This window comes from Schistocerca serialis, chromosome 6, assembly GCF_023864345.2.
Source record: "Schistocerca serialis cubense isolate TAMUIC-IGC-003099 chromosome 6, iqSchSeri2.2, whole genome shotgun sequence".
NCBI lineage: Eukaryota > Metazoa > Arthropoda > Insecta > Orthoptera > Acrididae > Schistocerca > Schistocerca serialis.
The window spans coordinates 637,805,164-637,877,252 of record NC_064643.1 but is presented as its reverse complement, the minus strand read 5'-3'; positions in this window follow the sequence as shown (position 1 = coordinate 637,877,252).

The following is a 72,089-nucleotide window of genomic DNA, read 5'->3' as shown; positions in this document are numbered from 1 at the left end:
AACGACCACCACTTGCGTGCAGGCAGAACCTGCTTTCAGCCCTGAAGACCATTTTCTAAGTGATTCTCTGACGGCACTGGTCGAGCCGTGCACGACCACGCTGTGGCGTCAGTGGAGGTGGGCTAAACGTGTGCGTGCCCGTAGTCTCAGTGCTAACAAACGGTTCGTGAAGTTCGTGTTGACACATCTGGGGTCACAAACCCTCTTACGTGTGCTGTGGTAGCTGTACGATCTGCTACTGCTGCACTTACGTTACAACTATCCTGACGGGCAACTGTGCTCCATGAACGTCCAGAACCTCTTATATTGGTGTAAGAGTGTTCACGTGATCACTATTACCAGCATGCACAACTGATGCAGCAAGTCCAATCAGTATGGCATTTCTCCGGAAGGACCACCCCACCACTCGGAAGGCCACAAGTTGACCCTTTCAAACTCGGTCAGTTGGCTATAGGACGTACGAGTGCACCTCCGTGGCATGATTGCCTTCTTGCTTCACACGTTTGCACCACACTGAGCCTTCTAGCTGATAGCATTTCGTATGAAAGGGTAAACACAGATGGCGCTTGGCAGCTACACTACTATTCTATGTTGGCGGACGAGGTTGAAACCATCTACAATCTGCCAGGTGGCATATACCATCATCGGATCAAAATCAACATCGTTTTTCCAGGTGTACTAATTTTCTATGGCAGTGCATATTGTCTGACAAAAAACGTAAAGCATCCAGAAGTAGTAGAGGAAACGAAATGAAACTTCATTCGTTGACAGGGTATGTGATGTCACTGTAGTAATTACAAAATAAAGTCAGATTTACAAAGAACTTGGCAGCTTGAGCCCGGTTATCAGCATGAACCTCCACACCCTCTGGACTAGATGCATGCACTGATTCGATCACCAACGATTTCAGAAAGTTGCTCTTGAGGCAAGCTCCAATACAACTGTCTTAACTGGTCATGATATCCTGGGCACTGGCCATGGGCAGAGTTGACTTCCCAGGATCTCCCACACATATTCATATGATACGTGTGGACGAGCATTGTCCTGTTGAAAACTGGCTTTACGATAATATCACATGAGTGTTAGCACATGAGGATGAAAGATGTTCGTGACGGACCATTAAGCCATCAAAGCTCCTCCAGTCATAGCCACCTGTTATCTGAGGTCTTACATAATGCCCCATGCCATGACACCAGTAGTAACATCGCTGTGCCTCTCCAAAACACTGGAAGAATGGGACCGCCCTCCAGGTCTCCACCATATTCTCTGGTGATTCTTTGCTGAACACAACATGACACCATTCATCAGTAGTCAGTACGTCCTGGTGACAGCACCACTCCATACGCAGTTGTTTGTGTTGTGATGTTAACAGCACCAAACGAATGGGACAGTAATTACCTAGTGAGGCTGCTGCTAATCTCCAACCAGTGGTGTGGGATGATACAGAATGTTGCAGGGAGTCCATTACTTGTCCTTGGATGGTAGGCACAGATGTGAAGTGGTTAGAATATGCTGGGTATAAAACCCAGTGATCCTCCCTTGTGATGGTCGGACTGGTCGACTGGCATCTTAACCTCGAGTGTGCCTGCACTCGCAATTTTCATGTAGTACAAATTTGTCCACTATCACATCCGAATGCCCCAAAAATCTTGACAGCGTACAATTCGACTGCAGCTGCGCGAAGTGGACCGTTTTCGAACTCTGTGCTCTCACACGAGTACGCTGCATCTCTTGCACAGTGCTAATTCAACATCTAACGCTGTTCACCCTCCGTATGTACCCTACCAGCTCTGGTAACAACACTAAACATGAATAACACTAATGCACTCTAATGACTCCTTCACCTGTCTTCTTGAGATTAATAGGAATTAGTAACGCTTACGTGGTTTTGGTGGAAAAGGAACTGGTACTGTTCAGATGCCTGTTGAAGATTCTGTGATTTTATGTTCAAATTTCTTTGCCAATTTACCGTAAGTGGAATTCAAGGTACACGTGGATGTTTTGTACAAGTGTAATACTAGTGAAGATGGAACGGCTTAAGGATTTACAGTGTTGGTCTTGTATGAACAGTCGTATTAGAAGAATTGTAGTTACTGTGGGGAAAGCTAACCTTTTTGAAAATTATAGTGATGCGTAATATTTTCTGGTCTCGTCGAAAAAAAAAGCACCCCGTCTTCAGGCCACGAGTGGCCTACCGGGACCATCCGACCGCCGTGTCATCCTCAGAGGAGGATGCGGATAGGAGGGCGTGGGGTCAGCACACCGCTCTCCCGGTCGTAAGATGGTATTCTTGACCGAAGCCGCTCCTATTCGGTCGAGTAGCTCCTCAATTGGCCTCACGAGGTTGAGTGCACCCCGAAAGATGGTAACAGCGCATGGTGGCTGGATGGTCACCCATCCAAGCGCCGGCCACGCCCAACAGCGCTTAACTTCGGTGATCTCACGGGAACCGGTGTATCCACTGCGGCAAGGCCGTTGCCCTGTGGTCTCGTCGAGTCAACATTAATTTAATTTTGAGCTGAAATGATATTTTTGCATTTTGAGTGACAAATGAGATGTTACTTTGCTGTTGGGAGTGTTATGTTGAGGTCTACATTGAATATTGGAGTTTATTATGCAAATTATTATTTCTTCATTCGAGTTTATAAAGGGGATTCAATTACATTTTTGCGTGGGACTTTGGAAGGAAAATTTTATTGCTGGTTAACTGGAATTGTGTCTGTGTTATAGAATATGGGTGTGGTAAAACGGTGTATCTGTTGCTCGTTGGTTGCTTGAATATCTTTAAGGATCTGTATTTGGCTGTGGTGAAAAATGGTAGTTTAGGGCAGTGTCACAAATTGATACGTAAACGACCCCTCGCAGACCCTCCGCAGTCTTGGGTGTGAATTCTGTGGTGTCACCGCCAGACACCACACTTGCTAGGTGGTAGCCTTTAAATCGGCCGCGGTCCGTTAGTATACGTCGGACCCGCGTGTCGCCACTATCAGTGATTGCAGACCGAGCGCCGCCACACGGCAGGTCTAGAGAGACTTCCTAGCACTCGCCCCAGTTGTACAGCCGACTTTGCTAGCGATGGTTCACTGACAAATTAAGCTCTCAATCGCCGAGACGATAGTTAGCATAGCCTTCAGCTACGTCATTTGCTACGACCTAGCAAGGCGCCATTATCATTTGCTATTTATCTTGTGATGCATGTACCGTCAGACCGATGTTCACCAATTATGGATTAAAGTTAAGTACTCCAGAAGCTACGTACTTTATTTGCTAGTCTCCACTACTTGACCTGTTCCAGACCTCACGCCAGCCTGCGTGAGCTAAACGCGTGCCTTTCGGCTTCCTGTCATAGTGGATTGGCTGTCATGCCAGTCCACAACAAATTCTCTACAGTAGAGTGTACATTCGTTTTCACGCAGCTTGAGGGCGACCCGGAAGATAGCAGAGTGCATATACACGCAGCTTGCGGGAGTCAAAATCCTCCCCCAAATCAGCCCCTTCCATCCCCGCCCCCATTTCCAGGTGTCCAGTAATGCTATTACCACGTAATTAGCGGGAGAACCTCTGGTTTTAGAGTTCATAAATGATAGGTCGAAACGAAAATGCGAATGAAAGTCTGAATCAAGCCTGGAGGTGTGCTGAAATAGAATAATGGTTCTACATCTGCACGAATACTCTACAATCCACACGTAAGCACACGAGGAATGTGAACACCTAGATTCATCTGTGAAAGCTCTGATTCGTCTTGCTTTATTACGATTGTCATTTTTTCTTATGTGTGTGTGTCAACAAAATATTTTCGCCTTTGGGAGAGAAAGTTGGTGATGGAAATTCCGTGAAAGCTCAAGCCGTAAGATAATCACCTTCGTTTTCATTATGGCTACCAAAACTCGGCTATCATATCCGTGATACTGCCTTCCCTGTTTCGCAATAGTAAAAAACTAGCTGTCTTCTTTGATCTCCACTGATGTCCTCCATCAACCACATCTGATAAGCATGCCATACTGCACAGCAGTACTCCGCAAGAGAATGGACAAGGGTAGTTTAGGCGGTCACTTTAGTAGATTTGTTGCATTTTCTAAGCGTACTGCCAGTCAAACAACTTTATGTGATGATTCCAACGTAAGTTGCTCATAATTGTAATCCCTAGGTAATCGGATGAATCAAAATCTTTAAATTTGTGTAATTTATCATGCAACCGAATATTTAACGGATTTCTTAGTACTCCTGTGAAGAACATAACATAAGAAAGTGTTTTGTGAAGCCTCGTCGCCAGTTTTGTAAGGGCCTCGTCGCTACTGCTGTGGAGGCCGAGTTCGTGAAACGGCTTCTGGTGCAGTACACTGCTAAGACAATTTCTCCCTGCCACTGTTACACAGCTATGCTCCAGGGTCAGGTAACCGGATAGGTTTGTGACTAGTTGAGTTCAAATGGCTCTGAGCACTATGGGACTTAACTTCTGAGGTCATCAGTCCTCTAGAACTTAGAACTACTTAAACCTAACCAACCGAAGGACATCACACACATCCATGCCCGAGGCAGGATTCGAACCTGTGACCGTAGCGGTCGCGCGGTTCCAGACTGTAGCGCCGAGAACCGCTCAGCCACCCCGGCCGGCACTAGTTGAGTATTGAAGTCTGCAACACTGCTTGCAATACAATACAAAAATAGCTCTCAGTGGCTAAGTGCAAACAATCGTAGGTAACTTCACTGTGCATAGCAAATGCAATTTACAACGACCGTCTGTTCACTTCTAAGAGTTCACTAAGCGATGTTCCCTGTCTAAGCCCTGGATGACGATCTATAAAGAAGTGGGCGAGAGCTGCTCTTCTATCTTCCAAGTAGGCTTCTGTGCGTTGTCGTCCGGCCATTGGCGGATTGTACTCGGCCGGCAGTCGGCCGAGGCGAAGTCGATATCTTCATCCTCAGCGCCGCTCGGAGTCGTTGGTGAAACTCCCTATGGCACTGTCAGCAGCTCGCATCTATGCACCTGTGGTGCTGTTGCCCTGGCTGTGTCTTGTTCGGACGACACAGCAGATTACTCATGCAAAGCAAGAAAACCAGATCTTGTTTCGATATGGGACAAATTTTCATTTCTTATTGTAAAGATCATGCTTCATTCGAGAGGCGAAGAAAATTTTTGTGAATTTTATGTCACTGACAAATGATTGCACAGTATCGTGGCACAGAGGCCCGTCTTTGCCGTGGCGTCAGTGTGATAACGTGAAGCCGAAATAGGAGAACACAATTCTAGCAAGCTCGCTTATCGGTGGAAGCGCCGAGAACGATAACTCAAAATTTTAAATTTAAGTCTGTAGACATTATAAAAGCGGCTTAAAAGAGTCAAACCAAAAAGCGAATTAGAAAGAGATGGTAAAATTAGGTTCAAAAATGGCTCTGAGCACTATGGGACTTAACGTCTGAGGTCATCAGTTCCCTAGAACTTAGAACTACTTAAACCCAACTAACCTAAGGACATCACACACATCCATGCCCGAGGCAGGGTTCGAACCTGCGACCGTAGCGGTCGCGCGGTTCCAGACTGAAGCGCCTAGAACCACTCGGCCACACAGGCCGGCGGTAAAATTAGGCCAGGTGTGTGTGATCAAAGATAATTCCGTACAGTGTGGAACGAAATCTATTGAAGGAACGTTGCAGAAGTGAGCCAGCGTTGCTAAAATGAACAGCAACAGGCAGACGCCATATGGAGCTGTGAAAGGGACTCTCGTGAGATGGGGAGGGGCTCGATGTGTGTCGGACGCGTCGCCTCGCGATTGCAGAAAAGGACGTTGGGGCATAAACTTGATTCGATTTTTTACGAAACACCGATACACAAAGTGATGATAGTGCAGTAATTCTAGTAAATGTGCATAGCAAACTTTCTTAATCTTGTGAAATGGCGTTAAGTCGCGAAGTCTCAATAACAAACGGTGAGTAGTGTGCACGCTAACGCAGTATGGCAAAAGTGAGAACCTTGACGACGCTGACCGAGACTGATCTGAGAGATTTCGTCGTTAATCGTGGCTGGTACTGAGACAGTGTTTGCTACGAAACATTCATGCACAAACATTGCATGTAAACAACGTCCGCTTCCCTCAATACGTTATTCGACTGATACTGTTTCTGTATTGACGGGAAGCTGTGCAAAGGCATCAACATAATGAGTCTAGAAATTTAAGCTATTTGTTACTTGCCGCCGCGCGGGATTAGGCGAGCGGCCTAATGCGCTGCAGTCTTGGACTGTGTGCCTGCTCCCGGCGGAAGTTCGAGTCCTCCCTCGGGTATGGGTGTGTGTGTGTGTGTCCTTAGGATAATTTAGGTTAAGTAGTGTGTAAACTTAGGGACTGATGACCTTAGCAGTTAAGCCCCATAAAATTTCACACACATTTTAACATTTTTTTGTTACTTGCCACAAACATTACTCCCGTGTTTCCCAACAACAACAAAATGTTTTCCAGTCTTCAGAACTGCTAAGAGGGCCTTTTTCGTATTGATATCGACGGCGAAAGAAAACAATTCCGGACGATGCCATCAGCTGTCGCTGCCAAAGTCACTGGCTGCGAGATCTTCGAGCTGTGTCCAGTGCACAGTACCACTAATCCGAGTAAGTCACTTCTGTGTGAGAAACAGTTGATTTAATATTCACAAATTCAGTTCAAGTACGGGTACGTTCTAAATTTGATACTTTAGCAGACCAGTAGTCCGCTGACTTTCGTTCAATGCCCATATAAAAGCATCCACTAAAAATTACGCAACTTTTGAAAATTCTTGACAATAGGGACATTTTGTATTTAGTTTTAGCATAATTTCTGTAATACATTGAGTAGCACATATTTGAGTCCAAATTCTCCGAGTTTGGAATTTAGGTTCCGGCGTTGTGGCTTCTGAGGTGAAGGAAAGCAAGCGGGAGAACGTGAAGACAGTACCGTTTCATAGGAGGAAACTATTAACTGCCGGTAGGCCGACACTTAGAGGACCAAACCGTGCCTTCGGACTGAGTCGTGAGCGCGGGCTATACGAGAAAACTACAAGTGAGAGTTTAGGCCGGTAGTAAACAGCAGAGGACAGCCCAGGTGTGCCGACTACGCCCTTGAAGAGTTATTGGCTTACGCACAGCGTGCAAGAGAATTCACTCGAGTGAACACGAAACAATTACTTGATTGTTTCAGTTCACTGCATTCGCCATTCAGTTCACACCAAGTAATCCCACAATCCTTTTAAGACGCTACGTCCCATCCATAAAACAGCTTCAAGTTACTGATTACTATTCAGATAGGTTAGAGTGTTAAATGTGTGACGTTAGCATTTAAGGGAGTGAAGTCTGGAAAAGGTTTCGAATTGCGTTTAAAATTTGTTGGAACTCGCTAAGCGCTCTCATTATCAAACACTTGGTCAATATAGAGAGGGTAATTTAGGTTCCGTTTTAAGCAAAATCTGATTTTTCACGCACCTCAAGTTTCATGACGTCATTTCTCTTGAATTATGGTCGTACCACATAATTTTGCAAATTGGAAATTTGTGGTAAGTTTGTGTGGGACGAAACTGCTGAGATCATCGGTCCTTAAGCTTACATACTACTTAATCTAACTTACGCTAAGGACAACACACACACCCAATGCCCGAGGCAGGACTCAGACCTCCGACGGGGGAAACTGCGCGAACCGTGGAAAGGTGCACCAGACCGCGCGGCCGTAATTTTGGAGGTATATTCAGTGCGATATACGAAATCTGACAGCAGAATGTGTTGTGAATAGAGTCAGTAGTAAATAATGACAATATCACCCAGACCATAACGCTCCCTCCTCTGGCCTGGACCTTTCCGAAGATTGTTGCGTGGCCATCCCCGAAAATGTCAGTCTGTTCGGTGGAGGATAAAACGTGATTCAGCTGAATATGCCACCTGTCGCCACTCAGTGGACCTCCATTTGCGCTGCTGGCGTGCAAATTCTATTCTACCTCGACGATGAACAGCGTTCATCATGGGAGCATGAACTCGGCTACTATTTCGCAGGCCAGTACGCAGCAATATTCGTTAAGGGGACAATGTTGGTGCCCCCTTGTTCATCTGGGCAATCAGTTCAAAAATGGTTCTGAGCACTATGGGACTCAACTGCTGTGGTCATAAGTCCCCTAGAACGTAGAACTACTTAAACCTAACTAACCTAAGGACATCACACACATCCATACCCGAGGCAGGATTCGAACCTGCGACCGTAGCGGTCGTGCGGTTCCAGACTGTAGCGCCTTTAACCGCTCGGCCACTCCGGCCGGCGGGCAATCAGTTGCTCAACGGTTGCGCGTCTATTCACCCGCACACATCTGAGCAGCCGTCGTTCACTGCTGTCACCTATGGCCCTTGGTGCACCACAGTTGCTTCGGCGCCGTTTTGAAGAGCGCCGTTTTGCTTTTGCGCGGTATCCGCAGTACACGAACAGTTTACAACCTCAGCCGTTTCCGAAATGCTACCACCTTTGGCCCGAAAGCCAATGATCATGCGATTTTGGATGTCAGATAAATCGCTCCGATTGCGCATAACAACAATGACTGAACTCTTTTCTGCATCGCTTCATCACACTTTTTTACCCTCCACTGCCAGTGCCGCCACCTGCTGTCTATGAGTAATTATTGCACGCTGAGGACGAAAAAAGGCGGTGGTCTCATTAACGTGATTGGCTCGTATATATGCTTGCCGCTGTAGTCGATTTCAGAGGGCAGACCCAGATAATCAGCCTGAACAGCTTGTAAGGATGTTGCAGGGTAGGTTGTGCACAGAAGTAATTGTTAAGAACAAAATTCGATACGTTGTGCCGTTTCCGAGTTAATTAGCATTTAAATTATCTAATCATGCTTTCGCACGCGCAAATACAAGCCCCCCCCCCCCCAGATGCAAATAGTGTCAGCTGTTCTCAAAGCGTAGATGAAAGCGGACGATACTGTTCACGAGCAGAAGACGGCAAATACCATAACCCGTTTTCCCAGAAACTTCGTTCAGTGGAAGAAGAGCCAAATTAACGAACAAGTGCCTCGTCTTATCCGTAGATACTGGATCGTTTCTGAGAAAATGACTGTGAAAGCTTTCGACTTAATTCGGATGCTTTTTCAAAGAGTAAAGCGCCATTTGACTATTTCGGCTTTTATGCCTTTACCAAGTACAATGCATAAACTTGTTAGACCATTATTAAGTCATATCTCTTAAGATAGGCCTTAACAAATAATAATGGTCTAATAAATTGTAGCATTGTACTTGATAATGGCATAAAAGCCGATGGCCGCATATTACAAAAGATAAATATAAGAATCCACATTCAAATGGCGGTTTACCCTTTTAAAAAGTATTGCCTGACTGTGGCTCAATGAGAGCGAAATACTTTTACTTTACATGTCTTTTAGCGCGAGCTTAAATCGCCCCAACTGCAGGTGAAGTGACTAGCGTCGCGGTTTGTCAATTTTGCGTCCCGTGTTCGAAGTCTGCTTATTATTTTTATTTATTTTATTTTATTTTTTCATTTATCTTTCCATGTTCCTAGAAGGTTATTATACGAATGTTTCTTATCAAGTTAGGGGACACAAGGACGTTGTATTAATTGTAAAATTACAACTGGATTTCACAATAAGTGTCATAAAATTTATTATATAATATGTATGTGTCTGGCATTTTCACAATCTTTTTAAATTTTCGTATTCTTATATTTCATTCTTGTATCAATTCTTACTTGTATCAATTCATATATTTTACTCTTATGCAGGGAAATTTGGTGCGTACACTTGGATGATACCGCACGAAGAAACATTTGAAGTATAGCAATTATGAACAGTACGAATATCACGTGTAAGCAGGTTTGCTACAACGACATTTTTTCGTATAAATCACACTCTGGAAAGAAATTTCTTTAACATTGCCGAATATTTCAAGTGTTGGAAATACCTCACGGCAAACCGCGCATAACGGATCTCCTTCCCAAAAACTGGCGCTTATAACTGATTATGAATCAAGATACACAACAGGAATATCACAATTTAAGCTGGTTTTTACATTCATTTGTTGTTGTTTTGTTTCTTCTTTTGAAATTCATTCAGAAGGCATACAATTATTAGACGAATAGTCACAATGTTATTCCATTATACCCAGTAAAATATTCGTTTAGTTAACTTCTACAGACATGGGTAGATAAATCAGAAACAAAAATAAAAATAAAAACAGTAGTCAGGTTTCGAACACGGGTCGCAAAGTTGTCAAACCGCGATGCTAGCCACTGTGGCACCGCTTCGTTTGGACTGCCTACTCGCTAAAAGGCGCTTAAAGTATGTCGAAAACTTCGACCGTCGTTTCTCGGAAACGGTCTAATGTCTACGGGTAAGCCAAGACACGTCTTCGCTTATTTTGACCCCTCTTCCACTGAGCGAAGTTTCTGGGAAATCGGCTTATGGCACCTGCTCCTCACTCTTTGGCTCAGGTTCGATCCTTACTACCGTCCCATGTCCTTTTTTTTTTGTGTGTGACTGTCTTAGAAAGACAAACGAAGAACAGATTTGGTGACAGCGTCTCTGGCGTGTGCTTAAATCTGCGCACACAACGTCCTCATTAGATAACTTCAATGCAAATTAACTCGGAAACAGCGCAGTGTATCGATTTCTTTTTCAACAGTTATTTCACAACACACCCTCTCATGCCGCGCCCTTACAAGCTTTTCAGACTGATTCTGAGTTACCGGTATGTGCAGCAGAGCAGCGAGTAACCATGCTGTACGGCAGATGTGCGCAAATACGAGGGTTGTCCAGAAAGTAAGTTCCGATCGGTCGCGAAATGGAAACCACACTGAAAACCAGAAACGTTTTATTTGAAACAGTTAGGTACATCTTCCACCTACTTCTCTACATAGTCGCCCGCTCCAACTTCGAGTGTTGTCGCAGAGTTGTATCAACTTTCCAATATCCTCGTCATAGAATGCAGCCGCCTGTGCTTTCAGCCAGTTATCTGCACTGGTCTGCAGCTCGTAGTCTGTGGAAAAATTTTGTCTTCATAGCCAGCGATTCTTGTGGGCAGAGATGAGACTCAGGGGGAGCCAATTACGGACTGTATTCTGAGTGATCAACCACTTCTCATCGCAAACGCTGCAGGAGCGTCTTCATTGCCCCTGCAGGGAGCGGCCGAGAATTGGCATGAAGAAGGAACTGCTCGACAGTTGTGTTATGTGGACTGCATGACACAGGCGAAATCTCTAACCAGGCCCTCATACATGGAGGGAGTCGCTATTCCCTACGCATCTTTACGTGCTCACTGTTCACTGAAAACTGAAAAGAGCGACGCAACACAATCTACGGGCATACTAGAGACACTGGTCAACACATCTCTCCAAAGCTTTACCGGATTTTCCCAGTGGTTTCCATTTCGCGACCGGTAGAACTTACTTTCTGGACAACCCTCGTATTACACATTTTATGCTGAGGGAAGGTTGTGGAATACACCACCACCTTTCAATTTGCGTAAACGAGCTTGGAAAACTTCCTAAAACGATACTCAGGCTGGCCGCTGTATCAGACCAACGGTCGTGGACATGCCGATGGATACGATACGGTCCCGCTCACCTCCCTGTGTTACAAGCGCTCTCTCTGCGCGTTAAGCTGGTCTAGCAGGTCAGAAACTATTTGGACTACAACATAATATTTTAATTGCTGTTTTTTTTTAAAAGAGGAAGTCTCTCGTCCACGTAGCATTTGACCCTACCGACAGAGACGAACGAAGATAGAGACTCAGGAAAAATTGTGCCACGCAGTGTAATCCATTTACGTGAGAATCAAGCTAAGTACATAAAAGTAATATTCTCTGGATGGTCGCAGCTTGACAGTGTTCCGTTGTGTCTTACGACGATTGTAATTACACGCTCCTCGTAAGTAACGGATGACGTTATGTTTTTGTTTTGAGGAGATAGGTGAAGTGATCGCGGAGTGTGATAGGCAGCTACGAGTACGTCGGCCAGAGGGCAGATAGCTGTCTGTCCGTCCGAGAGGGACGAGCGAGCGACGGGATGTGGAACGAAGGCAGCCTTGACACGGTTGGGTGCCCGGGGCGAAACCGAGGCAGAGCATCGCAGCAGCCGCATCTGGAGGGAGAGAAAGAGAGATGGACCGACAGACAGACAGGCGAATACGGCGACGCCCCAAGGCCGGCGCCGCGCCGCCTGCCGATTAATTGGCGACGGACTGCGCTGCGCCGCCTTTCCCAGCCTTGGGCGGCGCGTCCGCCGCCACCGGCATCTGTGCCATCACCCGCGTCCATCCGTTACGTCCCTCTCCCGCAACAGTGGCCGCCATCAGATCCGTATTGCGTCTCTCCGCCACAACACACTGCGCGATTTATGGTCGACATCCTAAACGTACAGTGTAGAGTGGATTTTGGAACATACAGAGGGGTCCAAAAAAATTTAACCACTGTTTAAAAGTCCATAACTCGCAAACTAATTGACGGAGTTGTCTCATTTTTGGTGAAAGTGTAACTTAAAGTCCAACTTAAAGATATCACTTAGGCGTTCGAAGTGGTCACCATTAACATCCACACACAAACGAAGCCGCCGTACTACAGCACGAACTACTGACTGCAACGTGTTCAGTTGGATGTACGATGAATGTACAATGGATTCTCGAAGTTCATCCAATGTGCGTGGCTTTTGTCGATAAACGACGTCCTTTAGCGTTCCCCACAGGTAAAAGTCCAGAGGAGTTAGGTCTGGGGAACGTGGTGGATACTCCATAGCACCTCTACGGCCTATCCATCTTCCCGGTAGATTTTCGTCGAAATACGCCCTAACACGATTTTGGTAGTGGGCTGGGGCACCATCTTGTTGAATGTAAACTCTTCCGTCTCCATACAAGTCTCGGATGGCAGGTAAAATGGATGTCTGAAGCTTCTGAAGGTACACCTCACCGGTAACTGTGCCGTCAAAGAACAATGGCCCAATCAAGCCCCGGTAAGAGAACCCACACCACACATTTACTCGTGGCAAATTCACGGCTTTGTCTACATGAACGTTCGGATTTTCGCCGGCCCAGTAGATGCAATTGTGGCGATTTACTGTACCATTGAGTTTAAACTGTGCCTCATCAGACGACACAATCATCTCTGCAAACTCTTCATCGTTGCGCACCATGTTAGTAAACCACTCGCAGTACTCCATTCTACGCTCTGGGTCGTCCTCGTTCATTGCGTGTAGCAATCGTGGGATGTAGCACTTCCACTTTGCTGTCTTCGAAATTCGCCGAAAACTTGAGCGACTCACTCCAGTTTCACGGGCACACTGTCTCACAGGCTTCTGTGGTGAACGAGTGAATTGTTGTAACACACGACGGGAGTTATCTGGACTTGTTACTGTTACAGGTCGTCCAGATCGTTGTCTCTTTACATCTTTAACACAGCCCTCGGCTTCAAATTTGTCTCGAATGCGACGAATCGTTAAACGTGTCGGTGGCTCTGTTCGATACTCATATCGCCATGGCCGTTGAACCTCATTAATGTATTCGTACTTAAAATACCACTTTAAAACTGACTTCCTTTCATCGAATATAAGGCTTGCGCCGGCCATGTTTACTCGAGTAACTAAGTGCAACTAAGAACAAAACACTGACTATCTGGCGACTTTCATCTGATAAAACAAAACAACGCAATACAACGCTTGTGTGGCGATTGCCGGAACTACAAACTGTTACACTACCAAAGATGAGACAACTCAGTCAATTAGTTTGCCAGTTATGGACTTTTAAACAGTGGATACATTTTTTGGACCCCTCTGTATATTGTGTTCGAACATTATGAATTACCTCGAAGAAACCGGTCTATTGACACACAATCAACATGGTATTAGAAAACATCGTTCCTGTGAAACACAACTAGGTCTTTATTCACATCAAGTGTTGAGTGCTATTGACAAGGGATTCCAGATCGATTCCGTATTTCTGAATTTCCGGAAGGCTCTTGACACTGTACTACATAAGCGGCTCGTTGTGAAATTGCGTGCATATGGAATACCGTCTCAGTTATGTGACTGGATTTGTGATTTCCTGTCAGAGAGGTCACAGTTTGTAGTAATTGACGGAAAGTCACCGAGTAAAACAGAAGTGATTTCTGGCGTTCCCCAAGATAGTGTTATAGGCCCTTTGCTGTTCCTTATTTATATAAACGATTTGGGAGACAATCTGAGCAGCCGTCTTCGGTTGTTTGCAGATGACGCTGTCGTTTATCGACTAATAATCAGAAGATCAAAACAAACTGCAGAACGATTTAGAAGAAATATCGGAATGGTGCGAAAAGTGGCAGTTGACCCTAAATAACGAAATGTTTGAGGTCATCCACGTGAGGGCGTTAAACTTCGGTTACACGATAAATCAGTCTAATCTAAAAGCCGTAAATTCAACTAAATACCTAGGTATTACAGTTACGAACAACTTAAATTGGAAGGAACACATAGAAAATTTTGTGGGCAAGGCTGACCAAAGACTGCGTTTTATTGGCAAGACACTTAGAAAATGTAACAGACCTACTAAGGAGACTGCCTACACTACGCTTGTCCGTCCTCTTTTAGAATACTGCTGCGCGGTGTGGGATCCTTACCAGATAGGACTGACGGAGTACATCGAAAAAGTTCAAAGAAAGGCAGCACGTTTTGTATTATCGCGAAATATGGGACAGAGTGTCACTGAAATGATTCAGGATTTGGGCTGGAAATCATTAAAAGAAAGGCGTTTTTCGCTGCGACGGAATGTTCTCGCGAAATTCCAATCACCAACTTTCTCCTCAGAATGCGAAAATCTTTTGTTGACACCGACCTACATAGGGAGGAACGTTCACCACGATAAAATAAGGGAAATCAGAGCTCGTTCGAAAAAATATAGGTGTTGATTCTTTCCGCGCGCTATACGAGATTGGAATAATAGAGAATTGTGAAGGTGGTTCGATGAACCCTCTGCCAGGCACTTGAGTGTGATTTGCAAAGTATTCATGTAGATGTAGATGTAGATCTAGAGCTTAAAAATAAATTTGGCAACTGTCGAAAGTTGGACACACTCACTCACACACGACACTAAAATGTTGAAGCTTTCTTGTCCACTTTTTGAGTCCGCAACTAGAAATAATCGGAGAATCGTTAACGACACTAGCCTCTCGTGTCGGAGAAACGCCACAAAAGCCACTAATCGACCGCCTGATGAAGATTCGAAACGAGCTCCAGGCATACGTGTATTATACGACTGCCCCACACACACTGGAATAGTGACTCTTTAGTGACCAAGCTCTGCAATAATACGTATTCATATAAAACAAAAATTCACAGTAATGACACACTACTGTATAGTTACTTGCTGAGCAGGCATACAATAAACGTTGGCACTGTTCTGTTATAGACTCTCCACGCGATATTTACTCTCTGCCTTCGTGCTATGGTTAACTCTGGCTGTTTGGATATCAGATTGGTTTTGTTTTGGACGAATACAAGTTTGAGTTGAGTTCTGTCTGTACGAATATTGATTTCTGTATAATTAGTACGTTAAAGTGTGGAAAGAAGTTATAAGAAAGCGAATGAAGAATAATGCCAGTGTTGATATAGAATTATTTGGGTTCAAGAACTGAAGGACCACTAAAACGTCTCCATCGCTCCACTGCTGTTGAGGCTAAATTTAAATTCTACGCCTATTCGTTTCACCAATTAGTAGGGAACAGATTACCATACGCTGAAAAACTTAAAAATATTTCTTTATGTAGGAAAAATGTAAAAAATAATTACAAAAATGCAAAATATTTTGTTTCAATATTACAAACTTGTAGATACTTACGTTAAAAAATAACTCCCCAGTCACGTTGTCGCAGTGGTGTATTGAAACAACTCGCTGTTGCAGTGATTCACGAAAACTTCCTACTAGTGTTCAACGAAAAACTGATGTCGGTTGTCTCGAAACAATGCGCGATGCCAGAAAAGGACCTTCCAACATCACCTGCTGATAGTCTTGCATATTGTATAAAACGAATGTCATTGATACACACATTTTCGATTTCACCAACGGCTACTTCCCCTTCCAAAAGCTTTACAATTTTACGCGTAATATGAAATCCACCATCTTTTTTCGAACACTCCTTTAAATTTCTGTTTAATATCTTCCGCTTCTGGACCTTTGAGTAAATTAATTTTTCCTCATTGTCATGCACTCTATTGACCGTCTCATTTAAAGAACGGGTTGATGTTTCTAATTTTTTGATTAAGTGAAACTAACAAAAAACTCAAATTTGTAGATGTCAAAGACGACTCATTTTTTAGTGTACTTTCGCTGAATAAGAAGTTTCAACTGAAGAAACACAATCCTGGAACACCATCCTTATTTAGCTCATCAATCAGCAACTTAAAATTTCCAAAATTGTTTGCATAATACGAGGGTTGGAGCTTTAATAGTGGCAACTATTTAGTTACAGCTCGTACAAAATAGATACGTGTTTCAAAGTTTTACTGGCCTCCAAAGTAGTCACCAGCATTGCGTATAACCCGTTGCCAGTGAAGTGGAAGTCTTAGGATACTCTTAGCAGTGCCAGTTGTGTTGACAGTTCGAGCGGCGCTGTCTATTGTCCGACGAATTTGTAGCAGTTCTGAAGCGAATGCCGTGAAGTGTTTCCTTCAGTTCACAAATAGAGCTGAACTCACGGGGGCATAAGTCAGGGGAGTGTAGTAGGTGGCATAGCACTTAACAGCCCCATCACTCAAACAAATCAATTACAGCTTACTCTGTACGTGCTTGAGCAATGACCTGCAAAATGATGGTCAGGTCCTGCAGAAAGTGTCATCACATCTGTCTCTACGCTGTTCATTTTTGTAACACAACCGACGCCCAGCTTAGAGAACTGTCAACACAACTGGCACTGCTCAGAGTATCCTATGACTTCCCACAACTCTGGCAACGGATTATACACAATGCTGGTGACTGCTTTGAAGGTCAGTGAAACCTTGAAACACGTATCTACACTCCTGGAAATTGAAATAAGAACACCGTGAATTCATTTTCCCAGGAAGGGGAAACTTTATTGACACATTCCTGGGGTCAGATACATCACATGATCACACTGACAGAACCACAGGCACATAGACACAGGCAACAGAGCATGCACAATGTCGGCACTAGTACAGTGTATATCCACCTTTCGCAGCAATGCAGGCTGCTATTCTCCCATGGAGACGATCGTAGAGATGCTGGATGTAGTCCTGTGGAACGGCTTGCCATGCCATTTCCACCTGGCGCCTCAGTTGGACCAGCGTTCGTGCTGGACGTGCAGACCGCGTGAGACGACGCTTCATCCAGTCCCAAACATGCTCAATGGGGGACAGATCCGGAGATCTTGCTGGCCAGGGTAGTTGACTTACACCTTCTAGAGCACGTTGGGTGGCACGGGATACATGCGGACGTGCATTGTCCTGTTGGAACAGCAAGTTCCCTTGCCGGTCTAGGAATGGTAGAACAATGGGTTCGATGACGGTTTGGATGTACCGTGCACTATTCAGTGTCCCCTCGACGATCACCAGTGGTGTACGGCCAGTGTAGGAGATCGCTCTCCACACCATAATGCCGGGTGTTGGCCCTGTGTGCCTCGGTCGTATGCAGTCCTGATTGTGGCGCTCACCTGCACGGCGCCAAACACGCATACGACCATCATTGGCACCAAGGCAGAAGCGACTCTCATCGCTGAAGACGACACGTCTCCATTCGTCCCTCCATTCACGCCTGTCGCGACACCACTGGAGGCGGGCTGCACGATGTTGGGGCGTGAGCGGAAGACGGCCTAAGGTGTGCGGGACCGTAGCCCAGCTTCATGGAGACGGTTGCGAATGGTCCTCGCCGATGCCCCAGGAGCAACAGTGTCCCTAATTTCCTGGGAAGTGGCGGTGCGGTCCCCTACGGCACTGCGTAGGATCCTACGGTCTTGGCGTGCATCCGTGCGTCGCTGCGGTCCGGTCCCAGGTCGACGGGCACGTGCACTTTCCGCCGACCACTGGCGACAACATCGATGTACTGTGAAGACCTCACGCCCCACGTGTTGAGCAATTCGGCGGTACGTCCACCCGGCCTCCCGCATGTCCACTATACGCCCTCGCTCAAAGTCCGTCAACTGCACATATGGTTCACGTCCACGCTGTCGCGGCATGCTACCAGGGTTAAAGACTGCGATGGAGCTCCGTATGCCACGGAAAACTGGCTGACACTGACGGCGGCGGTGCACAAATGCTGCGCAGCTAGCGCCATTCGACGGCCAACACCGCGGTTCCTGGTGTGTCCACTGTGCCGTGCGTGTGATCATTGCTTGTACAGCCCTCTCGCAGTGTCCGGAGCAAGTATGGTGGGTCTGACACACCGGTGTCAATGTGTTCTTTTTTCCATTTCCAGGAGTGTATTTTGTACGAGCTGTAAATAAATAGTTGTCGCTACTTAAGTTCCCACCCTCGTATATTGTTGCTTTCAACCATGTCCCCCAACAACTATCTGGGTTTAAGTGGAAGTGCAATATCTGGATTTTTGGCTCTGGAAAAATCAATTCTTACACGAGCTTTCACCAACACCTTTTTGCCAGTTGAGATGAGTTCGTTCAGTTTAGGATACAACGTACGTATCTGCTCACGTACTCTAGACGAAGGCCTCGGCTGCCTTCTTCAACATGGAGTGGCACTCAACTTGAGTAGTTTGTGCAGAAATGTTAACCATGGTGCTGTACTGGTGTAATTGTTAACATTTCTGCTTACTACGCAAGGAGACCTGGGTTCAAGTCGCGGCCTCAGCACAAATTTTAATCGATTTCTTCTGCTTCAATCATTATCGCAGACATTGGAATAGGTTTATTTTTCTTTTGGTAGCTATTGCATCGAAGAGAGACACTTTTATGCTCTTCTCGTTCGTTGCTACAGCGTCCACGACAGATAAGTTTTTCTTTTAGTCGCCGCCTACCATTCTATTCAACTTAGATATCCCTTAAATTGGTTCTTTAATTTTTATAGATTCATAATTTGTATATCATTTCCGGCTTTCCCTTAACCAAACTTCTAATATTTAGAAAACATTTAATTACTGTGCACATTACATCTTTCCGAGTTAATGGTACAGCGATTTATTCCTTCGGAGTAAATCGTTTCTCGTAAATAATATATTTCAAATTATTCCTCAGTCTTTTAAAACTTCCAATGAGACATAGAAAAACTTTCCAGACATAGTTTTTTTTTCACTTCACCAATGACATATTTATTTCCCCTTTTTATAGCAACAGAACTTCCCAATAACATACGTGTTGCTTTCGTAATCACTATTACGAAGTCTTTAGAAAGGTACCAATCGAATAACCTTTCGTTATACAAGAAGTCTGAACGTTATAAAGGTTAAATCATATAGATTTTACGCGTACATCCTTTTCATCTTTTTCACAATTAAAACCATATTAGTTACTGGAAACGGGGGTGCCTTCTCGTGGTCAATCAGCACCGGGTAGATGTGTCGATCTGACCCTCTCCCGGATGGTCCCTTCCCAACCAAGCAGCATACGCGGCCGTGTTGTTCCGATTCCCTCAAGTTCAACATGAAGCATAACGAAATAAAAATTTCGTAATTTTTTGCTAAAATCATAATGGATGGAATATCCTTAGTCATGTTTTAAAAAGAAATACCCGTATTTGCCTTACGTCGCTCAGGAGGCAAAGAAAATTATGTCGCACTTCACAGAGCAAAACTCCCCTTCTGGACTTAACGGTAGCTGTATCGAGTATCACGAACCTCATGTACCAATCCTTTTTGCGAAAAAAGGATAAGTCCTCTCTTTTTTCCGATAAAAATCTTTTATGCAAACCATTAAGGTCGAACTGAATGGTGAAGCACACACTGCCTGGAATCTGCTGGAATCTGGAGGAAACATGGTCAGTCTCAGAATTTCAATGGGAAAATGGTCTAAACTCAAAAAGCATTATGTTTGAATATAACTCTGAAAAGAACTTCTTTTGTTCTTTTGATAGCTTTTTGGTGAAATTCGACTCGATAATATCATCAAAAAAATCTTCTAGTGCTCATAACTCAGATATAGAAAAATTACGTCAGTTAATGGTTTAGCTTAAGTACGTTCACAAGGGTGAGACGGGGACAGAATGTTTGGAGTTCTAATAACGTTTTCTCCATCGTTCTAAGACTTAAATAAGGCTAATTTTCCAATATTTAACTTCTTATTTATAAATTGTTACAAATGAACACTGTTTACTGTAACAAATGTTGAAAACAGTTTTCGCTTTCAGCTGAGTACATCTGCGCTTCGTTTTCGTATACTCTGAAAATCCAAAAGAATACGAGCGTAGTTGGCAGTGAGATCTATGCTTTCCGGATTTGATCTATCCTTTCTTCTTTTTCTATAGTAGGCTGTCGACAGGATGTGTTCGTTAAAAGATTATAGAAAAGCTATAAAGGCAAGTTAAATCTGACCCATACCTTCCAATCCATTGACGAGGCAAATTCTTATTACAAGAATGCCTGACAATTTAGGGAAAGTAACCTGAGGGCAACTTGGCAAAGTAAGTAATTGTATTGTAGTGTCTGTAAATAAACAACTATTCCCAATTTAGAAGTCTCATTCTTCACTGTTGCAAGTGAGAAACCATATTTATCCAATATACGAAATCAAATAGAAAGATCTTTCAGACAATGACATCAATAAACGATTCTTTATGATATTCACTATCGTCCAGACTTCGTGTTTCTTGTGTAAAGTCTAGTTCAGTCCCTAAGTAAAGCACTTTCCATGCAGGAAACGTATAGTTTCAGAAAGTCTATTGAGCATGTTCCACCATACTACACTGTCCAGCCACATTAATGTGACCACCTTTCAAATGCCTGAATGAACACCCTTTGTAGCGCTGGCCGCACAGGCACAGTGTCAGTGAGGTTCTGGATGGTGGCGATAGGAATGTAGGGATGTGGGACAACGCTGAGTCCAGCGCCTTGCCCAGCCAAGCTTTGTTTCTCGGCTGAGGATCCATGGAGCGAACAGCCCTATCTAGCTGGTCCGATGGGTTCTCGATTGGGTTTAAATCCGGGGAGTTCGGTGGCCGGGGAAGTACGATCAACTCATCGTGGTAACGTTTTAACCAAGTGCGTACATCACGGTCTGTATGATACGTTGCATTGTCCTGCTGGTAGATGCCTTTGTGCTGAGGATAAACAAACTCCAGGTTAGGGTGGACATCGCTCCCAATTATAGATGCATACCTGTGCTGATCCATTGTGGCTTTCAGGATGACGAGATCACCCAGGGAACGCCAGGAAAACACTCCCTAGACCATAACACTCCCTCCTGCTTGCAGGCTGTTTCCTTTCAAATGTTTCACGCCACACACGCCAACGGCCATCTGTCCGATGGAGCATAAAACGTGATTCATCTGAAAAGGCCACGCGTCGCCACCCAATGGACGTTCAGTTGCAGTGTTCTCTTGCAAATTCCAGCCTTCGTCGCCGATAAACAGCTGTTAGCACGGGTGCATGAATCTTGCGCTTCCTGCAGAGGTCTATATGCAGCAACGTTCGCTGAATGGCCGGTGAGGAGACACTGATCACCCAGGGAATGCCACAAAAACATTCTCGAGACCTTAACGCTCCCTCATTTTTTACTTTCAGACGTTTCACGTCGTGTACGCCAACAGTCGTAGAGCAAACACTGTTGGTACCCCTTGCTTCATCTGGGCGGTCAGTTTCTCTACAGATGCACATCTATTCGCTCATACTCATCTCCGTATCCGTCATTCGGAATCATATTTATCTCGGCGCCGATTCTGCTATGCACAGTGTCCTTTATCAACGGCGGAAAGCTAACAGTTTACAAATTTAGCCCTTTTTTTGTTTTTTGTGTTGTTACATAAACCGCTCATTTTCAGTATTACGAAAAGATTTCACTGTTTCTCTGTGTCCACCAGCCACGCTTTATATATACTATTAGAGCTGCCACTTACCGTCTGTGATTGGCTACGGCATGTTTTCGTTTAACATAGGCAGTGCTCATATTCATGTGACTGGACTATGTAAATTGATACTACACTGAAGAGCCAAAGAAACGGTTACACCTGCCTAATATCGTGTAGGGCTCCCGCGAGTACACAGAAGTGCCGCAAAACGACGTGGCATGGACTCGACTAATGTCTGAAGTAGTGCTGGAGAGAACTGACACCACGAGTCCGGCAGGGCGGTCCATAAACCCGTAATAGTACGGGGGGCTGGAGATCTCTTCTGAACAGCAAGTTGCAAGGCGTCCCGGATATGCTCAATAATATTCATGTCTGGGGAGTTTGGTGGCCAGGGGAAGTGTTTTGAACTCAGAAGAGAGCTCCTCGAGCCACTCTGTAGCAATTCTGGATGTGTGGAGGTGTCCCATTGCCATGCTTGGATTGCCCAGGTCAGTAGGAATGCACGATGGACATGAATGGATGCAGGTGATCAGACAGGACGCTTACATGCGTTTCACCTGTCAGAGTCGTCTCTAGACGTATCAAGGGTCTCATACCAATCCAAATGTACACGCCCCACCACCTTGAACAGTCCCCTGCTTACATGCAGGGTCCATGGATTCATGAGGTTCTCTCCATACCCGCACACGTCCATCCGCTCGATACAATTTGAAATGAGACTCGTCTGAACAGGTAACATGTTTCCAGTCATCAACAGTCAAATGTCGGTGTTGACTGGCCCAGGCGAGGCGTATAGTTTTGAGTCGTGCACTCACCAAGGTTACACTAGTGGACCTTCGACTCCGAAAGTCCACATCGATGATGTTTCGTTGAATGGTTCGCACGCTGATACTTATTGATGGCCCAGCATTCAAATCTGCAGCAATCTGCGGAAGGCTTGCACTTCTGTCACGTTGAACGATTCTCTTCAGTCGTCGTTGGTCCCGTTCTTGTAGGATCTTTTTCTGGGCGCTGCGATGTCAGAAATTTGATGTTTTACCGGATTCCTGATATTCACGGTACGCTCGTGAAATGGTCGTACGCAAAAATCCCCACTTCATCTGTACCTCGGAGATGCTATGTCCCATCGCTCGTGCGCCGACTACAAAACCACGTTCAAGCTCACTTAAATCTTGAGAACCTGACATTGCAGCACCAGTAACCGATCTAACCGCCTGACACTTGTCTCATGTAGGCGTTGCCCACCGCAACGCCGTATTCTGCCTGTTTACATATCTCTGTGTTTGAATACGCGTGCCTATACCAGTTTCTTTGACACTCCAGTGTAAGTTCCAATTTTAAACTCTGAAGCTGACGTTGGTTCCTCCAGTTCCTAGGCAATGTGAACGTGAGTTCATTATTCGTCTCGTCCTTAGTGGTGTCGCCAAAAAAAAAGGGCTCTGTCTGTTTCCGATCACATGGCGTTTACCTGTAGTCCGGAACATCCTGCACATTAATCTCCGATATTACGTGTACACTAATGTACTTGAAAACGTTAATAAAATGGTAGAGAAGGCTCCAATACTGTGGATTTCTCTTGCGTTCACTTCACATGGAAGAAGCCGTACGGTGTGACAAATTGCGCACATCCACCGCAGCTGGAAAATCCGCTCTTAAGGCCAGCATTTAAACTCGTAATCAAAAGGTCTTTTACCAGCAATAGTATTAGAAATTCTCTTCTAATGTCCGTGCACTGCAGTATGAAGTGGGGTTGCAAACAGATCCGAACTTTTCGAGTCAGCTTGGGCAGAGCAGGAAATCAGTCATCACAACGCCGTTATATCATCGCTGAATACAAGTGTAAATAAGAATGTAAAGAAATATATTAACTATTTCTGCTTAGTAAGAGCGACAGGAAACAGCTATCGGTAAACAGTTTTTGATGTTGCTGAGCAACGAACACACCGCCATTTGATTGTATTGTTGTTTATTTAATCACGGCCCAGGTTTCGGCCCTTTATGCCATTTTAAAGTGAATGAGTTTATATCATTAACATATATTGCAGGACGTCAGGCTCAAAATTGGCCACAAATTAAGAAAAATATTGGCTCCCCACGAAATGTCAGATGTAAAATCATCATCTTGTAAAAAGATTAGTAAATAATCGTAGGGCACGTCATATTTAGTAAAAACATGTTTACTTGTCTGTATAAAAGGTAATGACATAAAGCCAATCACTTGAAAATGGCATAAATGGCCGAAACCTGGGTCGTAATTAAATAAACAACAATACAATCAAATGGCGGGGTCCTCAATTTTAAAAAAATTGTTTCATGTTACCTGGTCAGTGAATATCAAGCATTCGTCTCTCCTAGTGAATATGTTGGATTTACATAAACGAAATATAAGAGGATTATACAATAGACAAGTATGTGCCTATCGATGTTGTGAAGGATGGGAAACACCCATTGTGATTCAAGAGCCGCTTTAGAAAGCTGTTCCGAAAGCAAAGAGAAACATCGCCATTGATTTTAACTTAGTCACAGTCATGTAGACAAACATCTGTACGTTGCCAAAATGAGCGTATGGGGAGCTTTCAAGGAATTTGATAATAAAATTCTGGTTCTACGTACACTTGCTACCTGTCGCATCCATTACATGTGATAGTAAGTAAACGGATCAACACCATCTGCCTTGTCATTCAGTAATCACACTGGCACTGAAACGGAGGATAACAGAGAGGCAACGGAAATATTACATTTGACGAAATTGTTTCACAGAGGAAGATCGTTCTGAGATTCCTCCTTTCAATCATCTCACGATCCCCAGAATGACAGATGTCGAATTAAGTGACCACAGGATAATAAAATTAGTAAAAATAACAGAGGAAAGGCGACTGGACCTGATGAGATACCTATTTTATTCTACATAGATTATGCGAAAGAGCTTTCACTTCCTTTAGGAGCAGCCTTTCGTACTTAGTTGAAGGAGTGAAGCGTTCCACGTTATTTTAAAAATGCACAGGTCATTGTTGTTTTCAAGAAGGGTTTCAGAAAAGTTGTTTTCAAGAAAGTTGGATAGTTTTACTTACATCGATACGTCAGTCTGTTGTAGAATCTTGGAGCAGGTTTCATGAACTTTCTGGATACCGAAAATTTCCTCTGTAGGGATCACCGTGGGTTTCGCAAGCAACGATCGTGTGAAAACCAGCTCTCCCTGCTCACCCCCGAAATCTAGAAGTGAGTAGGTACCAGCGTCCATGTAGGTGCCGTGTTCCTTGACTCCCGGAAGGCGTTTGATATAGCCCCTCACTGTCACCTAATGAATAAAATGTGAGCGTTCGGAATATCACACTAGCTTTGTGACTGGACTGGAAAGTTCATTGCAAACAAAACACAGCGTGACCTTCTTTAAGTACAGAAAGAAGCTTCGGGCGAGAGATTGTTATAAATTCATTACCGATACAGTGGAACACATCGGAAACTCCAAGAATCCTTTCGCGAATTCTGCTGTTGTATATACGGAAGATGCGACACAAAATTTGTAGTAAAATGCGAGAAGACCTGTAGAGATCGATGCTTTGTGCAAGAATTGGCAGCTGACCCTCAACATAAACAAATTTAGCATGTTGCGTGTAAATAATGCTGATTAATCACATGATTCCACACGAATCACTGGAAACGGTCACATCCATCAAATTTCTGAGAATGTGCGCACGGAGGGTTTCAAAGTGGAACGACGACATACTTGTCATCATAGGAAAGGCAGATGCCAGAATGAGATTCATTAGAGCCACCCTCAGGATGTGTACTCCACCAACGAGGAAGGTGGTTTACAAAAGACTCCGTCGACCGAAACTCGAGTGCTACTCTTCAATCTTTATCGCCTGGCAATACTCGTAATATTGATAGAAGAATCAGAGAAGATCCAAAGAAGAGCAGCGCGTTTCGGCAGGGATGAGTATAGTAAGCGCGAAAGCATCACGGAAATACTCATCCAATATATGCCACAAGAGAGGCGTTGTTCATCACGGTTTGATTTAAAGCAAAATTTCCCAAAGAGTACTTTCTTGAAAGAGACAAGCGATGTATTGCTTCCTTCCACCAAAAATTTCCAGATATCGAATGATTAATGCGTCCTATCGAGGCGTCTACAGCTGAAGCCTTCTAACTTAAAAAGCCTGCCAATGATGTGAGCTAGGGGGCGGGTGGAGAAAGGGCAGCTCATATTAGTTTCGTGGCGGATGGCGAAATAATTTTGAGATTTCACGTCAGATGGTTCTACGTACGCTTGCTACCTTTCAGCATCCATTACATGTGATAGGCGGCCGTTTCGCAACGAGCGCTTTTCATGCAGCGCAAAGCTGCACTTCGTTCAGCGTTAGTCACTTGTTGATCAGCCAGTCTATCATAGGCTGCCTCTGACCGTGCGAGAGACTCGTCTTTGCCCAGTTTTTTTAATATTAGTCTTAGAACCTTGGGAACTATTTTTTAAATTTGTGTGCGGGCGACATAGCAATTTTTATTTCAGAAAAATTTAATTAAATCTGATAGTAACCCGCTCTGAAAAATTTTGTACCGCAGGAAGTTATATTGCAGTATCAACAAAGACTATAGCAAATTTCGTCTTTCTATCCGCAATGGTTCAGCAGAAGATCTTCCTTATGCACTGAAAAATGGAAGTTGCGGAAAATGCAGAAGAAAGACTTCGTTAGCATTTAAGCCAGAACGAAGTACCTTAATGTTGGCCGTAACCATACATTGGGTCTTTCTGGTCTCCATGCAGCTCTTTTTTTCTAGTCTGATGCTTCTGGCATGCGTTTTTGGCAATATCCATCAGGAGCCTTCCAAACTTACCAATACGCACATCATCAGTCTTGCTCAGTAGGTTTTCAGAGAAGCAATCTACATCAAATCATAGTCTCATAATGCTCTTGATTCTTCCAGTGCACCGGCCGACGTGGTCGAGCGGTTCTAGGCGCTTCAGTCTGGAACCGCGCGACCGCTACGGTCGCAGGTTCGAATCCTGCCTCGGGCATGGATGTGTGTGATGTCCTTAGGTTAGTTAGGTTTAAGTAGTTCTAAGTTCTAGGGGACTGATGACCTTAGATGTTAAGTCCCATAGTGCCCAGAGCAATTTGAACCATTCTTCCAGTGCCACCACTATTGAAAATCAGGCATCATATGAGGAAGTTTTAACAATAGTTGATGAGCGCAATGTTGTCTTTGGGTGTCTCTTCTAAATGAATATAGTAAGGTGTATAATACTTCTCGTTCCATGGCTCACTCTCCCTTTTAGACGTCGTAAGAGATTTAAACTTTATTTGTATACAGAAACTATATGCAACTTTCTCAGTCCCCATCTTCTGTTTCTTTTGTAACTTCTCACTATACACTTTCTCGAAATACTTGCAGTGCTATGGTGGTATCATATTGTACTAGCAAAGAAGGATGTTTGTTTACATTTGCACTTCTTTTCGACAAACGGAAACCATTTTAATACCTTTTTGCAGTAAGCTGTTGACGTGCTAGTAATCTTATAAAGCCGGCCGGGGTGGCCGAGCGGTTCTAGGCGCTACAGTCTGGAACCGCGCGACCGCTACGGTCCATCAGGGGCCTTCCTACCTCAGAAGCTAAGTCCCATAGTGCTCAGAGCCATTTGAACCATTTTTTGAATCTTATAAACTTTCATTATTTCTCCTAGCGACATGTTGAAATGTTTTTACTACTGCAATTGGAGTATAGGTTCATTTGGTACTCTGTTTTGTCTGTGACTTAATTCCAGCATCACCTTACACATCTGTACAAACAGATCTGTGACATTACTCTTATTACACATACAATATGACTTTCTTGACCTTTCCCCCATATCCTGTTCCTGCTACTGCAGTCTTTTATAATTGAATTACTACATGTTTTTTAATAATGGGCACATGCATGGCAAAAATTTGCAGACAGCATAGGCACACCATAGTTTGCTGTATCTGTTATGTAGTACATGTGGACCACATGATACAGTGGACAAATAAATTTCATTTAACTGCAGTCATGAGTTACACATACACTAAAGCGCCAAAGAAACTGGTTACGGCATGCCTATTCAAATACAGAGATATGTAAACAGGCAGAATACGGCACTGCAATTGGCAACGCCTATGTAAGACAATAAGTGCCTGGCGCGGTAGTTAGATCGGTTACTGCTGCTACAATGGAAGGTTAGGAAGATTTAAGTGAGTCTGTACGTGGTGTTATAGTCGGCGCACGAACGATGGGGCACAGCATCTCCGAGGCAGCGATGAAGTGCGGATTTTACCGTACGAACATTTCACGAGTGTGCCGTGAATATCAGGAATCCCGTAAAACATCAAATGTCCGACATCGCTGCGCCAGGAAAAAGATCCTGCAAGAACGGGACCAACGACGACTGAAGAGAATCGTTCAAAGTGACACAAATGCATCCCTTCCGCAGATTTGCTGCAGATTTCAATGCTGACCCATTAACAAGTGTCAGCGTGCGAACCACTCAGCGAAACATCATCTATATGGGCTTTCGGAGCCGAACGCCCACTCGTGTACCCTTGATGACTGCACGACACAAAGCTTTATATTGGACTGTTGATGACTGGAAACATGTTGCCAGATCGGACGAGTCTCGTTTCAAATTGTATCGAGCGGATGGACGTGTACGGGTCAGCCATTTCTACGTCTACATTTATACTCCGCAAGTCACCCAACGGTGTGTGGCGGAAGGCACTTTACGTGCCACTGTCATTACCTCCCTTTCCTGTTCCAGTCGCGTATGGTTCGCAGGAAGAACGACTGCCGGAAAGCCTCCGTGCGCGCTCGAATCTCTCTAATTTTACATTCGTGATCTCCTCGGGAGGTATAAGTAGGGGGAAGCAATATATTCGATACCTCATCCAGAAACGCACCCTCTCGAAACCTGGACAGCAAACTACACCGCGATGCAGAGCGCCTCTCTTGCAGAGTCTGCCACTTGAGTTTGCAAAACATCTCCGTAACGTTGTCACGCTTACCAAATAACCCTGTGACGAAACGCGCCGCTCTTCTTTGGATCTTCTCTATCTCCTTTTGTCAACCCGACCTGGTACAGATCCCACACTGATGAGCAATACTCAAGTATAGGTCGAACGAGTGTTTTGTAAGCCACCTCCTTTGTTAATGGACTACATTTTCTAAGGACTCTCCCAATGAATCTCAACCTGGCACCCGCATTACCAACAATTAATTTTATATGATCATTCCACTTTAAATCGTTCCGTACGTATACTCCCAGATATTTTACAGAAGTAACTGCTACCAGTGTTTGTTCTGCTATCATATAATTATACAATAAAGGATCCTTCTTTCTATGTATTCGCAACACATTACATTTGTCTATGTGAAGGGTCAGTTGGCACTCCCTGCACCAAGTGCCTATCCACTGCAGATCTTCCTGCATTTCGCTGCAATTTTCTAATGCTGCAACTTCTCTGTATACTACAGCATCATCAGCGAAAAGCCGCATGGAACTTCCGACACTATCTACTAGGTCATTTATATATATCGTGAAAAGCAATGGTCCCATAACACTCCCCTGTGGGTGTGGAGACCTCCACATGAATCCATGGACCCTGCACGTCAGCACATTGGCGGATACATATTGGGGGTGCCCCCCCCCCCTACCGGAGGGCGTCCCCCACCACGACCCCCCCCCCCCCCCCCGCCTTGCGAGGCCGCCCGTATTGCCATCCGCGCTGTCCCCGCCAGTCAGCCCGCACGCTATTCGTTCGTTTCTTTCGTCAGTCGACTCGACTGAATCGACTAGTTGCACTTTCTTATGTAGCACGCGCGTCCGCGTCATCGTATTCTATAAGTGTCTGTCTGGCACATAGGGATCGACTTAATGGCTTAGCTCTGTTGAACACTAACCCTGACATTGATTGTCGTTATTGAAGATGTAATTAACCAACTTGCCACGAAGAATAGTCGCATAGATTTCATCATTTAAGGAAGAGAACTACAATTGTAACTTTTTCATATCATAAAATGGCATTTTCTTGTATATGTGTATGATCAGTTTAAATAAAACTTTCTTAAACTTTGCATGTGACGGGGAAAGTAAAGGTAGATCAAGATATCTGTAGCGCCACCTCCTTGAGGTTTTTCTGTATCCGCAACTGTATCAGCAGGGTACTGTTCAAGCTGATGAAGGCTCTGTAATGGTGTGGGGCGTGTGCAGTTGGAGTGACATGTGACTCTTCATGTGTCTAGATACGACTCTGAGGGGTGACACGTACGTAAGCATCCTGTCTGATCACCTGCACCCATACATGTCCATTGTGCATTCCGATGGAATCGGGCCATTCCAGAAGGACAATGCGACACCTCACACGTCCAGAATTGCTACAGAGTGGCCCCAGGAACACTCTTCTGAGTTAAAACACTTCCGCTGACCACCAAACTCCCTAGACATGAACATTATTGAGCTTATCTGGGATGCCTTGCGACGTGCTGTTCAGAAGAGATCTCCACCCCTCGTACTCTTGCGGATTTATGGATAGCGTTGCAGGATTCAAGGTGTCAGTGCCCTCCAACACTACTTCAGACATTAGCCGAGTGTATACCACGTCGTGTTGCGGCACTCCTGCGTGCTCACGGTGGCCCTACACAATATTAGGCAGGTGTACCAGTTTCTTCGGCTCTTCAGTCTATGTTTAGCTTATGTGGTGACCATTTTGTTAGAGTATTCACATAGTAGTTATTCAAGTTGTTACTGCTGTATTGGCCTCATTTAAATTTTTCGTGCTCACGACATATTTCTTTTCTGTTTCTGGGATTCCTATAGGGTCCTGGTCTGGAAGATTACATGGAACAAAATAGTTTCCTTATGGTGTCTGTGTTTTGTTTCTCAAAATTATTTCTGCCACTTGCTTCTGCCCATCAAGTTACTTTCCCAAGTCAACCAGTTAATCTAACCTACAACTAAAGTAACGTGATAGCAGATGGAATACTTGCAGTTAGTAAAGAAACAGTTATTTTTTATTTCAGTTCTCTAAGCCCGTTCTCTGCGGTATTTGGATCTCACTTGTACTATCTAAATTACTTCAGTATTGCTTATTTTGCGTCGTGCTATTTCTGTTAAGAACGTCTTTCATTTTCGCAAAAAATGGCTCAAATGGCTCTGAGCACTATGGGACTTAACAGCTGTGGTCATCAGTCCCCTAGAACCTAGAACTACTTAAACCTAACTAATCTAAGGACATCACACAACACCCAGTCATCACGAGGCAGAGAAAAATCCCTGACGCTGCCGGGAATCGAACCCGGGAACCCGGACGCGGGAAGCAAGAACGCTACCGCACGACCACGAGCTGCGGACTTCATTTTCGCCGTGGGTACTGTAACTCGTATTAACTCTCCCACTGAAACTGTGCACAATACACAATATGGCGTGGAAAATACGAGTACAGCAAGGGCTATCAGCGAAAAAATATGCTCCACGTTTTGGATGTAATGCATCAGCCATCGACGGCTACTCTACCTAGTAAAGTAGTTGCCCGCGAGCGAACAGTCCGTAAATAGCGGCGTTCGTGGGGATAGCGCGTCTCGGTGGGTTAGCACACCGGCGACCCCTGTCATCTCTCCTCGCCCGGAGTGATCCGGCCGAGTTGCCTCACGGGCGAGTGGGGTCGCGACACGGCGGCAGACAATGGGTCGCGGCGCAGCCATCGGCTCCTCCGATAAACAGAGCGCCCGTTGGCAGGCCGGCCGCCATTGTCGAGGGCGGGGATGGGCTGTTTTCCGCGCTTTCTGTCTCTCGTCGGCGACCGCCGCTGCCGTCCAATTAGCGCTGAGTCAGCGGCGCTGCCTCGCCTTCCGCGTGTCGCCTTTGTCCGCTAATGAAGTGCGCTGTTTACCCGCGGCACAAAGGCAGTTACCTCACGCGTGCTAATCCTGTGCGGCTCGCGGGACGCGGCCGGAATTTCTGAATGGCCGCCATTCCTGGCAGGCGCGGTCGCGCCGTGTTGCGGTAGGGAATGACCGCGGCCAACTGGGCGCCCGCGCCGCGAAAACACTGCCGTTGCAGTCAGAGGTGGCTGTCCGGCGGAGCGGGGAATGAACGACGTTGGCAAGCCGTCCGTGTTGATATCGATATCTAAACATCGATGGCCGAAAATAACTGATCTGAAATCGATGGTTTAATACCGATGTTCAACGACGAATTTATAGAATGATGTGAAAGGCGATACACAAATATCGGGTTGATGCGTAAGTTCGTAGTGTCTCGCCATAACGCAACGGATACGCACAACAGAGACTTCAGTCGCCAATAGTACATTCTACTTCATTATTTACGACAGTTTCGCGACGCTGTTGTTTTCGATTCCGCGACCGTAGAACTCACGTGGTATTTAGGCGAAGAACCCGTCGAGCCATGTTCGAAGCGCATTTTCATCCGGAAAGGAAGTTCCTTGAGCCGGCCGGGGTGGCTGAGGGGTTCTATACGCTACAGTCTGGAACCGCGCGACCGCTACGAACGCAGGTTCGAATCCTGCCTCCGGCATGGATGTGTGTGATGTCCTTAGGTTAGTTAGGTTTAAGTAGTTCTAAGTTCTAGGGGACGGATGACCTTACAAGGGAACCTCCCCATCGCACCCCCCTCAGATTTAGTTATAAGTTGGCACAGTGGATAGGCCTTGATAAACTGAACACAGATCAATTGAGAAAACAGGAAGAAGTTGTGTGGAACTGTGAAAAAATAAGCAAAATATACTAACTGAGTAGTCCATGGGCGACATAAGTAACATAGTGGAAAATGTGAGCTTAGGAGCGCTGTGGTCCCGTGGTAGCGTTAGCAGTTGCAGAACGAGAGGTCCTAAGAGTTCAAGTCTTCCCTCGGCTGAAAATTTTGCTTTCTTTATTTTTGCATGGTTACTATCTGTCCGTTCGTTCATTGACATCTCTGTTCACTGTAATAAGTTTAGTGTCTGTGTTTTGCGACCGCATCGCAAAACCGTGCGATTAGTAGACGAAAGGACGTGCCTCTCCAATGGGAACAAAACATTTGATCGCAAGGTCATAGGTCAACCGATTCCTCCACAGGAAAACACATCTGATATATTCTATACGACACTGGTGACGGCATGTGCGTCACATGACAGGAATATGTTGTCGACCCACCTAACTTGTACACTTGGCGAATGGGTAAAAAGATTCTTCTACCTTGCCCGATTTAGGTTTTCTTGTGGATGTGATAATCACTCCCAAAAAAGTGATGAAAACATAAGAGTTTGTCACATAAACTAAAATAAAAAATTAAACTTTTCACTCGATGGAAGATTTGAACCAAGGACTTCTCGTTCCGCAGCTGCCCACGTTACCACGAGACCACGGTGCTCCTCCTTTCCCATCGTCCTTAATGTTGCCTATCTTTCCTTGAACTACTCAGTTTGTATATTTTGCTTATTTTTTCACAGTTCCACACAACTTCTTCCTGTTTTCTCAATTGATCTGTGTTCAGTTTTTCAAGGCCTATCCACTGTCCCAACTTATAACTAAATCTGAGGGGGGTGCGATGGGGAGGTTCCCTTGTTAGAAGTTAAGTCCCATAGTGCTCAGAGCCATTTGAACCACTTTTTTTAAGTTCCTTGAACGTTGGCATGTAGAGAGAGGAAAAGGTGAAATCTGGCGGCGCAAGATCAGGTGAATAGGGTGGATACGGAATGTCTTCACAACCCAATTCCTGTATAGTGTTTCCTGTCAATCTAGTAGAATGCGGCGGGCGTTATTGTGAAGTAGCATCACTTCACGCAGTTTTCCTGGTCGTTGTTTTGGATTGAGTCTGTAAGACGCTTCGACCATAGATACTAGTAGACTGGCCTTGCTGTGCAGAAGCTATTGGGCTGGTGTGGCTCCAACATAAACCACGTGACTGTTGTCAAACCTGGCGGGATTTCAAATCAGCGGTCTGCCATCCTATGTTTGTATCGTATTTTACCCACATTTCTCAGTTGACTGCCAAACGCTTCCAACAAAAATTACTATTTTATTTGCGAAAAATTATGTCAGAACTACATTTGACCTGGATTTGTTCACAGTATCATTTATAAAATCTAACAAATATATCGAAGGCTCCTCTGGTGGGCAGCGGGAGGAAATTACTAATTACTATAAACTATCAATTAAAGTAAAATGTCATTAAAATTCTTTTAAACAGTAAGAGTGGGCTAGTGTCACAACTTTACACATCGGATTCGCAGCATTTTGAGCTCTAGTCACTTATTAAAGAAAATGGGATATGGGAATTATGTCAACTATAGGTGCCAAAATTGTCGACTTTAGGAGCAGGTCCATTTCAGAGTATCAGTTTTAGGTGCACTTCAAAGGTTCAGTTCCTACTGTTTTTACAAAAGTTTAGACTATCAGTTAAAAAAAAATGATATTTTAGATGAAAGGTGAGACTTTGAAGTTTCAAAAAAAATGGCTCTGAGCACTATGGGACTCAACTGCTGAGGTCATTAGTCCCCTAGAACTTAGAACTAGTTAAACCTAACTAACCTAAGGACAGCACAAACATCCATGCCCGAGGCAGGATTCGAACCTGCGACCGTAGCGGTCTTGCGGTTCCAGACTGCAGCGCCTTTAACCGCACGGCTTTGAAGTTTCAGAAAATAATTTTGGAGCCTACATTTATTTAATAGTATTAGAAGGTAGAAAAAAATTCTCTTCATGTGTCGACTATAGATGCTCTTACCTTATCATAATTCCACTTGTATATACAAAAAGGCGTGTATGTGCAGATGGCTCAAAGTTTTTCCGTTTCAGGGCCTGTATCCAAAGCTACCTTCGGTTTTCATCCTTAGGGAACCTATGAGTAGGAACGAGAAACAGTTACACTTACTTCTGTAACCGAATTATCACAGATATTTTCCAAAATGTAATATGAGTCTGACTTTACAGGCATCACTTTCAACACTTTAATTTACGTGATACTGTATTTCAAGTGTAAAAAACATTTGAAAGTCACTTCAGCAGATTTCAATAAACGCATCTGCACTATCATAGAAACACTTACACGTGAAATGTAATGCCATTTCCCCCGACAAAACGCTGAGTTCAGCCATAAGCGCAACACGAAACAACCATGTTTTGCCAACATTCACGTGACTTTAGCCCAGAGATGTTGGAGCCACGAAAATGACGTCAGGGCCAGTCTGTTATATTTATGGTCGAAGGTAAGAAGTCTCAGTTGTTGACAATAAATGTCAGCAGTGATGATTTCACTTCGGGGAAGCAATTCGTAGCGCACCACATCGTCGCTGTTCCGCCAGATGCATAAGATTATCTTTTGTGGACGCGCCAAGGCCCTTGTACGGAGAGTTGCTGCTTTGTTTGGGCTCAGCCATCTCTTTATTTTCCTTATGTCAGCACAAAGACATCATTTCTGATCACCAGTAATGACACAGGATAGGAATGGTCGGTGGTGTTCACGAGCCAATCGACGAAGAGCAAGCAGAGATGCACATATGGCCACCTGCTGAAGTTTGTGATTTTCGCTTAGAGCGTATGGTAACCATACACCCGATTTGAGCATATGGTACCCATACACCCGATTTTTAAACCTGACCCGTAGCATGCAAATTTCACACGATTGTGGAATGATTACAGTATACCAGATTTGCCAGTTCTCGAGTACAGTGACGTGTGTGTTATGCGTTTAAATGATCTTCATCAAACCCTGAAGGTCTTCCTGAAAGTGGAAAGCCACTAATATCTAATCAATCCTCCTTAAAACGAGAAAACCATTGTCATGTTATGCTCTGCCCCGTGGCATTATATCCATGTTGTTGTTGTTGTGGTCTTCAGTCCAGAGACTGGTTTGATGCAGCTCTCCATGCTACTCTATCCTGTGCAAGCTTCTTCATCTCCCAGTACCTACTGCAACCTACATCCATCTGAATCTGTTTAGTGTATTCACCTCTTGGTCTCCCTCTACGATTTTTACCCTCCACGCTGCACTCCAATACTAAATTGGTGATCCCTTGATGCCTCAGAACATGTCCTACCAACCGATGCCTTCTTCTAGTCAAGTTGTGCCACGAACTTCTCCCCAGTCCTATTCAGTACCTCCTCATTGGTTATATGATCTACCCATCTAATCTTCACCATTCTTCTGCAGCACCACATTTCGAAAGCTTCCATTCTCTTCTTGTCTAAACTATTTATCGTCCACGTTTCAAATGGTTCAAATGGCTCTGAGCACTATGAGACTTAACTTCTGAGGTCATCAGTCCCCTAGAACTTAGAGCTACTTAAACCTAACTAACCTAAGGTCATCACACACATCCATGCCCGAGGCAGGATTCGAACCTGCGACCGTAGCGGTCGCGCGGTTCCAGACTGTAACGCCTAGAATCGCTCGGCCACCCCGGCCAGCGTCCACGTTTCACTTCCGTACATGGCTACGCTCCATACAAATACTTTCAGAAACGACTTCCAGACACTTAAATCTATACTCGATGTTAACACAGTTCTCTTCTTCAGAAACGCTTTCCTTGCCATTGCCAGTCTACATTTTACATCCTCTCTACTTCAACCATCATCAGTTATTTTGCTCCCCAAATAGCAAAACTCCTTTACTACTTTAAACGTCTCATTTCCTAATCTAATTATCTCAGCATCACCCGATTTAATTCGACTGCATTCCATTATGCTCGTTTTGCTTTTGTTGATGTTCATCTTATATCCCCCTTTCATGACACTGTCCATTCCGTTCGGCTGCTCTTCCAGGTCCTTTGCTGTCTCTGACAGAATTAAAATGTCATCGCGAACCTCAAAGTTTTTATTTCTTCTCCATGGATCTTAATTCCTACTCCGAATTTTTCTTTTGTTTCCCTTACTGCTTGGTCAATATACAGTAAGACAAACAAAAGAAAAATTCGTAGTAGGAATTAAAATTATCCCCATACAAGCCACAAATGTTTCTGGCGGTCTCTGCTGCTGTTGCCCTTCCACTGAACTCAAATAGAAGAATATGTCGGAAATGTTCCGATTTCTCCATTTGTTGTTCCATTTTTTTGCGTCCATAGATCCACTCACTGTCTGTAAATGACAACAAGTAAACTAAGATATCAACAGTGAACTACAAGTAAAAATGTCAGTCGATAAACAAGGCCATAGTAACCGGAATACCAACATGCAAAACAAAAACGTTACCAACTAACGCACCAAGCTAGTACACCTAGTATCACTCAGTTATTGGCAGCACAGCCTTAATACCAAACATAAAGTGCCAGCCCAAAACAACATCATCTGGAAACCTTTTACCAACCCCAGCTTGTCCGTACTTCTTTTATGCACTCTCTCGTTAGGTGAATATGCCTACCGTGTGTGGTATAAATCCGTCCACACGAAAGAAATAGATGTAGCCCTTAGTCTAAATGGGAGGCTAATTACTGGATGCCTGAAACCAAATCCTGCTGATAAATTGTACGACATGGCAGGCATTGTTCCTCTTGACATACGTCGGGAAGTTACTGCAAATCCCCAAAAGGAAAAAGTCCAAGAAAATGTGTTATACCTACCACATGGCCGTACTCCGCCAAGTCCTAGGTTATAGTCTCGGAAAAACTATTCACCGTTAACATCTGCATCAGCAAGAAAGCCAGAGAAATATGTACTGTGAGCAGTCAAAATAGGTCATCCCCAAACACGGGTAAAGCCACCAGAATGCTTCCCAACCAATCAGAACGTGGGCCGAACAAGCGTTGGCAATTCTAAGGGCAACCTAATGTAATGAGGATACTTCCAAGGATCAACACTGTCTGAGTAAGGAGAAGTACAGACGACATCTGCGTGAGTTGCTGTGTTATGACACATATTCCGAAAGAGATGCCTCTAAATGACGACAAAAATTGTTGGCCGTAAATTAGTTAGGCTTTTTGCTCAACTTCGAAGATCGATCTTTTGTCTTTAACATCTACAGTATTTTCTTTTGAAAACTTCAACTTCGATGTTAATATATTGATATTTCAGATCCTAACATCGATATTTTGCGAACATAGGTGACCATCGAACAACACTAATCGGAACAGATTCATAGCGTAGCCTAAAAGGGTAGCCACGCATGACTGATTTTTCAGTAGGTCGACTTCATTTGGCTGATAATGGAAATCAACGCGCATTGAAATAATTCCGTCCACTAAAAACAAATTATCCTAATGGCCGTTATTTGTGTAACAATGGAGAGTAATTTAGTGCAGTTCTCAGTACTAAATCATTTTCAGTGGATACTCAAGTAAGAAGGTCTTGATGAAACAGTGAAACATCCCCTTCGAAAAATTAATGAATTACTGTGCTGATAAACCTCTTACGTTATTTGACTTTCAAACAGCTGAGCAGAACTGAACGTACTCAGACATTTCTCTCTTTACTTATTCTGATCAGCACTAAACTGACACACAATATTTTTAGCGCAACGCAATCTGACTTTCAATAATCCCTACAAAAGAATGGCCCTGACTAACAATAACCTATACCTTTCATGAATTACTTACCTCACAAAAATCTTCGTTAATCGAACTACTGCAATACGGCGAGCGCCAATACTGCCAGCTAAATAAAAGATTTTAACTACTGAAGGTACTAACTACTGTAGGCATAGTTAGCAAATGAAAGATTTTGATAGAGAACAAACAATGTATTTACCTTAATAATATTCAAAAGTCATTATATATATATATATATATATATATATATATATATATATATATATCAGTTAATGATATACAGCATTATAAATTTAGTCTTTCTGATGGACACACGTCCAGATCGTCCGCTCTCAAAATTCTGCCATCTCTCCCCCCTTACTCACCACTGCTGGCGGCTCACCTCCAACTGCGCAGCGCTACGCGCTGTTCACATCCAAGTGCCCAACCTACAACAGAAAAATTCCAACAATGCAAACCAGCCACAGACTGCACACAGCACAGTCAGTGATTTTCATACTGAGCGCTAAACAGCCTACTTACAACAGCAATAAGTAAATGTCCACAGAAAGTAGTTGCAACGGTCAGTATATCAACGCATTGATTTCATGGGCGAATCTCACTGAAAACCGACAGCAAGTATTTATTTTATTTCACAAGAAGCCAGAACCACACATAAGTCACTATAAATTTGTGAGAGGGAAATCCTTCGATGATGTGGCACCGGGTTGTACTTCTCGTACGAGCGACTGCGCGGATCTATAGACGTGGAGTTTTAATATTCAGGAACATTCTTTGGACAGTCATCATCAAAGCACAGCTTCCATTTCATGTATACGCACACTATTGGGCACCCAAGACCTAGAACAACCATATAACTGTACAAATTGTCTCGAGTACTTTCCCCTGTGAGAATGCTTCAAAAATAATTTGTTTCGTAAATACGAACGAAATCCGCAAATTGTGTATTGGTTCTTGTTAAGTACAAGTGACTTTGTTTCTGTTCACTTTCTCGATGCCCAAGGATATTTACAAAGAAATCTCTCCTACCTTGTGACGTATCACGTACGAAGCCAGTGTGTGATGCTACACTCTCTGAATGCACTGATTTTGCTAAAATTGCTTGTCGCCCGTCTTGATTTTATACGAATATACACTAACGTGATTATTGGTGCGCTTTTGTGACAATTGGCTTTAATCAAACATACGTACTGTAAGACCTTCAGTACACCCACCATCAGATTATTTGACTTGTAGCTCTAACGAAGTAGGCGAGTGTCAGCAATATGTCTCGTGGTCTTATAGTGCCGTGTTTATCTTCTGCCGTTAGGTCAGACGATAGAAATGCCACTTGCACGCTTAGAGTAGCAGATAGACGGTGCCCAACTTTAAACAGAACTTGATTAATTTTCACACACATTTCTTAAAATAATAACAAGCATAAAAATTACTTAACTTGGTTCTGGAGGCTATTTACAATTGAAAATCTGAAGTTCCTTTGGTATTGGTACGTTAATCTTATTCTCACACATATCTATGATACTTGACAAAAGTGTCTATACATTTATCTTCATGGCTAGGTACAGGAATATGGTAATCTTATTAGGCGCAGACTGAATCGTGACCATAGACTGGTGCAGACAAATGTAGACAAGTGCAGACTTGGTACAGACAAATGCAGACTGACTAATCGGAGGTCTGTACACTCGTTATAATACCTCGATCGTTCATGTATCACTGCGCGAGTGTGATCCGCGAGGAGAAAGGTTCTACGTTAGCAGCAGTCTCATTGGCTGCGTTACATATTAATACGTGGATCGGCGGAAGGTTTGGTCCGTCTCTATGGCAGCGCCATCTCGTAGTGCGGAGACGGACGAGTGCTGCGCCTGCGCTGTTGTGCTTAGCGGGGTGCGCTCTAGTGGGAAAGCTATGTACGCGCTGACTACGTGGAACTATGTACATAACAGTACCAACGTAACATTTCCCATGTCACAGATTTTACATAAAAACTGCACATTTTTATGATCCATATTCTCATACTGAACGACTCACATAATTTTAGCTTTCAAATGAAAAATCATTCCTTTGCAGTTTGACATGTTAGATACTATACACTGAACAGAGTTAAAGAGATAACCAACAGAATGAGAACACAATATTCGCGCTCAGAAACGATCGATTTCACAGTACGCAAAAATAAGAATGAAATATGTAGATATAAAGCCATTCCAAAAAAGGCAGGTGGCGACAGATAAAAATATGAGCGAACTACCAGTTTATAAATTTTTTTATGTATTACGTAAGGTACACATGCTGTGCTGTTGGGCAGTCAGTATGGCTGAAACTGAACACACTTCGTACGCCGCGATCTACTCATTTTACACGGAGCATAAGCTCTTGGAAATTTGACATTGATGGTCAGGTGGTCTCCTAATTGTTACATCGGGCACTCTGAAAAATCCACCTTCCTTTCTGGTGCACCGCTATTCATTGCTTGTAACCACAGTGTGTGATTATTTAGCATGTACTACACACGCCATCCAGCGGGAAGATGGGTATTTCGTAGTGGATCTGCCGCCTCTGTATCAACACTCCTCAGGCTGCCCAGTTCGGTCCAGCAAGCTTGTGAGAATCATGTTCGCCGCTAACATGCATGGACAATACGAAGATTTTAAGGTTTGCATTTCATCAATGTGTGCATTTAATCAACTGAATTTTTATCAAAACATTTATACGTGTCTCTTATGCTTTGACTTCGTGTAATGTGAGGTGGCAATTATATTACAATTTCCGTAAAGTACGTGAAATTTTATGTAATCCGTGATATGAATTGTAGTCACCCCTCTGTCCACTTTCTATCTTTATGTTGGTAGCATGGAACCGGTCATCTTGGAACAATAAATGGTCTACACTGCTACCGCGGCGTACAAAGTGTGTTGATTTTTTGTTTACAGTATGACGGAAAGACTGGAAGCAGCCGACTTTGGTGAAAATCAGGTGTCAAATCAAACACTTTTCAGCTGTCTAATTTCCAGAGTTATTTTATTTGGATACCAGTTTCGGCGATTTACTACGCCATCTTCAGGCCCCTGACTAACGTGGAGGAAGATTTAACCTCGGTTCTGGTCAAAACAGGGGGCCGCATTCAAATACTGATTTCTGCTTGCTATAGCGCTCATTTCAACCATCATTTACCGACTGTTAGCGACTGTAGCGAACAACCGAGTTCCGCAACCATCTCTGAAATGGTGAACATGCAGAGACTTGGTGAAGACCAGTTCGAGTTCTGGAGCATGTAAGAACACGCAAGGTAGTAATGACCCTGAGATTTGTCTTAGAAGACAGATTACGAAAGGCAAACTTACGTTTTAGTTTCTGTAGACAGAGAGGAAGCTGGTGACAATGGTTACTGGAATACGCTCTTTAAAATTTTGCAGCTAGCAGGGTTAAACTTTAGGGAGCGGAAGAATGACAATAAGTTGTACAGGAATCAGACCGCAGTTAAAAGAGCCGGAGGAAAGGAAGCAGTAGTCGAGAAGGAAGTCAGACATTGTTGTAGTCTAGCCCCTCTGTTATCCAACTTATAGAGTGAGCAGTCTCTAAAGGAAACCAAGGAGAAATCAGGAAAAGGAATCAAAATTCGGGGAGAAGAAATAAAAATTTTGAGGTTTGCCGATGATAATGTAATTCTGTCAGAGACAGCAAAGGACTTGGAAAGCAGTTGAACGCAATGTTTAGTGTCTTGAAAGGAGGATATAAGATGAAAATGAACAAAAGTGAAACATGAGTAATGCAATGTAGTCGAGTTAAATCAGCTGATGCTGAAGAAATTAAGTTGGAAAAGGGACACTAAAAAAGAGCAGATTAGTTTTGCTGTTTTGGAAGGAAAATAAGTTCAAATGGTTCAAATGGCTCTGAGCACTATGGGACTTAACTGCTGTGGTCATCAGTCCCCTAGAACTTAGAACTACTTAAACCTAACTAACCTACGTACATCACACACATCCATGCCCGGGGCAGGATTCGAACCTGCGACCGTAGCGGTCGCATGGTTCCAGACTGTAGGGCCTATAACCGCTCGGCCACCCCGGCCGACTGACAAGAACATATCCACATTGCAATAACATGTATTTTGTATGTTAGTAAAGTAAGTCTACAATCCAAAGATTGGTCTGAACATTGTAGTGCTCTTAACAGTATAGTGGGACCTATAGTTTAACATGGGTTCTAAATCATGGTGTAATCTGGGATTTTTCACATTAACAAAAAGGAATAATTGACGGAAACAATTGTAGGACTAAGTGAGGAGACCTTTGGAGATAGGTTTATCTAGTGTGTCACACTCGAGGGCGATGGCTTACTTCTAGATAACTTCTTTCCCTGCAGCAGCGTCTTTCCCTGCTAAGGTGTCGTATGATCCGCTCTTTGGTTAAATTCACACTCTATTTTTATGTTTAATAGGTTGGTGCATAAGCTCGTATCATTTTTGTTTCGCATGTTGGTATTCTGGTTACTATAGGTTTATTTATCAATTGTCGTTTTTTATTTGTAGTTCATTATTGCTGTTTTGGATTAAATGTTGGCATTTCCAGATAGTAAGTGGCGCTGTGAAAGCAAGAAAATGGAATACCAAATGGAAATCGGAACATTTCCGACATATTTTTCTGTTTGAGTTCAGTAGAGGGGTGACAGCAACGGAGGCAGACAGAAACATTTGCGCCGTGTGTAGGGATAGTGCCACTGGGCAGAGGACGGCAACGAAATAGGTTTCTTGTTTTTAGGAGCATCGTTTTGACATTAGGGACTCTTCACATTCAGGAAGACTTTCGCTGTTTGATGAAGGTAGATTAAATGCATTAATCGACAATGATTCACGTCAGTATTGGAATTCGTCCGACCGCAGCCACTTTCTCCAACGCGCCGCGAGCGGCCGAGCCGGCCACCCTGTCATTCTGCAGGACATAGCGGGAAGACGGGACGGACGCCCCCGCCTCGCTCGAGGAGGGAGACGTCGCGAAGGGCCCGTCTGACAACGAGCAATGTGCTGAGAGCTGATGGACACCTGCAGCCATTGGGACGGAACGCCAAGAATGTACGCACGAAAGCATCTGAGTTCTTCTGGCCTGGTGGCAGTCACTTTTACCTGCCTTAGAAAGCAGGGATGTGCCGACAACTTCCAGCACCCCACGGGCACAGGGAGGAGCGTACAAAAAGCGCGGGGAATTGGCGCGGGGAGGTGTGTGAAAGAAGCCAAGATGTTTTTCTCGACAGTGAGGACATTCCTTGTAAATGACGGACGCCAGCAGATTTGGAGACGGAGCCCAAAATGAGGCTGTCCAGTGCTCACGCAGAGCGAGCGGTTATAAAGAAGCGTTGTGTAGCTGCTCTCCCAACAGCCTCGGAATACAGGGAAACATCTTCAGAATGTGAAATCGTGAGAAAGATGTCGATTCACGAGCCACACGCCAGCCCATGCCAAACAGAAACTTTACACCCTGCACAGAGAGGCGTGGTGATGAAACTGGGCTGGGCTACATTGGTTTCGTTCGCCAATGACAACGCTGAAAGGAAGAATATTTCGACGAAGAGTTGAGCTGAGAGTTGGATGAGAAGCGAGGAGAGGGGGGTCGTGGAGACACCGTGGAAGCGAGAGGGCATGGACGCTCTTCCACCGATGGCCAACATCCGCCTTCCGACACCGTGGTAGCACAGCTTCGGCCACTCAACCGACAGCGCGGAGATCGTACCCGGGACGCGCTGCAACGCTGCGATTCCTAATAAGGGCAGCCAACCCGTGCAGCACAGCTCCGACGCGACGTGCCGTACCGACGCAGCGCCTGCCGCCGACAGCAGTATATGACGAATGCTTACGAAGAATGGTGAGACGATTCGTTCCCTCCTCCTTCCCCTTAATAACTGAGTCGTATCTATGCCCAGTCAGATCGGCCCTTAGATTTGTAATTTTGTTTTGTTTTGTGTAAACACCACAAAAATAAATACATTTCTTTCGTGGTTTGGTCATATAATCACTCTTTTACATTCATATATCAACCACTTAATTTTGTACCCTTCATGTTTGATTTCATTTAATTTCTCGAGTTCACAACATTTTTGGCGCCTAATGTGGGGCAACCAGTATCTGATGTCACAAAATAATATCTCGAGTTCATTACATTTTTGGAGTCCAACGTGGGGCGACCTCATGGGTAATGTTCACGGTATCTGATGTCACAATATAATCTCTCGAGTTCACAACAGTATATTTCAGAACAAGCAAATATGATGAACTTTGATCATTCTGGTATCGTGCTGCATACAGCAGGGAACGTTAAAAAATCCGGTGTAAGGGTGTCGCATGCTCTAAACCAAAATCACAAAAATTAGCAGATGGCTGTGCTTGTTCGTCCTGAATTGACTTGTGAGAAACACTGAATATTTCTATCCTGTCACCCACTGGTGACGAGAAACTGAGTCCTTATGCTACCATAAGAAAAATAAATGAACAGTTGAGTCCAAACGAAGCAGGAACCTCCCGAACAAGGACCTGCGCGCATCCATAAAAGATAATGTTATGCCTGTGATTGAACTGCGACGATGTGGTGCACTATGAATTGCTTCCGCGACGCTGGAATTTATTGTCAACAACTGAGACGTATTGCATACACAGTCCAAAAACAACGACCCGAAGACTGCGTGAAACTCCACTACAATTCCCGCACGCATTCTGCTAGACTGACAAAAAACATTATACAGGAGTTGGGTTCGGAAGTAATTCCGCTTCCACCTTATCCATTTGATCTTGCGCCGTCAGATTTTCACCTTTTCCTCTCTCTATCGTACGATCTTCAAGGAACTTCCTTCTCGGATGAAAATGCGCCCCAAACCTGACTCGACGTGTTCTTCGCTTCTAAGCCACGTGATACCTACAGAGGGGAAATCGATACGTTATCCCAGCGTTGGCAGACTGTTGCAAATACTGAAGCAGAATATAGACTGAAGAGCCAAAGAAACTGGTACACCTGGCTAATATCGAGTAAGGCCCACGCGAGCACGCAGAAGTGCCACAACACAACGTGGCATGTGTGAAGTGGTGCTGTAGGGAATTGACAGCATGAACCCTGATAGGCTGTCCACAAATCCGTAAGAGTACGAGGGGCTGGAGATCTCTTCTGAGCAGTACGTTGCCAGGCATACCAGATATGCTCAATAATGTTCATGTCAGAGGAATTTGGTGGCCAGCGGAAATGTTTAAACTCAGAAGAGTGTTCCTGGAGCCACTCTGTAGCAATTCTGGACGTGTGGGGTGTCGCATTGTCCTCCTGGAATTGCCCAAGTCAGTCGGAATGTACAATGGACATGAATGGATGCAAGTGATCAGATAGGATGCTTACGTACGTGTCACATGTCAAGAGTCGTATCTAGACGTATGAAGGGGTCCCATATCACTCCAATTGCTCAAGCCTCATACCATTACAGAGCCACCACCAGCTTGAACAGTCGCCTGCTGACATGCAGGGTCCTTGGATTCGTGAGATTGTCTCCACACTCGTACAAGTCCATCCGCTCGATACAATTTGAAACGAGACTCGTCCGACCAGTTAACATGTTTGCAGTCACCAACACTCCAATGTCGGTGTCGACGGGCCCAGGCGAAGCGCAAAAATTCGTGTCGTGCAGTCAACAGGGGTACACGAGTGGCCCTTCGGCTCCGAAGGCACATATCGATGATGTTCCGTTGAATGGTTCGCACGCTGACAGCATAGAAATCTACAGCAATTTGCGAAAGGCTTGCGTTTCTGACACGTTGAACGATTCTCTTCAGTCGTCGTTGGTCCCATTGTTGCAGGATCCTTTTCCGGCCGCAGCGACGTCGGAGATTTCATGTTTTATCGGATTCCCGATGTTCACAGTACATGGTGTATGGTCGTACGGGAAAATCCCCACTTGATCGCTACCTCGGAGATGCTGTGTCCTATCGCTCGTGCGCTGACTATAACACCAAATTCAAATTCACTTAAATCTTGCTAACCGGCCATTGCAGCAGCAGTAACTTATCTAACAACTGCGCCAGACATTTGTTGTCTTATATAGGCTTCGGCGACCCCAGAGGCGTATGCTGCCTGTTTACATATCGCTGTATTTGAATAAATATCCTTATACCAGTTTCTTTGGCGCTTCAGTGTATAAGTGATGACTAACGGTTCTGTTATGTGTATCTGTCGTGTTTATTAAACTTACGGAAAAACAATACGGACTTATACACCAACCCAATGCCATCATTCTTACGTTTTTCTACGAGTAACTATAAACATTGAAGTAACAGAGCCGTAATACAGCCAGTTCTGAAACTGTGTGCTTTGTCCACATCACATCTCGCCTTCCTGAGTTGGTGGCGGGCAATTGGGTCAGCACTTTTCAGAGAAGAGGAGAGGGGAAGACAGTGAGTTGGTCCTCGCCTCAGCGCGGAGCCTTCGATGCGGGCGGTTTCGGCGTCGTGACGGCCGGGCACGACTCTGTGGAGGCACCGCCCAGCGCGCTGCATTATGGGGGAGCCACAGGGTGACTGGCGGGAATCCTCGCAGCCCACCGGAACACAAAAGTGAATCCGACAATGGCCGTAATTTCACGCGCCGTGTGTCTTATAATGGCGGCCGGACTTGGCGGCGAATCCGGCGGCGGACGCACAAAGTGAGAGCCCTACGTCAGCAGCGCCTCACGCCGCCCAACGGCGGCCAACGAAACGAGAGAGAAAGAAAATAAACGACCGAGTTCTAAACCAGAGGTAGTTGTTCGACTTAGGCTGCCATTGCAACATCCCAAGATGAAAGGCGGGAGAACTGTCAGTAGCACGCTGCAATAAATCAACTCCAGGCGCAAGGAATCGCATATCTAATTATTAAGCATCCACTATGTGGCGCTGTAAGAAATAGCATTAGTGACCTCTGGATAATTAGTGCAGTGAGAAACGTACGCCTAATAATCGATATTTTAATTTTCATAATTATGTTTGAATACAATATAGGAGTTTTACGAATAATTTTTTTTTTTTTTTTTTTGATTCACGTGCATCATCATGACAATTTTTGTAAAATGGACATTTCGAGCATCTTTGCAGGAACCCCATACAAGACGAGAAATTTGCTGGGTCCCGTGGATGGTCTTTCCTATTATACTATCTCTCTATTATTATCAAGTACCAAATTCCTTTACTTTTAAAATGACCTTTTATATGTTACAATATATGCACGTACGTAATAGAGAGACGCATCAGCAGTTGCAAAAATGGAAGAATAATTTAATTGTTCCTTCTTTTAATTGTGTTCAAAATCAAAATTCTTAATGAAAATATTTTTATCGTTACGTAAGTACAGATCACAGCCTATTGCAGAAATACTCATTAAGAAATTGAGAACAGGCTTTAACTTATGTCTGTCACTCTCATTCATTATTATACTGAAAATTTTCTTTCCGTGGAACTGCGCGCCCGTCTCACAGTTTAAAGAAAAGTATATCTGCCCGTAATGGCGTCATATTGTTGCGCGACAGTGATGTTATTTCTCGAAGCTGCAGTCTTCAAATAAAATCTGAAAATACTTAAATCTTTGACGTGGAGGGTGCTACCGTCACACTCACAACAACTAACGCATAATGGTTCTATTATCCACATTTATTACGATTCAGGCGCATATGCAACAGCGCTACTGTTAAGCGTCTACTCTCAGCTACGTCCAGAGGACAAGCAGTGCTGTAAATCCAGTCTTGTTGAACATTTTACCAAGAAGATCTCAGTGTCTATTGCACAATTTACTATTCACAGACATTACGGCACATTGTTTATTCTTTGCTCAGGTAATTATAATGTATTGCAAATTAAACTGTAGGAAATACCACAACCAGCCATAAATTTTTAATGCTTTTATTGTTCCATTACTAGTTTCGGGTCTAGGCCCATCGGCAGATGGTAGAGTTGACTTCTTTGCAAGTTTTACGTTTGGGTCCTTAGATCTATGTAAGAAAGTTTTTGTTAAGTTTAGTTTACAAAAGGTTTTACGTTTGCATCCTAAATTTTAACGAAGCTTTTTTGATTACATGGTTTTACATTTATATATGCTCTCTATATAGTACTTACTTCATGAAAAATTCTGCTTTAGATATTAAAAGACAGACGCTTTATTTTCTTTTAGAATCCATCCTGATCAATAAACTGAACTAAATACAAGGTGGCGGATACATTTATTTACATCGGCTGCCAATGTAAACAGATGTATCCGCCATCTTGTTTTTAGTTCAGTTCATTGATCGGTATGGACTGCAAAAGAAAATCAAACCTCTGCCTCGTAATATGTAAAGTAGAGCTTTTCAGGAAGTAAGTATAACGTATAGAGCATATATAAGTGTGAAACTATTCATCATAAAAACTTTGCTATGTTTTAGGACACAAATATAAAACTTGCAAAGCAGTCAGCACTACCAGGCCTGAAACTAGTAATGGTACAATAAAATTATGTCAAAAAAGCTTCTGGCTGGTTGCAATACTTCCTACAGTGTAATTTACGAAAACAGCTGCAGTGTTCTCCAGCCGAAATGGACAAAATTATTCCCAATTATTCTCAACTAAATGACATTTGTTGCGTTTTCGTCGTAGCACATATTAAAAAATAATATTCATATGTGACACGTAATGTTCTTGACTGGGCTGCATTTAACATATTATACTGTTGCATATGTCGATCCATGTGGGGATGCTATACCATATATAACATGACCAGGAGGGATGGTCAGTATTCAAGGATATGGCAAGAACGGCCATTCGGAACAAAGCAGTGTAGTAAACGGGGGCTCTAAACTGCATACCTTAACAGCTATGAGTGCTTGTTCAATAGTAGAGACGTGTTTCACAGTAGCAAAGAAAAACATGTGGTCATAGCTCCAAAGGCAAGCAGTTTAGAGTCAATTTTCTCTTATTTTGGTCCATACTGCCACTTCTTCAAATATTGAAAGCAGAGAACATGCAGTAGGAAAAAAAAAACTGTTTCACAGTATCGAAGATGAAGAAGTGCTTATAGTTCTCAAGTATTCATTCCTAGACTTTTTTTACTTCGAATGATCGTTCCTGTCGTAACCTTGAATGCTGACTGTCCACGCTGTGACACCCTGATTACCGTCCTATTCACATTATCGTGTCATCACGTTCTAGTAAGCCTGGCAGTTCGAGCCAAGATGCCTGTGAACTGTGAGGGGGTGGCAATTCGCTAGGGCAATGCTCCGCAACAGGTGTGCCACGGCACACTGGTCAGCCTCCACGGAGTGAAGGGTGCGACGCAAAATGTGCAAACTACTGTAAGAAATGAAGCTATTTCGATTTTGGACATAATGCACATTTTTGTGCTTTCTGAACAAATTAAATGTAATTTATTTCCTTGAATTTTAAGTAAGAAGGTGCTTGATTATTCTTTAATTATTTAATGCATGCTGGTAACTTATATTTTCATAGAAATTAAATGCAATTTATCTACTCATTGTTGTTATGCTTTTTTCATCTTTAGTTAATTGTATTCTCGCCTGTACCACTGCACCGGCTATGCCGCTAGGGTGAGATTACTTTGTACAACACCATCTTTTGTGTACGGATGGGTGTACGTGCTGTTTTCTAAAATTCTGAGGATTAGCAAAAACAGCTCTCTCTTAATATTTTTGTTGCCTTGTTTTGATATTTGTTCCAGTTTGCAGCCACTTCTAACTTTGTTGCCCTTTGCGTTAGCCATCAAAGTATCCAGACAAAAAAAAAAAAAAAAAAGTCTCTGAGCACTATGGGACTTAACATCTGAGGTCATCAGTCCCCTAGAACTTAGAACTACTTAAACCTAACTAACCTAAGGACATCACACACATCCATGCCCGAGGCAGGATTCGAATCTGCGACCGTCGCGGTCGCGCGGTTCCAGACTGAAGCGCTTAAAACCGCTCGGCCAAACCGCTCGGCTGGCATTTTCGTACACTTAAATGAACTAAACAGAAAAATGCAAGGTATAGTCGAAAATATTCTGACTAGTATGGATAATATTCAAGGATTAATTAATAAGTTAAATTTGTGGGCACAGAAAATTGAGAATGGATCGCTTGACATGTTCCCAATTATATGGCCCCTTACTGACGATAATGTGCTGATGGACCCAATTAAAGAGCATTCAGTACTCTTGCAGCAGAATTGAATTGTATTGTATGGAACTGGGGAACTAGAAACGATGGAGAGGCTTCGTCACCGCCGTAACCTTCAGCGGTTCACAACCCCACAACAGGCTACAGCAGTCCACTCACCCCACCGCCGCCCCAAGCCGAAACTAGGGTTATTGTGCGGTTCGGCCCCAAGTGGACCTCCCCGGGAACGTCTCATACCAGACGACTGTAACCCCAATGTTTGCGTGGTAGAGTAATTACGGTGTACGCGTACGTGGAGAAAGTGTTTGCGCAGCAATCGCCGACATAGTGTAACTGAGGCGGAATTAAGGGGAACCAGCCCGCATTCGCCGAGGCAGATGGAAAACCGCCTTAAAAACCATCCACAGACTGGCCGGCATACCGGACCTCCACATTAATCCGCCGGGCAGATTCGTACCGGGGACCGGCACGCATTCCCACCCAGAAGGCAGTGCGTTAGACCGCACGGCTAACCGGACGGGCCTTGCAGCAGAACCGGAAAAATATTTTAGAGGAAGTGTTGAAGATTTTGACTAGATTCTCGAACCATTTGTGGATTCGAAACGTCTTCTCAATAATTTTGGATTGGGCTTACATGAGAAACTGGCAGATTTGAAAGCAGAGAGAACACTGAAATCAAAATTTTTCCAAGTACCTTTGGACATATTTTGGTTGTCAAAAAACAGTGAACGCCCCTCTATCTCCGAGATGACAGTTAACGTATTATTACAGTTTTGAACTACATATTTGTCTGAACTGGGCTTCTCGACATTGACAAATTAAAACATCGAAGAGAGAGAGGCAAAAATGAGAAATGAAGTTTGCTTTGTTAACGATTCAGCAGGAATCAGGCGTCTGAGTGCAGCTAAGCAGTCTGAAGTATCACATTGAAGATATGAGTGGAGTTATTTACTTAAAAAATCGTATTAGAGACTATGTTTCCTGTTGTAAATTAAAATTAATAAGTTATTAATAAATGCATGAGTCTATTCCTGTTTTAGAATAATAATAATAATAATAATAATAATAATAACTGATTACATAAAGACATAATAATTCGTAATTATATTAAGGTTCACACGATTTTGAGGGGACAAACCGTGGTTGTACGGTGTGTAATAAAAGGTTGCGAAACGTTCAGATAAGCAGACCTATGTTAACCGTAGTAATTGGTTGGCAGGCAATAGGAAATCGACAGTTTGTAGCCACTGATTGTGTTTCCCTGCGGTATGGTGGTGATGTCGTGCTTCTAGTCACTTGCTTATACTACTAAGCTCTTGTCTTGTGCAGCTCATGGCCGGCGAACATAAGCGATATGTGTCAAATGGATACTCTGCCCGACCTTCAAGATTTAGGTTTTCCATTATTTCCCTAAGTCCCTTAAGGTGAATGTTGGGATGGTTCCTTCGAAATGGCACGGTCAGATCTCTGTCCATCCTTCCCCAAACCAACCTTGCGCTCTGTCTCTAATGATCTCCTCGTCGACGGGACGTTCAATCCTGATCTTTGTTCCTTCCGAGTCCAACGAGCTGTGTGTGTTGTCTGGCCAGCAGCTCCAGAAGACTAAAGAAGTGGCCACCAGAGACCGCCGTGCGGCGTGAACGTACTTCTGCTGATCCACTGTTGCCTGCCAGTCACCTTCTTTAGTAGCACAGGTAACAGCCAATGGTATAACCACCCCTCCATAGCCTTCGAATTACTTGACTTCCCAGAATTTGACGGCTGTTGACACCGGATAACCGAAATAAGACGGTATATGATGATGATGATATCCCATACTCCGGGGAGCGTAGGGGACGATGCGGGAGACCCGCACCGCCGACTAGGCAACGTCCTAGCGGAGGTGGTTTGCCATTTTCTTCCTCCGACCGCAATGGGGTTGAATGATCACGATGATGAAGACGACACAACAACACCCAGTCATCTCGAGGCAGGAAAAATCCCTGACCCCGTCGGGAATTGAACCCGAGACCCCGTGCGCGGAAAGCGAGGACGCTACCGCAAGACCATAATTTTACTAATCGGTATATATAAGGAAGATTATTCCTAGGATCCAACAGTTTAATTGCCCTGAACAGGCCTTCTATGAAAATGGTCGATTCGTCAGCTTTACACTTGTTTCAGTGTTTCATAATGACTTGGCTAATACTGAAATCAATTTATTTAAATTAACACTGGCCATGCAGTTCCTGATACAGAAGCTATGTAAAGAGCATAGTTGTTTAGACCAGAAGTGTGTAAATATATCTGAAGTGAGCGGCCAGATAGACGGTCCCTGTACCAAAGTAGCCTGTAGGTGCCACCGTCCAACCACAACAGCTCTTAGAACTGTATGCTTGCACGTAGATAGTCTGGGTGAAAAGGTAGCTGTGATGGTGGTATAATCCAGCACAACGAAAAAGCGAGGAACTAATTAATCACGTGAGGTAGGAAGACACTGGCTACAACATCTGCTGCACCTCCACATCAGTGAAAACGTCGACATTGTTTCTGCTCTCGATACAAATCAATACTGCTCGTACACTGTAATAGTAAAAACAACTAGCAGAAATTCAAACGTTAATTAAAAATAGAGTCTTAGGTCCAGTTATACACTCCTGGAAATGGAAAAAAGAACACATTGACACCGGTGTGTCAGACCCACCATACTTGCTCTGGACACTGCGAGGGGGCTGTACAAGCAATGATCACACGCACGGCACAGCGGACACACCAGGAACCGCGGTGTTGGCCGTCGAATGGCGCTAGCTGCGCAGCTTTTGTGCACCGCCGCCGTCAGTGTCAGCCAGTTTGCCGTGGCATACGGAGCTCCATCGCAGTCTTTAACACTGGTAGCATGCCGCGACAGCGTGGACGTGAACCGTATGTGCAGTTGACGGACTTTGAGCGAGGGCGTATAGTGGGCATGCGGGAGGCCGGGTGGACGTACCGCCGAATTGCTCAACACGTGGGGCGTGAGGTCTCCACAGTACATCGATGTTGTCGCCAGTGGTCGGCGGAAGGTGCACGTGCCCGTCGACCTGGGACCGGACCGCAGCGACGCACGGATGCACGCCAAGACCGTAGGATCCTACGCAGTGCCGTACGGGACCGCACCGCCACTTCCCAGCAAATTAGGGACACTGTTGCTCCTGGGGTATCGGCGAGGACCATTCGCAACCGTCTCCATGAAGCTGGGCTACGGTCCCGCACACCGTTACGCCGTCTTCCGCTCACGCCCCAACATCGTGCAGCCCGCCTCCAGTGGTGTCGCGACAGGCGTGAATGGAGGGACGAATGGAGACGCGTCGTCTTCAGCTATGAGAGTCGCTTCTGCCTTGGTGCCAATGATGGTCGTATGCGTGTTTGGCGCCGTGCAGGTGAGCGCCACAATCAGGACTGCATACGACCGAGGCACACAGGGCCAACACCCGGCATCATGGTGTGGGGAGCGATCTCCTACACTGGCCGTACACCACTGGTGATCGTCGAGGGGACACTGAATAGTGCACGGTACATCCAAACCGTCATCGAACCCATCGTTCTACCATTCCTAGACCGGCAAGGGAACTTGCTGTTCCAACAGGACAATGCACGTCCGCATGTATCCCGTGCCACCCAACGTGCTCTAGAAGGTGTAATTCACCTACCCTGGCCAGCAAGATCTCAGGATCTGTCCCCCATTGAGCATGTTTGGGACTGGATGAAGCGTCGTCTCACGCGGTCTGCACGTCCAGCACGAACGCTGGTCCAACTGAGGCGCCAGGTGGAAATGGCATGGCAAGCCGTTCCACAGTACTACATCCAGCATCTCTACGATCGTCTCCATGGGAGAATAGCAGCCTGCATTGCTGCGAAAGGTGGATATACTCTGTACTAGTGCCGACATTGTGCATGCTCTGTTGCCTGTGTCTATGTGCCTGTGGTTCTGTCAGTGTGATCATGTGATGTATCTGACCCCAGGAATGTGTCAATAAAGTTTCCCCTTCCTGGGACAATGAATTCACGGTGTTCTTATTTCAATTTCCAGGAGTATATGTAAGTGAGCTTTGATACCCTCAGTATCACCGAGAATGTGCAAAGTTTTGTTTGTTGTTGTTATTAATTTCATTTAAAATTTTGAAGACAGAACAACTTCAGCCCCTCCAAAAAATAATTTATTATTATTTTTATTATTATTTTGAGCTTTTCCTCATTACAGAAGCTTGTCTCCAACATAGAAGTTTACTCGGAAATTACAGTGCAAAGAATAAATGTTCTTAAACTATATTTTGAAAATATTCCTCTATGTGTTTCGATGTTGTGTGTCCTCTTCCTCTGCGCCCATTCTCCTCATTATGTGCTGTACATTTTGGAGCCAGGTTGTCATAGGTCGTCCTCTTCTTCTTCTCCCCTCTGGTTCCCACTCCAGTATCAATTTTGGTATTCTGATTTTCTCCATTCGTCGTACATGCCCGTACCACTGTAATTTCTTCCGACCCATTACGTCATATATTCTTCCTTTTATTTCCTTTCTCCTTATTATTTCGGTTTTCCTTATCTTTTCTTTCCTGGAGATTCTTGCCGATATTCTCCAGAAGTCCATCTCTAGAGCTTGTAATTTTTTAATGTACTTCAGGTTAATTGTCCAGGTCTCCGTTCCACACAGAACCACATTCTCTAATATGGATTTGTATATTAATTTTTTAGTTCTGCTCATTACATTCCTGCTCCATAAGACTTAGTCAAGCATCCCAATGACCTTCCATCCGCTACTAATTCTTTTATTGATTTCTGACTCTGATTTTCCCTTGATTTCTAAAATGGATCCCAAATAACAGAAAGTGTTTATCTTACGATTTTCTTTCCTTCAATGTATAGCTCATCTGAATCATTAGTCAAGTATTCTGTTTTTTGGTAATTAATCTTCAAATCCCAAGTTTTGTGTGTTACCGCTAGTTGATTGCACATATAGTTAGCATCCTCCCCATCTTGTGCCACGACTACTTGATCATCAGCAAACGACAAAATGATGCAGGTAAACTCCATCTCTTATTTCTAATCCCATACTATTACATTTACGAGACCATGTTCTAAGGCTAATATCTATATAGGTTTTAAATAATGGTGGTGACATGGGACAGCCCTGTAAAAGGCCTTTGCTTGTTGTAAATTTCTGTGAATGTTTATTACCAACTTTCACTTGGCAAATGTTATCTTTATACATCTTTTGTATTATTTTAATCAAAGAAGGGTTTATGTTTGCCATACGTAGTGCTCTCTAAAGTAATTTTCTTGAAACAGTATCATACGCTTTTGCTAGATCTATGAAAATTAATCCTATATTTTTTTTATTTTTCCCTATTTTTCTCCAAAATCTGTCGCAATCTGAAAATATGGTCTACACATGATCTCCCAGCCGTGAATCCACATTGTTCTTCTTGGGTTCTAAATTTTTTTTTACCCGGTTTGTTTTTAATTACTTTAGCAAAAATTCTCATTAATGTGTTTGTAACACAAATTCCTCGATAGTTGGCACAAATTTTGCGATCCCCTTTCTTAAATATGGTATTAATGTAACCTAGCTTCATGTATCATTTTGCTGAAGAGCTGTGTTATCAGTTTCACAATTTTGTCACCACCATATTTCAGACACTCCAGATTGATATTGCCTGGTCCCGGTGATTTACCATTCTTTCCTGTTCTCAACACCTGAAGTACTCCACTTTCTAAAATCTGGATCTCATCATCTTCATGCCCTTTTTCTTCCACTGTTCTTTCTTCTAGATATTCTTCTCTGTCCTCATTTAATAATTTTTGGAAGTACTCTTCCCATTCCTTTTGTGTTATCAATTGGAGATTGGTTTTGCTTTTTGTATCCTGTCGAATCCCTTATAATACTGACCATGTTTCTTTTGCTCTCCCAAATCCTAATTTGCTATTCACCTTGACACATGTTCTTTCCCATGCTTCATTTTTGGCCATCCTTATTTTTTTCATCGCTTCATTCTTGTTTTCCTTGCATATTGATCTTGTTTCTTCTGATTTATCGTTCAACCACTGAAGGAAGGCATTTCGTTATTCTCTAACGAGGGCCTCTATTTCTTCTGACCACCACTCTGCTGCACAGTTGTGGTTGCTATCTTTTTTACCCAACACCTCTGTTGCTATGATTTTCGCATTAGTTTTTATATAGTCATATACTTCCTCTGTACTTCCTTCAAATGATTCAACCAGTTTCCTTTCCATCCTGGCCGCAAAGACTGTTCTGATACTTTCATCTTGTAGGCTGTCAATTTTAAAAGGTAAATTTGCAACTTTCTCAGTCTGGTTCGTTTTATTTATGTTACTTGTATCATTCCTTGCATTCTACCATGGCCAAAAAGGTTTCATTTTTACTGGATTGTGTTCTGATCCACACTGGGCTCCTCTATAAGATCTGACGTCTACTGCCTTGAAACTACTTGTTTGTCTAATGTGTTCTGTTGTCAAGTATATTTATGAATGACCTTATGTTTGAAAAATATGTAGGCAATTTTTAGATCAAATTGTTCACAAATTGCAATCAATCGTTCCCCATTGTCATTATATTCGTCCTCTCCATGTTTTCCTACTATTCTACAGGATTCTCTAATTCCTACCCTTCCATTCATGTCTCCCATTTTAATTTAATCAATTGTTGCTTTGCTTCATCCTACTAAGGCTGTTTGATGCAGTTTTTTCTTCTGTATGATGAGGATCTGCTTACATTCGAGAGCACCAGGAACACACCCACGACGACACATTTATCGTTCCGAAGTACAGAACTGTCTTCCCAGGGTACTTGCTGCTGAGTGCATGCAGACCCCGTCAGCAGCAGCAGACACGCGCCTGCCCGGCAGTAATGGAGGCACGTGTGACAGCCGTCACGCCACTGCCAGTCGGTGCCTCCTAGTGCTGCTCACTGGACGCCTCTGGACAGCGGCTCTGCCAGATCATCTCCAGAGCGCTCTTGTTGACGATGACAACGACTTGCGAGCAGGATACTCGCCATTCCGGCCAGCCTGAAGCACTTGTGGTAGTGCAGATTTCGACGCACAACCTCCAATTACTCGACAGGGGCAGGTAGCTGCAGAGGTGAGTGTCGCCTCCCTATGTTGGTGGATGGCAAACGGTTTCTTGGCCCTGTTGGTCGGGCTTCCAGTAGGCCAGAAGGTTGGTGGCATTCTCCGCACCCTACCAGTGATCAGCCACAGCATACAGTGGCAGAGTCGCTCCTCCAGCAGTTCTTGCTCCATAGCTGATTGCAGACGTTTAGGCGCCTAGAAGGCCGTCTGAAATAGCGTTCCCCCTCCACAGGACAGCTGCGAGTGAGATCACTGATTAAGAGAGGTGTAGTACTTATGCTGAGACTTTCTGTGCAATCTGTTGCAGTGGATGTAGCAAAGACACCATGTCTACTAGTTTTCCCATTTGGTCAGCTCTCCCAGTGGCTTCATACTTTCCTAACTCCATCTTTCAGATGCTGTTTTTTGCTGTGTCAATGGCTGAATAGTTACTATTGCGTTCGTATCTAGGCTTCCTGTGGCACTTTCCTCTGTCACCGGTACGACGGCATCTTTCTGTTGTGATTATGTCATTGTGCCTCGTTCGCGGCCTTGGGAACTCGACCAGTCCCGTGTGTCATAACAGATTCTTATTTACCTCGATCTGCTCAGCATTTCCCCATAGCTGGCAGTAAAGCGATCATTGATGCAGGCGGTTTTGCTCATGGTGTCACTAGTGAAAAACCTTAACAAATTTTTAGTGTTTGCTGGGTACTGCTCTGTGGCACAACATTTTTGTGCACCACTGCCACGTTCCCCAATTCCTGTTCCAGTCGTAAATGATTCGTAGGAAGAATTACTGCTGGTAGACGTCTGTGCTGACTGTGATTCTTGGCCAGTCAGAATACTGCACATTTGTGATTCTTCATGCGCATGCTGTATGATCAAAGTTTGCAAATTTTCTCATTTCAGATAAATACTTATATACACTGAGGTGACAAAAGTAATGGTATTCCTCCCAGTATCGTGTTGGACCTCCAATTGCCAGGCACAGTACAGCAACTGGATATGGTGTGGACTCAACAAGTGGTCGTAAGTCCGCTGCAGAAATGTTGAGCTATGCTGCCTCACTAGCAGCCCATTCTTGCGAAAATGTTGTCGGTGTAGAATTTCGTTCACAAACTGACCTCTCGATTATGTCCCGTGAATGTTCGATGGGATTCACGTCCGGGGAACTCGGTGCCCAAATCACTCACTCAAATTGTCCACACTGTTCTTCAAACCAAACGCGAACAGTTCTGGCTCAGTAATGTAGCGCGTTGTCATCCACAAAAATTCCATAGTTCTTTGGCCTCCATGGAGCTGAAGATAACCATTTCCAGTTAACGCTCGAATCAGTTAGACCAAAAGACTCAGTCCATTTCATGTTAACACAGCCCACACCATTATGGGGATACCACCATCTTGCGCAGTGCCTGAGTCCACGGCTTTATGGGGTCTACGCCACACAAGAACCACACCGTCAGCTCTTATCAACTGATGTTGGGACTCATCTGAGCACACCATGGTTTCCAAGTCGTCTAGGCCCCAACCGCTATGGTCATGAACTCAGGGGAGTTTCTGCAGGCTATGTCGCGCTGTTAGCAAAACCATTCGGTCGGTCGCCTGCGGCAATAGCCCATTAACGCCACATTTCGCCGCACTGTCTTAACGGATACGTTCGTCGTACGTCACACCTTGTTTTGTGCCGTTATTTCGCGTACTGTTCTTGTCTGTTAGCAGTGACGACTCTACGCAAACGCCACTGCTAAGTGAAGGCCGTCGGCCATTGCGTTGTCCGTAATGAGAGATAATGCCTGGAATTCGGTATTCTCGGCACTCTCTTGACATTGCGGATTTCGAAATATTGACGTCCCTAACGTTTCCGGAAATAGAATGTTCCGTGCGTCTATCTTCAACTATCACTCCGCGTTCAAAGTCTATTAATCCCCGCCGTCGGCCACAATCACGTCCGAAACCTTTCCACGTGAATCATCGGAGTTCAAATAACAGCTCCACCAATGCACTTCCCTTCGTACCTTGTATGCACAATACTACCGCCGTCTCTATGTGTGCATACCGCTATCCTATGACTTTTGTCATCTCTGTGTTGTTCTCGTTGTTGTTGTTCTGCTCTTGAGACTGGTTTGATGCAGCTCTCCATGCTGCTCTATCCTGTGCAAGCCTCTGCATCTCCAAGTAACCACTGCAACCTACATCCCTCTGAATCTGCTTGCTGCATTCATCTCTTCGCCTCTCTCTACTACTTTTACACCCCCCCCCCCCCCTCCCAAGCTTCCGTCCTGTACTAAATTGGTGATATCTTGATGCCTCAGAATGTGTCCTACAAACCGATTCCTTCTTCTAGTCAGGTTGTAGCACAAAATTCTATTCAGTACCTCCTCATTAGTTACGTCATTTATCCATCTAATCTTCAGCATTCTTCTGTAGCACCACATCTCAAAATCTCCTATTCTCTTCCAATCTAAGCTGTTTATCGTCCATCTATCACTTCCATACATCGTTACACCCCACACAAATACTTTCAGAAATGGCTTCCTCACGTATAAATTTGTACTCAATGTTAAGAAATTTCTCTTCTACAGAAAAGCCTTTCTTACCACTGCCAGTATACATTTTATATACTCTCTACATTGACAATCATCAGTTACTTAGCTTCCCAAATAGCAAAACTCATCTACTACTTTACGTGTCTCATTTCCTAACCTAATTCCCTCAGTATCACCTGATTTAATTCGGCTACATTCTATTATCCTCGTTGTGATTTTTTTATGCTCATCTTATATCCTCCTTTCAAGATTCTGTTCATTTCGTTCAACTGCTCTTCCAACTCCTTTGCTGTCTCTGACAGAATTGCAATGTCATCGGCAAACCTCAAAGTTTCGTTTTCTTCTCCTTGTACTTTAATTCCTACTGCAAATTTTTCATTTGTTTCCTTTACTGCTTGCTCAATATACAGACTGAATAACACTGGGGATAGGCTACAACTCTGTCTCACTCCCTTCTCATCCACAGCTTCTCTTTCGTGCCCCTCGCCTCTTATAACTGCCATCTGGTTTCTATAGAAATTGTAAAAAGCCTTTCGTACTCTGGATTTTCCCCAAGCCATCTATAGAATTTGAAAGCGATTATTCCAGTTGAAAGGGATTATTGCAGTCAACATTGTCAAAAGCTTTCTCTAAACCTACAAATGGTTTAAACGTAGGTTTGCCTTTCCTTAACCTATCTTCTACGAGAAGTCGTAGGGTCAGTATTTCAGTATTGCATTTCTCCGGAAGCCATACTGATCTTCTCCCAAGGTCGGCTTCGACCAGTTTTTACATTCTTCTGTAAAGGAGTTGTGTTAGTATTTAGCAAACGTGGCTTATGAAACAGATAGTTCGGTAATTTTCACCCCTGTAAGCACCTGCTTTTTTGGAATTGGAATTATTACATTCTTCTTGTAGTCAGAGGGTACTTCATCTGCCTCATGTATCTTGCTCACCAGATGGAAGAGTTCTGTCATGGCTGGCTCTCCCAAAGCTATCTGTAGTTCTAAGGGAATTTTGTTTACTCCCGGTGCCTTGTTTCGACTTAAGTCTTTCAGTGCTCTGTCAAATTCTTCACGCAATATTTCTCTTCTAATCTTCATCTAAGTCCTCTCCCATTTCCATAATATTGTACTCAAGTACATCTCATTTGTATAGATCCTCTATATAATCCTTCCACCTTTCTGCTTTCTCTTCTTTCCTTACGACTGATTTTCCATCTGAGTTCTTGATGGTTGTCTTTTCTCCAAGGGTTGCTTTATATTTCCTGTATGCAGCACCTAACTTACCCCTAGTCATATATGCTTCTGCCAGCCGGAGTGGCCGAGCGGTTCTAGGCGCTACAGTTTGGAACCGCGTGACCGCTACGGTCGCAGGTTCGAATCCTGCCTCGGGCATGGATGTGTGTGATGTCCTTAGGTTAGTTAGGTTTAAGTAGTTCTAAGTCTAGGGGACTGGTGACCTCAGATGTTAAGTCCCATAGTGCTTAGGGCCATTTGAACCATTTTTCGTTATTTGCTTGTCATGCATACAGACATAGGATGTACTACACAGTTATTTGAAAGTTGCAGAACCATAAATAGAGTGACGCCCGGAATTGCAGTATTTCGAAACTTTAAGAAGAAATTAAACGATGACATAAAACACTTAGGCAACACTCTGGTAGTGCGATGGTCAGACTTATCCTAGAACCTGACTCCCCCTTCCCCCCGCCGTGCTGTGTCTTCAGCTGCCTGTATAACGTATCATTACTAGCTTTGTTTGGGACCTCATCAGCTTGGCTCTCGTGGACGACAAATCTGATTTCGAGTACGTGGATTAAGTGGGCTCAGTGATGCCTTGAGGGGTCGGCCACTCTTCCCATCATCTGTCTGAATGGGTTGCGGTTGGTGCCCGCTGCGATAGGTTAAGTGACGGTGACCTTCCTATCACGGCCAGTGTTTTTCAGCATTTGTTGGAAATGAGCTTTTGAAATTGTTGGTCACGAAACTGCTCTTTGCCGAGGGGCGCTAATAGTGGGAACAGGAAATAGCCAATAGAATTACCTGCCTTCTAGAATGAAATTTTCACTCTACATAGGAGTGCGCACTGATATGAAACTTCCTGGCAGATTAAAACTGTGTGCCGGACCGAGACTCGAACTCGGGACCTTTGCCTTTCGCTGGCAAGTGCTCGAGTCTCAGTGCGGCACACAGTTTTAATCTGCCAGGAAGTTTCATACCTGCCCTCTGCTTGTAAGTTTAGTGGCTTGAAGGGCATGGATATCAAAAACAGTTAAATGGAGTATTTTGAATCGACTGACTGGTCTCTCTGGTCTAGGAGGCGAATTGTAGGCCCTTGGCGCTTGAGGTGATATTTTAAGTGTCGATTGTATGCCACATGCGAGCGTAGCATACACTTTAATTTTCCGGTTTTCTAGGCGAGTATTGCAGTTTAGTCAGCGTTTGTACTTGGTTGAGAGAGACAGTGTATCAGAACATGGAGTCTTTATGGATGTGGATGTGGATGTGGTTGTTTAATGAACGAGACGGACTTGGTGAGGTGCAATAGGAGGAAATAAATTCCGTTTGTTCCTCTAGAAACTTGTTTGCGTAAATTTCACATGTTGACATCGAACTACGATGCTGTTGGGTCTTCGTGGAGATTATTAGTGGAAATTGCTACGAGCCAGCTGGAGCTATTGCATGGTGTCGTGGAGCTCGGAATCTTTCGGAAAATAGATTTCTGCACAGCATTAATTCTTGATAATAGAATTGTGACAAATTTAACCCCGGCTCGTGGGTCAATGCAACCTTTGTTTATTGAACATAAAAGCAGATAATTAATCCAAATCCGTCAATAAACGTTTCCCAATAAATTTGCGGCGCAAGACGTCGCATAATTTTCCCAGTGTGCTGCATGTCGTGAAAGAGTGTGCGGATTGTGACTGCTGCCGTAAGAGGGCTTTCGCACTACGCCATGGAAGCTACGAGTAAAATACAACGCGCCCAGCGAGGTGGCGTAGTGGTTAACACATTGGACTCGCATTTGGGAGGACAACGGTTCAAACCCGTGTCTGGCCATCCTGATTTAGGTTTTTCGTGATTTCCCTAAAGCGCTTCAGCCAAATACGGGGATGGTTCCTTTGAAAGGGCACGGCCGACTTCCTTCCCCATCCATCCCTAATCTGATGTGACCGATGACCTCGCTGTTTGGTCCCCTTCCCCAATTCAATCAAGCTAAGATGTAACGCAGTGACTTTGTCAAGCACATAACGCACAAGGCTAGGCCACAGCATCTGCCCGGACTATTCCGTACCACAAAGGAAGAGAGAGTAATCCTTTAATTCTGTTCACAGATTGGAGCTCCCCATCAAATTCCAAGTAAATTGGTACCAAACAGAGCCAGCTAAGTCAATTAATTAAAAATCCATCAATCTTAATTACACAATTAGCGTTACGAAATTAATTTTCTCAAGTCCACAGACAATACCGAGGTGTTTTCTACATAGAGGATCATAGATTGGAGGGAGCAGGATAATTTCAGCATTTCCCGTTTATTCAATGCCTAAAACGCTCAAGATGCCGAGGTATAGCTGGTTCCTTGGCCGTTATTTCGAATATCGTTGAGGCATACAAGGTCTTCAGTATTCTGGGAATTTTGTGCCAGTTCATGCCACGCAACTTGAAGGCAATAATTCGGCGTCTCCAGGGCTCCAGAACAGCAGGAACGGTTACAGCTCCAACTTTTGTTAGGTTGGTTACAAGAAACTTTTCGTATCCCATGGAGGTGCACAGTAGTTCGTCGACGAGTCTTTAAATACGAGGGTTGTTCGGAAAGTAAGGAACGATCGATCGCGAAATGGAAACCACAGTGAAAATCAAAACTGTTTTCTTAGCACCTTTAGCGACACTTTCCAGATGCTTCTCTACATAGTCGCCGCTCTGACGTAGACATTTGTCGGGGCGTTACACCAAATTTCCAACAACATCGTAATAGGAGGCAGCTGCCTGTGCTTTCCGATAATTATCTACGCTGGTCTATAGCGCGTAGCCTTCGCCCAAGTGTTGTCTTCGTATCCAGCGTTTCATGTGAATAGAGACGATACTCAGGACGAGCCAATTAGGGCTGTGTTGTGGCTGATCGAACACTTCCCATCGAAAAGGCTGCAGGAGCGTCTTCACTGCCCCTGCAGAGTGCGGCTGAGAATTGCCATGAAGAAGGAAGTGCGTGGCAGTTGTGTCAGGTGGGCTGCATTCATTAAGGCGAAGCCTCTTAGCAGGCCCTCCTACTTGGTGGGAGACATTGTTTTTCTAGGCACCTTTACTCGCTCACAGTGCGCTCACAATGGAAAAGAGCGTCTTGAGGCGATCGACGGACATAATAGAGACACTGCCCAAACTGCCTGTGAAAAGCCTCATTGTATTTTCACAATGGTTTCCATTTCGCAACCGATCGTTCCTCACTTTCCGAATAGCCCTTGTCTTTGAGAGCGCAGCTCTCCAGCCCATTGCATTACAGTTATTTAAAGGTACCGGTATGGCGAGTTTCACCGTGCAGCAGTGGTAAGACAGTAAGCCTGGTAGCACGCCTTTTTGTTTTTCCTATTTACATGTTTAATTAGAGTATTAAAGGAGGTCTCTAGAAAAGGAATTCACTGTGTCAAGACTCGTAATTACAGGGACTGGGAGTACTCCTTTAGAATGCATCATTCCTTTTTCTGTCTTACCTGGCGACGGCTTGCTTGTTTTCCTAAGTCTCTGGTGTGCGGGAAAAGCAGAGCGTGGTGGATTTGCGAGGCGGGTCGGACAGGCAGGAGAATGCAGCTATGAAAAAGGTAGCTCTTTGTGGAGAACTCGGTCCGGCCTGTGAGCAGCTCTTTGTAACGTCGGTCTGGCGCCGAGGTGGTGAGAAGCTACGTGGTGTATTGTGCACTTTTATAGCAAGGGACTGGTCGTAGGGCAAAACTCTGACTTGCTCAGCTTTTAACGACTGGAGAGAACCACATTCAGATGTTTTTGAAAGCGCCTTTGCAAAGTTGCCATTAGCCGTTTTCTCAAAGAACATGGTGAGCTGAAATAACAGCCCTAGCCTCGTAACTCTGTCAGTGTAAATTCTCAGCACCTCTGTAATAACGTTGGGAGGTAACGCAAGAAGGTGCTACTGGTAGAGGAGTCTGTATGTTCAAAGTGATGGTACGGAAACTTCTGTTTTTTTAGAAGTAGGAATTGAGTGGTGGTAAAAATTGCTGTTTTGAAGAGCGCACCGCAGCGCGTAGTGTGAAGCAGTCGACCTCCATTTCTGGCGGTGGCGCCGCTGTGGCAATCGCAGCTTTGGTGTCTCCCTCTGGTGGGAAAGGGGAAAGGTTGCCTGTTCACGTGCATTTAAGGGGTGCTATGAGCCCGCCAGTCAGAGGTACCCTCCAAACCCACCTTAACCAGTTCACCACTTGGTGTAACCAGTGGTTCCTCCGTCTCAACCCCTCCAAAACCCAGGCAATCATCATAGGCCGCACCACTCGCTCCTTTCGCGTCCACGATTTCTACCTCACCCTTTATGGTCGTCCCATCCAGCTCACCCCCTGAAATACCTTGGCCTCATCCTCGACTGACACCTCACCTGGACCCCTCATCTCCAGACCATCCAGCAGAAAGGCTATTCCTGCCTCTGCCTTCTGAAACTCCTGTCTGGCTGGACATGGGGATTGCATCCTTCTACCATCCTCCACACCTACAAATCTCTCATCCGTCCTATCCTCTGTTATGCCAGCGTTGCCTGGATCTCTGCCCCCACCCGCTTTTACAAGGCCCTCCAAATCCTTGAACGCCATGCGCTCTGCCTTGCCTTCCGTATCCGCCTTCCTTCCCCTACACGGCTGCTGTATGAACTGATCCCCTTCCCCCTCCTCCTCCTGTTCCTCCAACATCTCCACACCCTTTACATTGTCCGCAGGCTTAATCCCCCCCACCCTCCGGTTTCCTCCTTCCTCTCCACCACCCACCCATTGCCGCGCCTATATCGCTGTATCCCTCCCTCTCTCCACCTCCACACCCTGCATCTCCTTCATCAGGGCAATTTCCAACGCCTCCCCCTCCTGGATGACGAACTTCACCGTGACATCTACCCTTCCTTCCAACTATAACCTGGCCTTGTTCCCCTCCCCTCCCCAGGGCCCCCTTTCATACTTGCCTCTTTCCTTCCCACATCCCTCCCTACCTGGCCCTCTTCAGCGCGCCCCCCGCTCATCTCCCCCTCTCTTCCCCTCCCTCCCTCCCTTCCTCCCTCCCTTCTTCTGGTCTCCCTCATCTCCTTGCGCCTGGCAGATCCTCCGTTTTGATCATCGTCAATGTGCCACATCAGTGTTGTGTTTAGTGCTGTTTCTCCTGTGCGTCAAGAGGTGTAATTTTAATTGTGTACTGCCTTGAGGTTCGCCGTCAGTGTTTGTTCTGTGCTACGCCATCCGTCGATACCTTTTATGCTCCAGTCATACTGTGCCTTGTGTTCTTTTAATTGCCGCAGTGTGTGGCTTTTTGTGTGTTTTTTACCTCCATTTTACAGTCACCCCGTTTTCTATCTATTGCCTTCCATGATGTTCCCCCTTTTTTATATCTGTGTTCAGCATATTCTCTCCTTTGTTATTTTTAAATGTCTTCTAGTGTTTGTTCCCCGATGGGGAATTGAAATACAATAAAGAAAAAAAAACCGCCAGTCGCTCAGTCTGGGGTCAGTCTGGGTCAGTCTCTCGTCCCCATCTTGCTAGTCTGTCTCTCGTCTGCAGTTGTGAGGCAGCTAGTGTCTGTCTGTCGTCCGGAGTGCTAGTATGTCTTTCGTTTGGATCAACCTTTAAAACCGACAAAATGAGAGTCCTTCCACTCCGTCAGTAAGAGAACTCGCTCGGTCGGGGCTCATTTCCTGCATCTGACTCTGCGCTTTAGGCCACCAGTCTGCTCGAGTTTGCTCAGGCAATGGTCAAGGCGGTTGGTTGGATCGATCGGTCGGTCGGTCGCGCACTGAGACACAAGATGACTTGTCCGGCTTGAGCATCGGCGCATGTGAGGTCGCCACGTGAGTCCAGTGGGCCGCGCCGTATAGCGAGGGGGTAGTGGCTTCGCGGCCGACACGAGAGCAACAGGAGTCAACCCACGACATCGGTCTGGCCGGTGCGAGCTGCGACGCCGTGAGACGGGAGATCGGCACGCCTTCCTGCGTCCGTTGAAGCGGCTGGAAGCGGACTGTTCGGGAGAGCGATTTGGGGGTGCTGCGCCAGGTCTTCTCCAGAAATCGCAGTTTATTAGAAGTTAAGTGATTGATGATATGTTGTTTCATTAACTTTTTTGAAAAAAATTCTTTATTAACAAACCATTATAATTATACAAAGTTAACCCACTTCCTTATTTCATTAGTGGGTCATAACACTTATACATTTATACTTAGTTTGCAGCTAATTTCAGTTTTTGTAAGTGAGCTACAGTTGATATTTAACAAACAATGGGCATCTAATATCTAGTATCTACAGTTTATATCTAATTCCTATACCTAATTAATATATTCTGTAGCGTCACATGTGTGCCAGTGAAAGATATAAACCTACTTTTAAATTGCCTTGCTCTTCGAGCTAATCCCGAAGAGCGTGCCCCTGGCACTGGGCAGGCCTCGATGTTAAATTCGCTGCAGTTCCTAACGTAGTTTCCTAAAAGCTAAGTCCTACAAAACTAACTTATCCTACGTCATTTCGGGTGTGTGTCACAATCGGTGGTGTTGATCCCTACTCCACCTAATCCTGCACGTGGCGGATTCCAACTGAGACGAAAAGTCGGCCAGTCCACACACAGGCGGCATGGGAATAGGGCTCTTGGACGCATTCAGTGGTTGTTGTCTCTGTTATTTAGTTTATCTTTCTTAAGTATTCAGTTTGAACTTTTCGCGATACCTCGTTAGCCAGTGTGTTTAAGGTCTGAAAAGTTTCCTCTCGTCTAAGTAGTTGATATGTGTGTCATAGTTTGGTAGTCTGTCTCGTAGCGTGTTCGCGACATCATTGAAGAGGGGGCATTCGTAAACTACATGTTCGGGTGTACCCTCCGGATCGCCACAGTCACACGCTGTTGTAGCCCTCTTCCCAAATCCAGGTCCATGGCCAGTGAGAAAGTGGATCAGTCCTCGTGTGGGCTCAAAGTATTTCAATTCCAAGCGTTCCCTTACATTAGGTATGAACTGGAAAGTTCTGCGTCCAGCCGATTCTACCTCCCAAGACTCCTGCCAGAGTTGCTCCCCTCTTTTCCTTATTTCCCTTTTATCCCCCACCCTTATACCCATGATGTCTGCAATCTTCTCATAATTTACCTTTTTGGCACAGTACCAAGCCGCTTGTTCTCTTATTTTGATGTCCAGAGGGCAGAGCCCCATTATGACTAATAGGGCCCTCCCTGGAGATGTTCTGTAGGCCCCCACAGATCTCAATATCATACTTCTCTGGACCCTTCTCACTGCCATGGCGGGCACAACCCTCGTGAGCCTGTGCGCCCAGACTCCCAAGCCATAACCCAACTGAGGTTAGGATGCTATTGTGGTAGAGTTTAATTAGGTGAGGAGGGAGATGGAATCTTTTATGGCCTCTTGAGATGAGGTTATTTAATATCTGGAGAGCTCTCTGGGTAACAGTATCAATGTGTTTCCCGAAGCTCCACCTCTCATCAATGATAACTCGTAGATAACGTGTCTCACGTTGTCGGAGAACTGGTGAACCGTCAATTCTGACAGTCGGATTTCTGATGAGATGTCCTTTTAGCAACAGGTAAGTGGATTTGCTGCGCGATATCGTCATTTTAGTCCTATGGCACCACTGTTGGAGTTTGTCTATGGCTCTCTCTATCTTCGGTTCAATGTCTTCCCGGCTACGGCCGCCGACCAACAGGAGGAGGTCATCCGCGTAGACTATCACCTCTAGCACCTCATCACTTTGTTGTAACCTGTCTAATAGAGGCTCCATATGGATGTCCCAAAGAGGGATCCTAAAACGGAACCTTGGGGACATCCTTTGATAATTGTTTTTCCAACTCTGTCGCTAGGGGATGATACCCAGACCTCCCGATCCTTGCAATAGCTCCTCAGGCAACCGTATAGCGGTCCTGGACACACTTTCTCCCTCAAACAGGAGAAGAGCGAAGGCCACCACAGCTTGTCGAAGGCGCCACTGATGTCAACCATGATGCCAACCACGTATTTGTGCGGGGTCGAGCCGCAGACCTCAGCCACCAGGGCGATTGCATCAGATGCCGACCGCCCCGGCCTGAAGCCGAACTGCCTGATGCTCATCCCGCACAACGCTCGGTGTGCCGCCAATCTGTCAGCTAGCAGTTTCTCCAGTATTTTTTCGAATAGATCCAGCAGGCAAATCGGCCTGTATGATTTCACTTCTGCGGGGTCCTTGTCTGGTCCTATCTTTATAATGATTACGTTTGCCGTTTTCCATTTCTTTGGGAACTTTCTTTGCCTAAGGCATTCATTGTAAAGATGCGTAAGTGGCGCAGTCAGCTGAGGGGCCAGGAACTGCACTACCTCCGCCACAATGCCATCTGGCCCAGGTGCTTTTCCTCTTTGCAATGATCTTATATGGGCTGCTACCTCCTCCTCTGAGAAGGGGTAGACAGCCGTCTCACTATTGTATGCTTCTTGATCTTCATTTCTCAATTGCTTCTGCCCTTCTGTCTCCCCATCCGCGTTGTCGTCAGGCAGCAGGCACCGGAAGAGGACCTCTGCAGTCTCCTGCCAAGATTCCGTCATCCTGTCCCCGTGCCTGACTGCTGATAGCTTCAGAGGAGAGCGGATTTTTTCTCTTACCAACTTATAGGGAATCCCCCATGGGTCCATGGCTAGCTGGTTTAATACGAAGTTTTCCCAGCTTCTCGTCCTAACTTCGCACAGTTCCTTTTGTAACTTCCGCTTTTCCTCCCTATACAGCAACTGCCACCTTTGTCGTTCCTGCCAGACGACACTGCGCTGGTAGTGCCTCCTCATCCTTCTGACAGATCGACGCAGTTCTCCTAGTTCAGCAGCCCATGGTGACGGAGAGGCCGCCATGGCCCTCCTCCTAGTTGGTACAGCTGCTCTCACCGCTCTTGTCACTGCATTCACCAGTTCCTCCGCTCTCTGGTCTACGTCCATGTCCCGATGCATGTCACCTTCCGGTAATGGAGGAATGTCGCACTCCCCTGCTAGGCGTTCCCAGTCAGCTCTTCTGTAATTTAGTTGCACCTCCCACCCCATGGCCCAGCGGCGCTCTCTTTCTCCTAAGGTGAAAGTTATCAAGTTGTGGTCGCTTGTGGTGGCGTTTTCTGTAACTCTCCAGTTTTGAATAATATTGGTTGTGTTTGGTGTTACAAGAGTGACATCAATATTTGTGCCCTGTCCTCCTCCTGCAGCGTAGGATTGCCAGGCCTGTTGGCCACCACAAGTTGTGATGCCATAATGAGTTCCTCGACTTCTTCACCGTTGGCATCTCTTGTGCCACTGTACCACAAGGGGGATTTAGCATTAATGTCAGCTGTTATCACGACTTTTCTTCCCCGTAACGCCATGGTGACTCTCGCTAAATGGTCTATGTGCTGTTCTATGTTATCACCAAACTGAAAATACATGTTTATGAGAGTAATGATTCCCACAGGGGATTGCTGCTCCACGACGTTACAGTGGCTAGTTGTAAACTGTGAGAGTGTGGTGACCCTCAAAAGTTTGTTTGTAATTATAATCGCCGCCTTCGGGTCATCCCCTCTGCTGACTATTTGCCAGCTAGCGGCAGCAAATGCGATTTTCCCAGCCAGGGAGTATGGCTCCTGTAGACAGAGTACATCTAGTCTCGTGTCCTCCACTTCCCTTTGGAGCTCCTGCATCACGAGTCGACTGTTATGAGTGTTAAGTTGTCCAATATTTATTTTTGTCATTAAGGGAAGTACGTATGTATTCGTTCATTCGGCCAGGTCTTACTCCAGTCGAACGCATGTGCCAGTACTGACTGTTGGTAAATGTCGTCGAGATCAAATTTCTCACCTCGTCTTTCGAACACTTTCTTGAGCAAGTCTCGCAAGGCTCCGAAGTCGGTGGGGAGACTCACTGATTTTAGCTGGATTCTGTCAACAGCCTCCATAGCCGAGAAGGTTACCTTCCTGCCGTCTTCATGTCCTACACGGACCACATGTCGTAATGCAGTGGTCTGGGTAGCCGGCTGCTCCAATCTAGATAGTTGCATGGTGTACTCCAAGTTGGGGTACACCCTTACCGGATTGACTGGTGGTAGTCTCACTATTGGTGTGCCTTGTGTAGTAGAGCTCGTGCTTGAGCTTGTCACTGTGTTTTCCTGAATTGGTTGCTTATTCGTGTGTTTGTCTTTAGTAGTTGCCACAGCCACAGGATGCCCTTGCCGTTGCTGGTGTAATATCGGCTTTGTTCCCCGGCTTTCAGAGGAGGGAGTTTCGGCCATGAGGGGGAAGTCAGTTTGTATGCCTATATCCATCGTTGGGAATTCAGTTTGTATAGCTTTGTCTTCTGTTTCGATTTTAGCGGCGCCCGAGAGCGACCATAAAAAATCCTTGAATCTGTTTGCCCTCATAGCGTCCCTCCTCCTTTTGCTCGGGGACTTTCGCTTTGGCATCCTGTTCGGTATGCCGGGTTCAACCATGATCAGTTCTAGAGATTAATCTCTGTTCAAGCATTCGATATGTCGGGCAGTTCCTACCTGTGGCTCCACAAGACTTTTTCCCTCGATTTTTGCATGGTATGCAAATTGCCGCCGCCTTACAATCTTTGCGGCTATGACCATTTTCCCCACACTTGGTGCACGCCGGCTCCCTGGTGCACAGCCTTAAGATGTGATCCAAGTCACCACCGTTGTGGCAACGAGGTACCACGACATAATCTCGTGTATTGATGGCATGAAAG